This window comes from Manis pentadactyla, chromosome 4 (genome assembly GCF_030020395.1).
Source record: "Manis pentadactyla isolate mManPen7 chromosome 4, mManPen7.hap1, whole genome shotgun sequence".
NCBI classification, from domain to species: Eukaryota; Metazoa; Chordata; class Mammalia; order Pholidota; family Manidae; genus Manis; species Manis pentadactyla.
Genome location: NC_080022.1, coordinates 6,628,578 through 6,698,853, shown reverse-complemented (window position 1 = coordinate 6,698,853; position 70,276 = coordinate 6,628,578). Strand labels below are relative to the sequence as shown.

At 55.9% G+C, this 70,276-nt stretch overlaps 1 protein-coding gene across 3 annotated transcripts; it reads right to left on the bottom strand.

Annotated features, from left to right (window-relative positions):
* Positions 1-9,797: 9,797 nt before the first annotated feature.
* Positions 9,798-69,417, bottom strand: SPSB1 (splA/ryanodine receptor domain and SOCS box containing 1). 3 transcript variants are annotated; one of them, XM_036925273.2, is made up of 4 exons: positions 69,230-69,417; positions 59,595-59,661; positions 18,841-19,682; positions 9,798-11,700 (listed from the first exon to the last, which is right to left on the bottom strand). In XM_036925273.2, the coding sequence occupies exons 3-4, from the start codon at positions 19,532-19,534 to the stop codon at positions 11,573-11,575; spliced, it is 822 nt and encodes a 273-aa protein (XP_036781168.1). In that variant the 5' UTR covers positions 19,535-19,682; positions 59,595-59,661; positions 69,230-69,417; the 3' UTR covers positions 9,798-11,572. The 3 variants fall into 3 exon arrangements, with proteins under 3 accessions (XP_036781168.1, XP_036781167.1, XP_057355673.1); XM_036925272.2 differs by lacking the exon at positions 59,595-59,661; XM_057499690.1 differs by lacking the exons at positions 59,595-59,661; positions 69,230-69,417 and adding an exon at positions 48,339-48,453.
* Between the last annotated feature and the right edge of the window lie 859 nt (positions 69,418-70,276).

Here is a 70,276-nt window from a genome sequence, read left to right as displayed (position 1 = left end):
TCCTTCCCCAGCCTGGGACCCCCTGTTTGCTCTGCCTGCTCTGTCCTGGATGGTGTTTTTCTCCGTCCCACCTGGGGCATCCATCTCAGACATCCCCACCCCAGAGAGGCCTTGGAAAGCCACCAGGGGGTCCTTGTAGTCACCTCATAGGAAACTCAATGTCTCCCTTAGCCCCTGGAAGTCTTGGGAGGCCCGGGAGGCAGGGGCCAGCTGCTGGGTGCAGGATGCCTGTGGGCCTGGCCGACATGGGCCTGAACCAGCCAGTCCCGCCTGGACACACCTAGCTGCCTGCGCCTCAGTGTCCTCATCTGTAAAATGGGGATAAGCACAGAACCTCCATCTCAGGAGAACTACATGGCTGAGGGGCAGAAAGAATTCAGGAAGGTGCTGGTGCAGTGAGGGCCCCCTGAGTGTCTTATTAGCCCAGTTGTTATCATTTTTCTGTTTGGCCTTCGGAGCCTGGCACAGAACCTGACTCCAGGTGCATGTGTTTGCTGATGGTCTGAACCCAGTCTGAGAATCCCTTCCCTGTTACCATCTCCCGAGCGAGTTTCTCAGCTCCAAACAGAAATCACTTCCTGGCAAAGGGAAGAGAGCGAAGGCAGCAGGGTGGCCTTGACCCTGCCCGTCTGAAGGGGTGAGGCGACCGCTGCTGAGGCTTCTGTGTGGACACAGCAGGGCAGGCCTGGAGGGCTCAGACCTGGGCAGGGGAGGGTTCCCACAGTCTTACAGCGTGGCAGGCTGGAAAGGGTGGGGACCTAACTGTGCCTCGGCTCCCCTCTGAGCCTTGCTTTCTCCTCCTGAGAAGTGGGGATGCCCGTGGCTCCTCTGCAGGCTTGCCCAGGGCAGACTGTGCCCGGTGCCCTGAGAGTGTTGGGAGCTGTGTGGATGGATGCCCAGGTCCCAGCTTCTTCTGTGAACAGTGAGGCCAGGGCACCGACAGAGCCCACGGGTAAACCCTGCAGGCGCGCCTGTCCCGGTACCTGGGGCCCTCCTACCCAGACCCTGCCGCTGGCTGAAGGCATAGGCTCAGTCTTTTGCGCTGCACCAAAGGCTGCCCTGGTCTTTCAAATTCTCCATCGGACCATGGCCCCCTGTCCCTCCCTGTGCCTGGGCCTCTGTGGTCAGAGAAGACTTGGCCCCCTCCTCCTTCAGCTTCAGAAAGCCTGACCGTTTCTCCTGCTGGCTCTCTGGACCTAGTGTGCAGCCCACCTTCAAGAGCAGAGCCTCCATCCCAGACTCCTCTCTTGTTCAGCCAACATGTATTCACTGGGCATCTACTGTTTGCCAGGATCAAGTAGGAAACCAGACACAAGCCCACCTCCGCAAGCATGAGAGGCCTGTGCAGAAAGCCCAGGACCTCGCGGAGGTCACACAACCTGGGGTCAAGAGCCCAGGCTGTGGTGCCAATGAGGCCTGGTTTTGATGAGGCCCACTCACCACTTTAGCTGTGTGACCTTGGGCAAATGAATGAGCCCCTCTGAGCATCTGAGGTCACGATGGCACCTGCTATAGAGAGCTGTCAAGGGGATAGCACGCGTCAATGCACGTTACTACGTCAGTGTGCTTCGGTGGGCACACAGCAAGTTCTCAGGATTGCTACCTGTTAGAGGTAATATGGTCACGCCCAGTTTGCCAGGCAGCTATGGAGGCTCAGAGAAGTGAGGTCATTTTCCTAAGACCACCAGCAAGAAGCAGAGCTGGAGGAGGGGCCCAGGCCTTCCGTCTCTCAGGAGGAGCAGACCCCAGCTCCTGCTGGACTCCTGCCCAGGAGGGACCTAGGAGGAAGGCAGCCTCGGGTACTGGGGCTCTGTCCCCCCACAATGCCCCTGGCTGCTCCCAGAAAAGCAAGACAGCAGAGGGCAGGGCTCACAGAACTACACAGATAGGCCCAAGATCTTCTTGGGAGCAAAGATTGTTGGGAGGTTTCACAACTGGAGCAGTCCAGGGAATTCAGAGCCAGAGCTTGGATCAGGAGTTTCCCAGAGACGGACGAACTTCTGTACATAAACAGAATAATGACCCTGAGTACCTGAAGTTCTGGGTTTATGGCTCCTTCAAGGGACTGCCTGTGAGAAGCGGGGAGGCTATGAGCCCAGACTGTTATTGTTACTATTATTGGATCCACCCAGCCCTTAAACAGCACTCACTATGTGCCAAATGCTGTTCCTAGTACCTTACAAAGAGCCACCAATGAGGCTGGTCCTATCACCGTACCCATTTTACAGAGGAACCTGCACAGATGTGCTTACTTCCCTCCCCTGAGATACTCTTATGTATCCTCCAAAACCCCGGTAGGGCATCCCTGCCCTAATCTCCTACTGGGATCCATCCCTTGGAATCCCATCACTTGGAGCCGCACCTCCCACAGCTGCTGGTCTATGCCCATCCACTGAGCTCTTTGTTCAAAAGCCTGGTTTTCTGAATCTGAGCCCCTGGTGTCCCCATGTGTCTGACACAGACAGAGTCAAGATGTATTTGCCGAATGGGACAGCAGAGGCTGTGGCCCATCTTCTCCTCACTCCCATGACATCTCCTGAAGGACAAGATTGCTCATCTGCCTCATAGGTGGCCAGGATGCCCCGAAGGCCTGTCTTCCAAAGGTGACTCTGGGCCGGACTGCTGCCTCAGCAAATCATCCCAGGAAGTCGGGGGTGGAGGCCACAGACTTGCAGGAATGGCTGCAGGATGCATCAGGAGAAGCCATCAGACCAGAGGGAGGGGCCACTACTGGGAGGGGCAGGCATGTCCAAGATGCTTATCTTCCTACTTTCCCATAAATAGATATTATAATAATAAGACCCTGGGCATGTGCGGGCTTTGCAACTTTTCAAGGCATTGCCCTTACCCAGCCTTCATTTAATCTTTGTAACACCAGAAGCCTGCATTATTGCCACTTTACAGAAGAGGAAATTGAGGCTCTCAAGGGTGGTGTGCAGCGTCATGGGCTTGGCGGCCAATGTTCTGAAGTCCAAACCGCAGTCCTCCTGCCCTCCTGCCCTCCTGCCTGGGTCTCTGTACTCCGGCAGACCACTGCGGGCCCCATCCAGCAGGGGGGAGGCCTGGGAGCTTCCTAAATTCTGCCACCACTTTTGGGCTGGTAACTCAGGCTTTTGGGAGAGGGCACCCTGCTTGCAATCTTTTCTCTTTCGGATTCCCTGGAGGATTCAGAAGCAAAGAGGGGAGCAGGGCTGGGAGTAGGTGGCAGAGAGAAGTCGGGGTCCTTAGGGCTGCCAGAAGCAGGCTGGGGGTCTCCCCTTGCACCCCAGGAGGCGGAGCCCCCAGGGCCCGGCATGCTGCTTCCCCCCTAGGCCCTGCTCCCCCCAGCACCCTCTGAGGCGTCTCCTAAGAAGGAGAGCCAGGCTCTAGTGTGCTAACAAAGGATGTTTTCCTGCCCGGTGGACAAAACATTTCTGGCGCTTTCAGGAGGAGACTGAACACTCTGTCCACTTTGGCGGCGTTCGGGATTCCTGGATGGACATAAGCGAGCTTTCACACGCAACAAGATTAATCACCCGAACTCCCGCTGCCGCTCCTCACCTGCCCCACCCCGCACCCCCACCCCTTCCCTTGTGGCCCATGTGCTCCAGAGCAAACTTCGGAGAAGCCATTCCCAGCGGCCTCAGGAAGTGAGCCCTCGAGTCATGCGCCTGTCCCACCGGCCTCCTTGGTGGGGGAGGGGCCGAGAAACACCCCCGAACCCGCATCCTGTGAAGGCCCTCTGACCCCCCTGGGGGCATCCCGGCCTGCCCGATGGGGTCGGCCTCTGTCCTGAGACAGTGGCCTGGATCCGAAGGTGGGTCCCTCTGGGGCCTCCCTGGAACTCCCCAGGTTCACTAGGATTTCCAGAGGTTTGGGAACCTTCCAGAACTCCCTGGGTGAACTGGAGGCCCAGCCCTGGTCCCTTGTAGCCTTCCATGCTCCACTTAAAGAGGCTGGCATCAGGTGGCCAGTGTGAAATGAGTGGGTGGGACCAGGATGGAAAATCAGGAAAGAAAGGCAGAGGTCTGTGTCCACACCTCCCAGGACATGCCCAGGGCTCAGGGGACAGCGCTGGTCCACCAGGCCTACTCCAAGAGATGCCGCATTGCAAAGCTGTTTGCGAGGTCTCAAGGCTTGTTTTAGACCCTGACTACTCAAGAGGGCCCAGCAGTAAATGTCAGACAGAACATTCCACAAGCTTAGGGTGCTGGCAAGACGCCCTGAAGTCAGGGCCATACTGCCACCCTAGGAAGGCTTGGTGTTTGGAAATCGGGCTCCCACCCCAGCTCCACCCAAGGCAGAACAGGCTTGGGCTGCATGGGAGGGAGCAGCAAGGAGGCTGAGCAAGGGCCCATGGGCCAGTGCCAGGGCCCTGAACCCACTGGGGCAAGCTGAACTCTGGCGGGAGGCAGGCTGCTAACCAGTAAGCAAGTTGTAAAAAACCAACTCAGACACAACATCTGGCAGCTGCTTCAAATAGTTCTCTGTCTGAAGTTGGAGTTGCTTGCAGCCCTCCAGTAAATCAAACCATGTGCACTGAGGAGCCCTGTGCCGACCTGAGGCACCCTGCCTGGCTGGGTGCCAGCCGTGCCTCCATTCTCTCTTGCTCTTTAAATAGCCCGGGGTTCACATTCCATGTCCTTGTGCAATCGGTCCAGAGCAGGCCTGGCAGGAGAAGCTGCAGGGGTGGGAGCTATCTCCCTCTGTCCCAAAGAAAGACAAAGGGAGAGGCGCACGGGGACTCCGTGGGGAGCTTGGCACTAGGGCCATCACGCCCCTGGCCCAGCCTCTGCTTCTGGTGATCCCTGAGCAATGCCCCTACCTTCCCAGCCCCTGGGACTCCCCCACTGTAGCTGGCTAGAGGGACACCCAGAGAGAGAGACCAAGCCCTCTGCCCCTGAGGAGTCTCAGGTGCCCTCCACATCCTGGCCTGATCCTGGCCCTGTGGCTTCCACACACAGCCTGGATGCCCACTGGGCAGAACGTCCCTCAATTCCACAGCAGATCTGCTCTCCTGGGTGGGCCATGAAGGGCCGGGGCAGAAGGGAGGGGACACAGTGGCTGATAACTCAGGGACTCCTTGTCTTTTTGTCAGCCCTTCCCACCCCCAGGCCTGGTACTGGGCTGTTGTCCCCACTTATCATTTCATAAATCCTCATGATCATCCTGCAAGTGGTATTATCACAGACTCTGCTCTAAAGATGTATAGAGAGGGTAGAGCAGTGGCCTTCAGAAAGATGTGTCTGTGTCCTGGTCCCAGAACCTGTGAATGTGACCTTATTTGGAAAAAGGGTCTTAGCAGATGCCATTGAGTTAAGGATCTCAAGGCGATTGCATCCCTCATTTTCCAGGTGGGCCCTAAATCCAATGACAAGTGTCCTTATAAGACAAACACAAGACACAGAGGGGAGAGGGCTGTGTGATGCCTGACGGAATTTGGAGTGATGGTCTGGGAACCACAGAACGCCTGGGGCCACCAGCAGCCAGAAGAGGCCAGGGGGGACTCTCCCTCCGCCTGAGCCTGCAGAGGGAGTGCACTCTGCCCACACCTTGATTTTGGGCTTCTGGCTTCCAGAACCATAAGAAAATGAATGTGTGTTGTTTTAAGCCACTCAGTGTGCAGTAATTTATTATGGCAGCCACAGGAAACTAATACAATGAGGAAATTGGGGGTCAGGGAGGATGAGTGAGGCCCCATGGTTCTTCACTGCTGTCCTCTGCCTCCCTGATTATGAAGCTGAGTTTTAGACAACTACCTCATTTCCATGAAGAGGGACAGAGGCACCAGGGCCCAGCAATTTCCCTGCAAGACGCCTTCTGGCTCATTCATTGACTAGGTGGCTTCGGTGGACTGTGAGCATTGATGTGGTCTCTGGGTGCCCCAGGCGGGTTGTGTACAGTCACATTAGCTGCCTCTGCTGACCACTTCCAACACTCCAGGCAGCACTCTAAGTTCTTCACAGACACTAGCTCACAGAATCCTCCCAAAGAGCCTAATAAGAGATTTTTCTCCCCGTTTTACAAATGAGGAAACTAAGATGGAGGGAGGCAGTGGGGGGATGGAAAATGTTCAGATTAGCCAAATCCAGAGTCAAAATGCAGATGAGTGGCTACCAGGCGATGGAAGAGGGGAGTGGGGAGTGACTGCTCATGGGGACTGGGCCTCCTTGGGGTGATAAGAATGTTCTGGAACTAGATAGAGGTGGTGGTTGTATAACATTGGGGACAGAAAAAATGCCACTGAGGTATATACACTTTAAAACTGTGAATTTGATGTTATGTGAATTTCACTACTATTTCTAAAAAACCCACTGGAAGAGAGTGAGGTTCGAATTCCTGGTGCCGGGACCTCACCGTATGCCTGGCCCTGAGGATGTGGTGTGTCCGTGGGCAGGGGAGGAAAGCATCGCTCCCATTTCACAACAAGGGTAGCAGCAGGCTCCTGCGGCGCTCGCTGAAGTTGCCATCCTGCTCAGTGAGGAGAGCTGGGCATGTACCCCACGCTGTCCTGGCCCCAGAGCCCCAGCCCTCTCCCCAGACACCCAGACCCGACACACTACTAGCTCCAAGGTAGAGTTCTTTGCTTTTTGGCAGAAGTTCTACCTGTGGTCATCACAACCCCAGTCGCAGCTCTGTTTAACCGAAATCAACAGCCAGCAACTTCACAAATGTACTTTGGTTGAAAATTCAAAAGGTGGGGTCCAGGGGTGCAAGTAGGGGGCAATGGAACATCCGCTCCTCATGCTAGAGAGAGGGAAACACGATCAGCAGACATGGTCCTGGGAGGGTGTTAAGGGCAGGGGAAGCCCTGGAGCAGCTCCGAGTGGACAGCCGTGCTAGGCCTGGGCCCGGGGCTCCAAGACTCGCGAGGTGTCTCCGAGCTCCTGGCTCAGCTTTCCAGGACTAATTTCTTTGGGGAAACTGAGGCTCAGGGGAAGAGCTCAAGGCTGACATTTCCCTGCTTCCATGCCACTATTTCCCCTTGGACTCACCTCGCTCTTTCCTCTAAGACCAGCCTGCTGGGAAGATGCTGGTGCTGCAGCCCTGTGCTCTGGGGCTTTAGCACCTGCTCTGAAACACCGAGTGGTGGAGATGATTTTCAGGGAATCACTCACACCGGTGGTCTCCAAGCTTCTCTGGGTCACAGCTCCTTGCCAGGCCTCTGAAGGAAAATGGGGAACAGCAGGGGTTGCTGTGTGGAACAACTCTGCACATGCCCCCTGGGCCCCAGGAACCCCCAGGGTAAAGAATCAGAATCAGCTCTGGGTGTTTCAAGGTGCCAATTCCTGGGCCCCACCTACTGCATCAAAGTTCTTGGGGTTTTGCTTTTCCCAAGGTCCCCTGGTGGTTCAGATGCAGGGGATACAGGTGGGCTTCACGTTAAGGCCCCCAAACTGGGTCCTGTTACTCATGCTTAGGACAGCTGTAAGGTCTGCCCTCAGGAGAGCCAGAGGGGGATCAGTGAGGCCTTTGCCTTTTCTGCCTACAAAGTAGGCACAGAAGGGGCTGCAGCCGGGCTGGGTGGGCAGCCAGGCCCAGGGTCGGTGCCGCCTTCCGTCTAGCCAGCTGCCCTCAGCCTGAGCTTTTCCACCGGGAACATTTCCTCTGCCCACGGGAATCATTATGGGACCAGCAACCCGAGCAGCAACAGCTGTTCTCCAGCCCAGAAAATAAGGATCTAGAAAAGTGTTAGCCTTTTCTTTTCTTAAAAAAAAAAAAGTCCGAGCCCCCTGGAGGACACAGAGGTCCAAAGCCGGGCCGGGATTTTGCCAAGTCCACCAGGAGGGCTGTCAGGCCAGGCCCGCCCGTCCGCCCGCCCGCCCCGGAGCCCCGAGAAGCCCTCGGAGAGCCGCGCGCGGCTTCCTGCTCGGCCGGGACATCATTTGTTGACTCTAGAGCCCAGTTCCTAGCTCATGGTTTCCTCGCTGGTTGCCATGGCCCCGCACAGAAAACACAGCAAACGCCTGGCCCCGGGCAGCTCATTTATTTCAAATATTCCTTGCAGCTGGACTCCAACCATGTTTGGGTGTCTGGACTGGAGCATGAACTAATTGCTCTGTCTTCGGCCCCTCCCCAGCTCCCCCGGCATACTTTATGGTTCAGTAAAGTCCACATTCCTCCTCTCGCCGAGGAGCTGCGGGAGGAAGGCGGCCCTGGGCAGGAGCTGGCCCGGGAGGGAGGGGAGGCTCTGCTCCGCTAGGCCAGGCCCAGAGCCTGCTACCTGCTCGAAGGCAGGGTATTAATTACAACCACATGGGCCAGGCTGCAGGATGGTTTTATGAAGACCCCTCCTTTCCCCACGGAACCCTGCTCCCCCAGCAGTCTCCCAGCCGCACAAAGACGCTTATTTTCCCTCTGCTTCCAACCCCCGCCCCCCCCACTCCCGACCCGACTCCTCCGGCCACCCCCACCCGCCCCCGCCACTGCCTTCAAAGCAAGCCGGAGCTCCAACTGCAGCCGCAACCCAGACACGAACTCCAACCTAAAAATAATTCCAGACCACCCCTTTCTTCCCATCGCATCCGGGGGGGCGGCATTTAGGGGACCCTTCACCCAGGACCCACCTTGATCTTTGAAGACTTTACCCAGGAAGAAACATTTATCGGGAAGTCGGCTGAGGACTGTTTGGTTCACTTTGAAGACCAATTCCAGTCCAGGAACTGCCATTTTTCAGAACAGAAGTGCACGTGATTTTAAAGCATTTTCTTGCACACTCACTAATACCCGGGGCCCTGTTCTAAAGCCTCATTTCATTCTTGCTACTCTGCTACGAGATGGGCACCCTGAAGACCGCCATCTTACTTACCAAGCTCACACGGCGAGCAGGGGGCAGAGCCAGTATCTGGGCCCAGGCCTGACTCGGGAGCCCCTGTGCTCGTCTCTGGGCCAGCCCACCACCGGAATGAAAGAATTTCCCCTTACCCAGCAAATGTTTGAGAGGAAGTGCTGACAGCTGCAAACAGTGGTCTCCAAACTTTCTTAGGCAGGGTCACCTGGCAAGTTCGAGAAAACTAGATTCCTGGGTCTAGCCCCAGAAATGTTGGTTTCAGTCCATCTCAGGCAGGGCCCCGAAATGAGCATTTTAACCAGTGCCTCCCAGGTTTCCTACCGATGCAGGAAAGCTGGCAGGGGGAGCTGAGAAAGGGATGTAGAACTTTGGTCCCAGGGGCCTTGGGTCGTCGGACCAGGGCATTTTTCACAGCACCACCAGATGCTTCTTCCGATTCTTTGGAAACTAGTTTTGACATGTGAGCCTATTTGTTAAATTTCTTGACTATTCACGTTATCACTCATCAATCCTCTAAATAAGCCTGAATTTCCTGTCTTTTCAGCTGAGGGGTGGAGTGGGGGGTCCCCGCCCACAATGGCTGGCAGGACACGTCCACTTGTCAAAGGCCTCTGGCATCCCTGCGCACCGGGCACTGGGGACACAAAGATGAAGGACCAGGTCCTTCCGCCAAGCACCCAGAGCTGGACTTGGGATACCCGCCTGGGCCCCTTCCCTGCTGCTGAAGAGCCCACGGTCGGCAAGCCAGAGGCTCCCACAATGGGTAGAGGCCTTCCTACTGGGCTCAGCAGGTCTGGGCTCCAGGCTCACCAACTTCCGGAAAACGACGGGATGTTCTAGGATCACCTCTCCTGGATTCCCCTCCTTACCTAGGGCTCTAGCTGGCACCCCACTCTCTACCAGGGGGTCCTGGGGGATCACCACATTATCTGTTGAGCACCATGGGTAGTGAAACCGGCTAGACACTGGAGGGGTTGGCCACACCTCTTTCCCTTCCCCCAAGGCACAGAGAGGGACTCAAAACTGGTTTTGTGTTTTAATATATTTTCTTTATTAGGTTACTATTATCAACTATCATAAAATAGAACTGGAGTTTCAAAACTGTACAGGCCACAAGGTTCTGGGCAGAGAGGAAAGCAGGGCGGGTTTGAGGTTTGGGTAGCTGGGGGAGGGAGGTGCAGAGACGACAGCCTGGCAATTCATCCAGCGTCCGGGGCGAAGACGGCTGGGTCAAAGCGACACGGTGGGACCTGGGTGAGACTCACTCATGTGCAACATTCATCAGAACATGACCCACCCCGAATCCGGAGTGAGGCATGTCTCTAAAAGTCTTACAGGTAAGGTTTCCTCCCCTCTGGAAAAAAAGATTCAATCTAATAAGAGGGTAATTTACATTCCTCACCCAGACTTGGCACCAATTTTGTGCTTTAAAAATATATTCCACTGAAAAGACGTATTTTTTTTTAATAAAAAGGTACCCTACAGCAGCTGTTTAAAACATAATTCTTACAAATATATATGTATATATATTAAACATTTTAAACAAATAAAGTCATCTATTGTACCTGTACAGAAATGAAGAGAAGTCAGAGTCTGAGAGTGCTGACTTCAAGATAAAATACACGGTGAATGTGGTGGTAGGTCTGCTACATGGGAGGCTGTGGCAGGGAAGGGGTGGTCCCCTTCCGCGGGCTGCCCCAGCTCGCCCTGCCCCGTGCATGGCTCTGGGGCTGTGACGTACTGGGGCTGCTCCATGCGGGTCCAGGGCCCAGACAGGGGCGCTCAGCAGAGACCTGAGCTGGCTTCCATGGGGCGTGACTCTACTCTGGCGGCCCCAACCGGCCCTGCCCTGGCTTCTCATCCTCGTTTCTTGGTTCAGGTGGTCCTCTGGGAAGCTAGGGTTTCTGAGGAAGAAATAAAACCACTGCAAAGAAGGGTGAGCCCAAGTGGTAAGTGGCTATTTGAAGACACGGGGAGCAGCTGCAGCCTGTGCAGATGGGTGCCCCAAGACTCTCCTATTGCACGTGAGGCTAATGCTCCCTGATGGGCCCGCTAGGACCCTGGAGAAAACCCCCCTGGAAACAGTAGGTTAAGGAACTCAAACAAAGACACCCTTGTGCCCATGTGGGGACACACCACAGACATGGCCCAGCGAGACGGACAGGGGAGGCACACACATCCCAGGGAGGGGCAGGTGGAAGCAAAGCGACAGGACACTCCAGAGAGGGGTGCCCCAAACAAGGTTTCCTTTCTAAATGGAATAAATAAATGGCTTTTGTTATTGTAAAAGAATAAATACAGGGTATGGGGGCACTGACAGCCAGGACTGAAGCTGGGAGCTCATGTGCCTGTGAAAGTCCAGTCTGGGTTTCTGCCTCGGGGTCCATGGTAAGTTTCTGATGTCCTGAGCTTCGGTCCCCATTGCCTGGCCCCGCCGGTCTTGGCACAAGCCCTCACTGGAAGCACCTCTTAAAACCCCTGGGATCACACCTCCTGCTGGCCACCCTACCCTGGGACCTGGCAGGTGGGGGCGCACCCCGTGCCGCCCCAAGGGCAGATCAGAGCTCAGGGCACGGCCTCCTCAGAGTTTATCCTATGTGTCTTTTTCCAAGAAGGGGCCGTGATCCGACACGCAGGGGGGGCCTGTGCCGAGCGCTGTCTGCGTCCGGCAGAGGCAGCGGGGGAGGAGGGAGGAGCGGGGGCTTCCTCCCACGGCCCAGATGCCGGTCCAAGGCGCACATGCGGCAGCAGTTCGGCCGCGTGGCGTCAGGCAGCAGTCACGCTGGCGATCTGGGTGGAGTGTCACTGGTAGAGGAGGTAGGCCTTGAGGGAGGCGGGCAGCGGCAGAGCTGGGATCTCACCCAGGCGCTCCTTCCCCAGGGCCAGGCGCACGGAGCGGCGGCAGAGATCCATGAGGGGCAGGGGTTCGGCTGGGGAAATGAGGAGAGGACAGCGGGTTAGCACAGCGCTGGATGGTTCTAGAACGACCGATACTAACAAGAGCAAGAGTATCATTAATATTTGTGTTCATACACAGATAATAATTAATAATCTTCCATTTTATATTAACTATTAATAGCAAACACAGAGAACCCAGTCTGGGCCAAGCCTCCTGGAAGCCGTCTATAAACACTAACTCATTTAATCCCAGTGGTTTATTATGAATGATTTACAATCCCCTTATTATCACCTGCATTTTACAGAGGATAGAGTCCAAACAACTTGCCCAGGGTCACACTGCTGGCAGGAGTCCCTGCTCTTACCCACCGACAGGCAGCAGCCGTCACTGTGTGTCCATTCAGGGCACACGGAAGCCAGCCCCCCACCAGCACCAGTCCCCTCCCCACACAGGCTTTTAGGAAGGGAATCATTTTTTGCTGACCCAAATGCCGGTGGGTACGCGTCATCTCCACCCCACAGCTGAGGGCGCTGAGGCACAGGGCCTTCTAGTGTGCTGGGGTCACCGGCGGGGTCCGCACCCCGGCAGTCTGGGACGAGCGCGCACATTCTCAGCCGACAAACCATGCAGCCAAAGATGTAGGAGACGCTGGCCCAGAAACACTTGTTTGAGGAGACAGAGCGGAAGCAACCCCACGGCCTGAAGGTGTAGCATCTATAGAAACCCCCATTTCTTTCTACCTGACAGTGGGACGCCGAGAGCCAGGCAGAGGGAAACTGGAAGTGTCAGCCGAGCCACAGCAGCCCCAGTCCCCATCAGGGCATCTCGCCACCAGGAAACCCGGCGGGCTCCCAGCAGAGCTGCCTCGGGCACCTGCACTCGAGAGAGACTTTAGCTACAGCCTGCAGTGCCACCCTGGTCCTTGTGTCCCCGGAGGGCCTGGGCCCTGCCTTCCTGCAGGGGAGGCTCAGCCCTAGGAGGAGTCTGGCAGTCATTCCCTCTAAGGCCCCGGAGGCTGCCAGGACTCGGTGGGCCCCGCTCACCCCATCTCCCTGGAGTTGGTTCCTTGCTCTCTCCCCTGAAAGCAGGCACAGGTGGGCACGCTGGACCTGCACAGGGCCACCCCACAGTATTTTGGATGTGGCAAGAGCTGAAATGAGCAGACTGTGGCTTCACCCATGGTCTCCCCTGGACATCGAGACTCCTTAGTTTGCAAAATAATGATGAGACCAAGAAACTGAGAAAATCCAGTGTTTTCCTTGCCACCCAATTCTAGCAATAAGAAGTGGTGAAAGTTCTTTACTATTCACCAACATGTCTCAGAATATTAAGAATAACATTAAAACACTCACTGAAGACCAAATCCCATGGCTGGGGGCTCAGGAGCAAATGGGAGCGGCTGCTAACGAGCTGGGGTTTTCCTGGGCACTGAGTGTTCTAGAACTGACCGTGGTGATGGCTGCCCAACCGTGACTAAACCAGAGGCCAGGGAATTGCATGGCATGTAAATTATATCTCAACAAAGCTGTTATTTTTTAAAAAGAATAAATCTTAGGCTTGATAATGCATTTCCTAAATTCCAGGCTTTAAAAGCCCAACTGCTCTGGATCCCTGACGGGCACCCACCACCACAGCTAGACAGCAGAAGGCCTTGAAATGGTCAATGTTTCTTCATGGAAAGCTTTGAAATGGGGCCTTTCCTGGACAGCGCTGCATGAAGAAAGGGAGCCCTGCCTGGAGGCAGGAGGATGAACTAAATGACCTCTGCCCTGTAAGGTCAAGGATTCCACAGACTCCTGGTGAGGCCACCTGCCTGCTCCCGGGCAGCCCTGCCTGGCTGGCTCCTCACTTCTACCATGAACAGCAGCCTGACCTTGAGCAGGTCACTTCGGGCGCCTGGGCCTCGGTTTCCCCATCTGTAAGATGAGGAATCTGGACCAGATGCTCCCCAAGTCCCATCCAGCTAGATGCTGAAGGCCAGACTGCCTCATAGCACCTCTCAGCCTGCACATGCTACCGAGGAGTGGCCCTTCTGCCCGGGTGTGTTCCACTCCTGCGCTAAGGAGATCTCTTCATGTGCCCCGTGTGGGGCTGGCGCGTTCTCCCTCCAGGACGGGGCCCAGCCCCACTGGGAGGTGCGGGCTTCCCCTGGTGGCTGAAAGCACTTGAGTTAAGTACTGAGGGCCATCGAATGTGGCCTAAGAGGCCTGCTGGGCTGTGGAGGGAGGGCTGAGGGGGTTCCCATCACACCCTCTTGGCTTAATGGGTTTCAGGCCAACTCATGAATATTCTTATGAAGAAACAGTTCTGCACACGCCCCCTTACTTCAGGGGACAGCATACTTGAAATTAACATCGTAGCCCCCATCAAGGCTATGGCTGTGGAGCACCTACCGTGTGCCTGGCGCGGACTGTGTTCCCTACCTACAGATGGGAAAACGGGCTTGAGGAGGTGAGAGTTGGGGTCCAAGGTCCGAGAGCCACAGGCTAGAGAGTGGGTATATACCCAAATTCTGGCTCTCGTGCCAATGTGCAGAGGAAGCTCCCAGCTCCCTTTGTCCTTTACCCAAAGGGGTGAGGACCTCCTTCCACCCCCACTGAAAGCAGCCGTGTGCTATGGGGGGCTTCCTCTGCCTGACCATCGTTGGGCCACACTGAATAATCCAGTTAGGGAGGGGTCATGAAGCCAGAAGGGTTTTGTCCTTTAGACCTGTCAGCTCTTCCAAGACAGGCTGTAGAAGTGGCAGCTAACAGCTGCAGTGACACATCGTGAGCCAGTCACCCAGGCATCCCATGGACGGGTCCACTTTTGGGGGCCTCATACAGGACTCCTCCCACCCCCTTGATCTTGGAGGGGCAAAATGATGGGGCCCTGGTCTGACTGCTTTGCAAAGCCTGGGCGGACTTCAGGTGCACTGCCACAGAACCGGATGTGGGCACTGTGCCATGGAAAACGTCTGTCCTACAGATTTTGGTTGGTCATTAACAGGACCCAAGAAGGTCTCCCCCGACCTCAATCCTTCCGCTGGGGGCTGCAGGCTCAGTATCCAGCTCCGTCCACAAAGCCAGTGCCCACCGAAATCCCCCAAGGAAGTTCCCCAACAAAAAAGGCAGAGTTTATTCTATGCCCACCTCCAGGAAGCCGAGGCGCTCGGCATTGACACAGCTTGTATGAATGAGCGAGGGGGCGGCTGAGTGCAGACAAGAAATCGAAAAGTGAATCAGGTGCTATTTACGTGAGCAGAAGGTGGAGGGGCTGGATGAGGCCATGCACCCGCTTCCACATTTCTAGAAGCGGTTACCTGGTGCCCCATCTGAGCGTGTGCAGCCCGGACCCCCACCTGCGGCTGAGAGACTACACCCCAACTCAAACTCCAGAGGCCAGTGCTGTGTCTAGTTCATGAGCTAAATCAGTGACCTCTGGGTTTGGGAGGTCAAGGATAAATGTCTCGGGTCAGGAAGTGCCCCCCGATTCAGCAATGTTCCCACCGGTCGCCTTCACTGCTCTCCTAAGCAGCTGGCGGTGCAAATGCTCCGTGAAATGGATTCTAGAAAGTCACAGTGGAGGACAGCCTTCCCACGATATGTGTGCATTTCCCCTTTACATTAAGCAATTCTTATAGAAAAGTAGCAAAACACAGCTCTGACCCCTTCCTTGTTCTTGCCAGCGGGGGAAGGATGCCTGACCCCGGCCAGGTAGCGTGGGCACCTTCGTTCCCTGCTGCCCTCCTAGGAGCAGCCTTTCGGGGGGCAGGGCCTAGAACAGCCCCGTCCACCGACATGGCTCTCTCCTTCGGAAGGAAGCCCCTGCAGGGTCGGGTGACCAGTGTCCCCGTGAGGAGCATCTCCGGAGCTCTGCACCCTGGAATGGAGGTGCAGGAAGGAGCCACACTGGGTGAGGTGCCCCAGGAGGACACCGGGAGGAGCTCCCTGGGTTGAAAGGCTCCTGAGGAATCGCTGAGCCTACCTAAAACTGCCATCATGACAAACCACACGGAACTTACCTGGGAGCCATAAAAGGAGAATTTGAAAATGCTGAACCGCAGGGAGGACGCTTTCTTAGTGGGAGACACCATTAAAAGCAGTGGGGGCAGGGGACCCACGAGTCGAGGACTCTTCCCTGGGTGATGGCCAGTCTGCTGCCTGCAAATAGGCCTTTTCCTTCTGCACCTTTAGGGAAGGGGATGGGCAGGCCTAGGGCCAAGCTGGGCCTGGTGTCCCCACCACAGTTGCCCACCCCAGGAAAGAGCAAGGGGACAAGAAGCCCTTCTGGCTGTAGCTTCTGCACCAGAGGTCTTGAGACCTGAGGAGGAGTCAGAACAAGTGGCCTCTGGTCAGAGCTGGCTGACGGTGGGAGGTCACACGGGGACACACTGGGAGCTCACCACCTTGCTGTAGCCAGCATCGGGGCAGGGCCACAGCTGCGGAGGGTCTGCCTGGAGTGCCGCGGACGGTGGCCTGGGAGACCAAACCTGCTCAGTGCCCAGGCAGGGCACACACGTGGCGGCCCTGCTGAGGCCAGGACCTGGTGGCTGGGTATGAGGAGGGGGGCATAGGTGACTTCACTTCCCGAATGTCCCACAGAGCAGTAATGGGTCAGAACCGTCTCTAAGACTGAGGGCAAAACCCAGTCTGGGCTCACCACCAAGAAGACGGGTCTAGTCAGACCTGCCAGCGTGTCTTGGCCTGCTTCCCGGGGGACCACAGACCCTGCTCACTGTGCCACTCCCCTGTCCTTAGCAGCCTTGGAAGGTAAATCAAACCCTCCTGGGCAGGAGTAAGGCACCCTTTGACCTCACCTGACAGGCACCCCACATCTGAGCTCTGGGCTCTGCTGTCATTATCCTGTCCTTCCCCAGGCAGCAGGGGGCAAGATCTCATGGAAATGGTCTATACTCGCTGGCTCCCGTAATGGGGAGAATAGTGTCCCCAATACAGGACCACCTGGAACCTCAGAATGTGACCTTTTTTGGAAGTAGGGTCTTTACAGATGTACTTAATAAAGCTGAGGTTGCACTGGAGGAGCGAGGGCCCAGATGAGAAGAGGAAGAGGCCCAGGAGACGCCACGGGAGACGGAGCAGAGGCTGAGGGACGCGTCTACAGGGAGGGCCGGCCGCAGCAGAAGCCACGAGGGAGGCCAGGACTCTCCTGGGAGGTCAAGGACAAATGTCTCGGGTCAGGGCTCTGACCTCTTCTCAGAGCTCTCCGAATGAAGCAACCCTGCCAACACCCCGATTCTGGACACCCGGCCTCCTGAGACGAGGAGACACATTTCTGTTGCTTCCAGCTGCCCAATGGGTGGCTGTGTTCCAGCAGCCCTGGGACTCGAGGACGCCAGCTGCCCCTCCTCTCTAAACAAGCCCCGTCTGCTTTTGACCCCACCCCACACAGACTCTCTCTCACCAAAGTCACCAGAGGTCACCTGCTTGCCGAAGCTGATGGAAAATTCCCAGTCGCCAGCATCAAAGGACAAGCTGGCATCACTTCGTGCTTCCGGAAGCCCTCCCTTTGCTTGGCATCCAGGGCACCAGCAACCCCTGCAGCCCGTGGTGCCTCCCCACCACCTCGTCCACCGACAGCCTCTCCCCTCACTCCCCGGGTGTCTATTCCAGTGGTCGAAGCCTCCAACTCTGCCCAGCCAAGGGTGACTCCCGCACTGCCCACTGCCCTGGACCCTGTCTCCAGACTGGCAGAGCCCCCTGGGGGTGTGCAGTGAGCATCTCAATTTTAACTCTCCCACCCTGGCCCGAGCCCCTGCCCCCTGCCCCCTGGACAACCGTCATGGCTCCTCTCCGGCCTCCCAGCGGCTGCTCCTGCCCTTACTGCCCATCCTTACCCAGTCATCTTCTCGGGCACGGGGTGCTCTCTGTTAGGATTGAGCTACACAAGCAGGTCAAGGCTGTCAGTTCTCACGTGTGGCACCTTATCCTTCCCCCACACATGCAGCGGGCCAGGCACACTGCCCCAGCCTCACAGATGACCCTCCGGAGCCTCCAAAGTCAACAGGCAGAGCAGAGCGCGGGCCCACTTGTGTCTGGCTGGGCCTGGGGAAGTCGGGAAGCCATGGGGGCCCTGGCATTGCCCGGCATTTTGGTTGGGTGGGAAGGGAGGGAAGTCCTCATCATTAAACAAGAGTACCCAAGGCGGACTCAAGCCCCTGGGCACTGTGAGTCCCCACCCAGGTCTGCACAGGTGAGGCAGGCACCCTCCTGCCTGATGGCTTGTTGTCACCACCCAGCCAAAGCCAGAGGCGGGAGCAAGGCGGATGCTTCCAAGGGAAACGTTCAGCAGTCTGCTCTGCCTGGTGGCCCTGGTGGCTTCCGGGGCTGAAGCAGGGAACAGGCAGAATGAACCGAGGGTCTGGCAACTGCAAGACCAGAGCACCTGTGCTCCTGACCCCAGCAGGGGCCTCACCCACCACTTACCTGGCCTGCAGGGTGGGGTTAGATCACTGGGTGCCGGGCCAAACCTGCCACCATGGGTTCTCAGCCATAAAGCCACAGGGCCCTCCCTCTCCCAAAGCAGGACGGTGTCACCACCTGTGGGCTGTTTTCACACAAGGTCTAAGAAAGGCCACTCCTTTTTCCAAAGGGACAGGTGGAAACCGCAGCTGACTCAGCTTGTTTCCAGTCTACATGCTCCTTTCCAAAGGCCCCCTGACATCATGATCGAACAAGCCCTCTCAGGGGACCGTGTCACTCAGAAGTTTCTAGCACCAGGACAGAAAGACCGTAAACCTGCCTAACAGACAAGAGAGGCCATTGGCTTTCATTTACATTAGAGGCCCTAGTACCCCCAAGGCCACAAACCCCAGCTCAGTAATATACTAACTATTGTGCTAGAATTTGGTCAACTATAAATCAACTCTGGAGGCAGGTCAACCAGAAATAAACCCCATCTAACAAAGACCACCCATCCATCCACCCACCCACCCACCCATCTAGCCATCCATTCATGAGGTGCTGCCAGGTAACCTGGCACACTCCAGCTAGAATTCTTCATTTAACCAGAGGCAGGCAAGAGTCACCCCTGAGAATCCGAATACCCTGGGATGTCTTCTTAAAGACATTTTAATTCCAATGACTGTGTAAACTTTTGGCCCAGCTAAGCCAGGATCCTCGGGATATAAGGAGTCTGGGGACACTGCCTCCTCAGCGCAGAGGACACTTACGGTCAAGTCCATTCAAGTAGCGCATGCGGATCTCACAGTGGCCCCAGACGGCACTCACTACAGGATACAGTTTTTTGCCCTTGAGTCCCCGAAAAGCCACTCCCATGTACTGTCCATCCACAATGAAGCTCAGAGTCCCGTCATCCATGTCCAGGGCCACCAGGAAGGAATCGGGCACAATGAACGTCTCATCCGGCTCCAGAAAGGCCGGGTACGATTTGCTCGGCTGGTTTTTGCCATCGTGGTAAAGCCGGTTGCGCCCCAAGTCCCAGCCCCAGGATTCATGGTTGTTCCCCACGAGGGTCGTGTACCCGACGGAGTGCAGGGGGGCATCTGCCGTCGCCACCCCCACGACTGCGTGCGTGCCCCGCTGCCTCATGGCCCACGTGATCTGCCACACGTGCAGCCCACGTGTGTACCCCACTTTCCCTCTGATGGCGTCTGTGCTCTGGGCCACCGGATGCCGGTGAAAGATCAGCTTGTCATCCTCTTTCACAAAGACGTTGAGTGAGCGGTCATTGTTGTTCCAGGAGTGGCGCAGCTGGACGTCGTAGGCCACGGGGGGCATGTCCAGCAGCAGGTCCAGGCGGGTGGGCTTGCAGTAATCCAGGCTCTGCAGCTCCTGCTTCAAGGGCCGGTATGTGGGGTCCCTCATGTCCACGGTCTTGATCCCTCCGGTGACCTTCTGACCCATGTTGGTCTGGGGCTTCACCTTGGCACCGACTCCCGAGTCTGACTCATCAATCGCGGGGCCTCTTCTCCGGCTGTCCGATCAGGCCCAGGCAGGATTCCTGAAGAAGGTTGCCAGGTGGCCTCTGCAAGCTGTGCGGCTTCCGCGTTACCTGACGGATGGAAGGAAGAACAGGAGGCAAGGTGAGCGGCGGTGCGGGGAGCAGGGGAAGCGTGAGCTGGGAGCGCGTGGCCGACCATGTGAGCGCGGCCCAGCAGCCGGCTCTGGGCCTCCACCGCACCCGATACGGGGCGGGCTGGAGCCTCGGCACCGAGGGAAACCCCGCACTGTCCGTGTGCCTACGTCGTCATAAAGGAGAGGGGCCATCCACCTGGCAGTCTGCGCAGAGAAGGGGGCTCGGGGGCGGGGCACGATGCTTCACTCAGCCGCCACCGAACACCGCGTCACGTTCCCCAGGGCAAGGGCCGAGTCGGCACGGCCCCGATGCAGTGGGCATCTTCCCTGGTCGAGGCAAAGGGAAGCTTATTTCCTGCCCCTGCTGTTGGGAAGGAAGGTGAAGCCCCACGAGGCAGAAGCTGCGGGGGCTGTCCTCCCGGCACAGCTGCCTCTGACACGCACCACCGGTTCACGCCAAGGAGGGGAACCCAGGTAGGCAGAAAGCTCAGGGAGGGTCTGGGCGCGCCTGACTGGAAGGCCCCAGGGACCTCTGGCTCAGTGCTCCCCGAGGCTGCGGCAAACTCCCCAGCAGGTCCCACGCCCCCCTGGACTGGGCCCTCCAGAAACACCCTTCCCAATGCCCCTGGGCCAGGTGGGCGCCGAGGCATTCACCCCTCAGCCCCCAGGCGGTTCAGGACCAATGCTCAGACAATAAGCACCCTTTCCCACCTACGCCCTCCAGCCGGCAGCCAATGCTTGGCTCCCCAGGCCCCAGGAGCCACGCCGCACTTCAGCTTCACCGTCTCTCTGCTCCCTTGAGGGAGATCCGGGCAACAGGGCTGGAGGAGAGAAGGCGCTGCGGCCGTCCACCCTCTCCATCCGCAGCGCCAGGAGGGCTACAGCTGAGGGCGGGGGGCTCAGATGTGGGGCGAGCAGGACTGAGCACACCTGCCGTTCCTGGCCTCGGTGTCCAGTCTTGGATAGCGGAAGATAACACGCCATTTGGTTCCCTGAGCCTCACTCAAGAGAAAAGGTTCTTTCTGCCATCATGAACCTCCTCAACCTATGGAAGGTGGACAACAGGCTCCTGGGACCGACCAGAAGAGGGAGAAGGTGGGCTCCTGGCTAAATAAAGGCAACCCAGTGAGCATGCAGAGGAGGCGCTGGGGGGAGAGGCCATCAGCGCCCGGCTGCTGGGAAGAGTCAGGTGGGGCACTCGTGCCAAGGTGCACTAAGGTGCCCGAGGGAGGCCACAGGCCTCCCTGCAGCTGGCGTATTGCTTTTCCACCCGGGATACAGCACCCACCGAGAAATGAGGGTGGGACCCTGGAACCACTGGCCTCTCTGTTGGCCACCTGGGGCCAGCAGGGCCAGGAGGAGGGAATAGACCCGAGTGGGGCTGGGGTCTCTCTCTCGGGGCTTCCAGCTGACCAGGGACTGCGGCCCTCCCAAGTAAGACACCCCCTGAGATGAAGTCTTCAGGGCAGCCAGGCCCCCTGGAGGCTGGCTCTCAGCAGAACAGACATTCCCGGGTGGGGACACTGGACCTGAACCCCTATCTCAGCAGGCAGGCCGTGCTCCTCGCCTTTCCTTTCTGGTGCAGAACGGAGGGCTCCCTCACTCGCCAAGGCCACATTTGTTCACAGACAGGCAGAACCCCTTGTGTCCTGTGCACAGCCAGGACAGAGCCGGGGTGTCCCTCTGCAGCCTGGGAACAACCCCGGTTCTGGGAAGTTCTGAACCTCATGGCCTGGACCTCCCAGGACAATCCCTATTTCCAGCCTCCAGTCCTATAGACTCTTGAGAGCCACAGAAACCTCCAGGACTGGCCCTGTGGCCCTGCTGAAGGGGCACCCCTGGCTCGGGGCCTGCTCACCAGGCCATGGGGGTGGGGGCGGGCAGGGAGAGCCTGTTCAGGTGGAGGCTCAGTCCTGGGACAGCGGAGGCTGGCCCACCTGGCTGCGGCCTCCCCTGGCCGTCTGCCACACCACCCAGCCTCCACCTGAGCATCTGCTGGGCCTCGGGAAGACGGGTCTGAGGTGCATCCAGAGTCAGAAGCACCCATCACTGCCTGTCACCCCGCCACTGGGTGATGCCCAGGGCCCTCTCTGGGCAGGGCCCTGTGGGGACACAGGTCAGCCCTTTGGGGGGATGGGGAGGGACTGAGCGGAGTTTTACTGCTTCCAGAAGCAGAAAGCCACTGCCCTGCTGCCTGTTCTACTGTCACACAGGAGGGGCTCTCCCAGAAGCCCACAGCAAGGAAGCCCCGCCCCCACCACAGGAACAGGTAGCAGGATCTGGAGGGGAGAGGAGACGCTGCGCAGGTGGGTCTTTGGGAGATGAAGGTGGGGGGGAAGCCCTTCCAGCACATCCATTTAAAGTACTTGAGAAACGGGTTGGGGTGGAGAGGATCATAACAGGAGCTGGAGGGGGAAAATCGGGGGAGGAGTGGCCGGGCCAGATATGGAGAAGGGGGACAGGCTGCACGGTGGGGGCGAGAAAGGGGGATAGGGAGAGGGAGAGCAGAGGGGGGTTCAGAACTTTCCAGAACCAGGATTGTTCCCAGCAGGGAAAGAGCAGGGGGCTCTCAGGCCAGGAAACCCGGGCCTGGGCTCACAGAAGGCCCTCTTCACCTATACCTGGGATCAGCAAAGGGCTAGATAATCAGTATTTCGGGTTTTGTGGGCCAGTCTGTGCAGCTACTCAATTCTGCCTTGTAGCATGAGAGCAGCCTCAGACAGGGCATAAATAAATAAGCATGGCTGAGTTCCAACAAAACTTTATTTACAAAACAGGCTGGGCTGTAGTTGGCCAACCCCTGAGCTAGACTCGGGGCCCTGCACACCATCTCCCCTGAAGGCAGAGTGCGCCACGGCTGCAGCAGGAAAGCGTGACGTGGACGTGGGAAGGAATCATCTCAAGTCGAGGCAGTTGCTGCAGGAGGGAAGGATTAGCCAGATTCGGGAAGAGGTCGAGGCAGCGGGTCAGTGTGCCCCAGAAAGAGCGATCAGGAAAGCCAGCATGACCTCTCAGTGGCCCGTCGGCTGCTTGCCCAGGTCAGGTCCACAAGCTTTCTTCGTTCTGAGACTCCATGACCTACGAATCCAGTGGCCAAGCAAGTCCACTCACATGCCCTTACGCTAAACTCCTACTTTCCTGGGCCCCCGTGTTAGAGACCATCCAAGAGGGAGGACCTCTTCCGGCCCCTGGACCAGGCGACCTTAAAGGGACCATGTGACCATGTGTCCCTGAGAGGAAGAGGCTGAGGAGGCCAGGAGGGCAGGTAAGGGTGCCTACAGCATCGTCAGGTGAGTGTACACAAGGGCACCCCAGGGCCTGGCTGAGGCCATCTGCTCTGCTGCTTCTGGGCCATCCTGCCATCTGAGTCACCTTCTAGGTGGTCAATTGCCATGGTAACCCTAGGACAACTCTTGACTCACCTGGTGCCTGTCTGTGGCTACCCCGTGTCCAGGCCATGGTTAAGGCTGACACATCCTTCTCGTTGGCTTCCTGCTCTCCACACCTGGCCACCTCCTTACTGTTGAAGGCCACTGAAGCCCTCCAGCCACCCTCCTCCTTCTGTTTGCCTCACGGACAGGTGCTGAGTGACAAGAGATGCCGGTTTGAACTCTGCAGTTCCTGTTAATACTGGGTCAAGAGGGAGTTCCCAGTAGGCACCAAACTTCAGGTAGGGGGTAGAAGGACGGGTCCCAGGTCTGGGACCCATTGCTGCCTTCTGAGAAGCAAAGGCAGACACCAGGCCTTGTAGGACCTAGAGTTGCCACAGACTGTCAGGCCCTGGGATGGCACAGTGGGTCCTTGGTGAGTCTCCACAAGGTGGGAAGCCCCAGCCTTTGTCCCCATTCAGAGAAGCAAAGCCACAGAAGGTGCAGAGAGTGTGGTTGTGAATAGCCCTGCAGGGCTGGAACAGAGACACAGAGGTCAGCGATGGCCCTGTCGCTGTCACCACTACCCACCCGTCACATGCAGCCATGCACACATACACACGTGCACAGACACTCAGCACCCCTGCCCACAGCTCCCACTTTTCTTTAGTTCTCTCCTAGGGAGTTGTTCTCAGGGAGCACGTTTGCATATTAGCCACGATGTGCCCCAAACCACATCTGCCCGCTCCTCGGCATGCCTGTTTCAAGTCCACCCTCCAAATTCCTGGCTTCGCCCCTCCTCTGGCCTCAGTCCCTGGGGCTGCACGGGCAGGTCACACACAGGTTCCAGAGTCCAGTGCATCCCAAAGACACACCTGGAGAAGGGGGAGAAGAACATGAGCGTGCCCCGGGGCTCCGGCGGGGACAGGGGACTCGTGTGCTTACTGGGTGGGTCGTTACCCTTGTCAACAGGTTCAAATGCAGCAGGATGAGTACTTCAACCAGGAGTAAGAATACACATGTACACAGGCACACACACACCCATGTGTCTGCGCACTTAGCGAAAGCAAAGTAAAATATGTTCAAAGGCCCTCTAACTGCAGGTGATGCAGAGACAGCCAGTCATTCTGGGTTGGGAGCTCCCAGCAATATTTTTCTTTGGTGAAATCAGATTGAAGACCAAAGGGGGTCAAAGGAGAAAAGCAGCCGTGAAAGGGTGGGTTGGGGAGCACAGAAGAGAGAGGACAATCTTTGCACAACCACTGGAGAGAATGTGAGTCATAAAGTCGAATGGCATCTGATTTGGGGTCTAGGTTCCAGAGACCATGCCAGGGCCGGTCGTGTGTGGTAAGTCACCAACATGGCTCAGGAAATGCCATGTGAACAGCTTCCCCACCTGGAGTGGCAGGCAGGCCGCCCTCCGCCACATGTCTGCCGCTTGTCCGGTGCGTGTGGTCACATCTGCCTGCGTGAGGAGCGGCTGTGGTGGGGACACTGAGAGCGTGTGCCCCTGAGGCCTCACCTCACGCTCCACTGGCCACAGGTCAGCAGGTCCCTCCTCCCACTCACCCACCCCCTGGCCCAGCCTGGCCTGCACTGGTCCCAGCGTGCCATGGGACAGAGAGAGGAGGTCCCGTCCTGGTCTCAAGGTCAGGCGCGTGCTGTAGCAGCTGTCCAGCGCAGGAGGGCTGGGTGGGGGGCGCACAACGGAAGTGAGGCAGGATCGCACACACGATGGTCACAGCCACAGGGCAGGGACACCTGCACTTCTCACACTGGCCCTACGAAAGGACTCGTCTTCCCCTAAAGAAGGACAGGAGCGTGCACACACACACCCTGGAAGCTTGGCACGCCTTCAAGATTTTGCATTTACTTACACTAGTGTCAATGGAAAGGCAAGCTCTGGGACAGAGGGGGAGGGACAGATACCACTAAGCCCTGAGGTTTGACTGGCTGGCCCTCTCGCCCCTGCAGAGAACCCCACCCTCACCCCCACCCCGCCACGGAGGCTGCACACACATCATCCCTGCTGAGTCAAAATGAGTTTGTGGTTCATTGCATAAGGGGATGCCTCTGAGTCCCTCTAATGGGCAAAAGCCTCCCACCCAGTGACCCTGGCAGTGCCACGGGACGGGGCTCCACGAACCACTAGAGCCACCTCTCCACGATGGAATTCCAGGGGGCCCTCAGGCTCTAAGTAGATGAGCTTCCCGAAGCTTCTTCCTCCAGGGAGAGCCAATTAAGGTGGTCTCAGTCCAAGGCCCAGGGCTCCTATCAAGAGGCTACTCCAGGCGGATTTACTGGCACAAGGGAAAAACAGAGCTTGCAGACCATCTCCCCTCTCGTCTCTCCTCCAAGGGGCTCTGCCATGCCCTTGGTGGAGAGGCAGCCCGGCCAGAATTGGTAGATGGGTAGGGAAGGAAGCCCAGAACTGGCTGCTGATCTCTGGAGGGTGGGAGGAGCCAAGGGCATCCCTGAAGCCTGTCTGGGGGTCTGAGGCCTGGGCCAGGAGGGCAGTCCTGTGATAATCCAAGCCTTTAAAGATCTAGAGCAGCAGTTCTCTCTGAATAGGGAGGGAGTGGGCACAGCCATATCCATGCCTCCAGGGGACAAGGGGGTGCAGGACACTTGTGGGATACATGTACTGTTTTCACTCTCCAAGTCCCAGAGAAAAGGGATGCTGGCAGGACCAGCAGTGAGGGGGCAGCGAGCCCTGAGAGATGCACAGGGTTAAAGAAGGTTGAGAGGGACTGGAGAGGATGTGGAGAGGGAAGGCCACTGATGTGCAGGTGTGGGTGTGTGTCCAAGACAGACAGACCCCAAACTGGGACACACTTCTTGGCATGCGGGTGCCATGTGGCAGTCCCCACCCAGGTGTAAAACACCCACCAACCGCTCTTCCAGGGGTCTTATCTACAAAACCTGATAGCCCTTCCCACAGACACTTGAACAAAGACATTCGAGGCACCGTGAACTCCAGCAGCCTTGGAGAGAAGAAGGCAGCCCCTTGGATGTGCTGACTTAACATAAAATGTAACATGATGCTGTTACATTCTAAAAAGCAAATGGGAGAACAATATGCAGAGCATGATCCCATTTCTGTAAGAACAGAATTTAAAAAGATTCTATCAGTGCACATGTATTTGTTTGTAGGCACAGAGAAAGGTCTAGAAGAATAAATATACCAAAACCTTTCACAATGGCTAATCCTGGAGGGTGGGGGTGGGTTGGGAGGAAAGACATGTTCACTTTAAACACTTTTGGAATTGTATTTTTTTTAAATGCATGTACTGTATTACCTTCATAATGAAAATGATTTTTAAGCACACAGACAAAAGAACAAAAAGCTGAAAAATATTGATTTAACACATTACACTCACGAGAACAAGGGGTCCCCAAAGCAGTTCCTAAAGGCTCTCCGCATGTGTCCCTTCTAATAAAGCAAGCACAGGATAAATGTTTAATTTACCCATAAAGATACACACAGTCAACAGAAGGGCATTTAAAATAAAGGACAAGAATTCCCAGGTATAGCTCTGAGGCCATCCCTAAGAGGGATATTATTTCTACAGTGATTTCTCCTAAGACTTCCAGTGACAATGTTTCTAAATCACAAACGTTAATTGCCCAGTAAAAATGGGATAGCCACTGTCTCCACTGGCGCCCAGGGAGACCAGACCAACTTCCCTGACCTGAAACCCGAAATCCGAAACCCTGGCAGAGGCTGCAGAGACTCTGCGAAAGGCCAGGCGAGGAGGCCAGGAGGGAGGCTCAGCACAGAGACTGCAGAGGGCCAAGGATTTCAACCCTCGGCTCAAACAGGACAGCACGCTCAGCACCTGCCTGGAACTCCACACCCTCCCTTCAATTAACGCCACAGCATTGCATTTCTGCCTCCCAAAAAAGCTCTTTCGATCCATTGGCTGGAGTCCCACCTCTACCAAAAAGTATCTTTTTGTTTTGTTGTTTAAGAAAAAGTTTGTTGAACAAGCAGTACTCTGTTGCAGGCACATCCATGGTGACTGGTGACAAATGGGTGGGGAGGGTGGGGTGGTAGGGGACACACAGAGGGGGGCCACCGGACAGTGGCAGACACACACTCACCTCCTTTTAGTGAAGTTTCCCCTCAGTGTGTCCGACTGACCCCAGAACAGTAAAATCATTGTTTTGACCCAAGACGGGGAAAGAATGAAATTCAGGATGTGGAACAAGGTGACCTATTTATAAAGCCTCCTTTCACCTGAAGATCAAATAAGCACCCTTCCTCCGCCTCCCCACCTCACGCATGGGTGGCTGCAGCCCAGGGTTTTGCAAGATAAGCATGCCCCGAGCGAGCGATCTGTTATTATATCAGAATGCAACCTCCGCAGCTTGGTGGCACGGCTGCCTGGCTCGCCTATTAATGAGGATTTTGCACCCCTGTGAGCCAGGGCTTGGGAACACACTCAGGGCATGCGCTGTGCAAGCCTGGCTATGAAGCCCCCCCCCACCCCTCGTAAAGGGGCCACAGATGGCAGGACACGTGACATGTGGTTGCGATCAACCCATCCTGCCTGCCCACTTGAACAGAGACACCCGGGAAAACTCAGGAGAGCTGTGCCTTGTTCAAGCAGGACATAAAAGTAAGGCTCTGTCCCTAGAACCGGTGAAAACTATTGGACCCTTCTGGAAAGTTCTGACAAGTGCTTTTGGAGAGAAAATCCCACACGGTCCAGAGCTCTAGCCTCTGACCTCAAAAGACCAAAAATGCACCTGCTGTAAACACCTACGGAAGGACCCAGATTACTCATGGCACTTTCAGAAAAGGCTCAAATCAGTTGAGCCTCACCCCTGGGAAATCAGCATTACATTCATACAGAGACTGAAAATTAAAATAAAGAGGGCTGCAGGCAGTCATGTTGTGATGGCAACAGCCTTGCTTCATGCCGACGAGAAGCCCTATTCAGGACCTCAGTGACACACAGTGACCCTCCGAAAAGCTTCACCAGGAAAGCAGATGAGGGTCCAGGGGCCGTGAGGATCAAGTCTAGACTGCAGGACCCTGACATCGCTGGCCAGGGGCATGGCTGATCCACGTGGGAGCTGGGTGCCTCAGAAAGGGATCAGGGAGGTGGGGCGGGGTGACGCATGGCCACTGCTTGGGGGTGAGCCCGAGGACTGGCCCACCCTCGGCCCAACGTGGCCGGGGGCAGAACTTGCCAGCCCTCTCCACCTCTCCAGCCCCCGGTGGACTGGGTGGCCTCAGTGAGCCCCCTTGGCCCTGAGAAAAGCGAGGCTCAGCTTCCCTGACGAGGGTCCCTGGGCTCACCCAGAGGCCTGCCTAGGAGCGGGTGACACTCTGGCCTCTTCCAGTGAATGTGCCAATTGGGAAAGGTCACCTTTGACAGTGGGCCCCTGGGCAACCCATGTCCCTCACGGAAAAGAGCAGGGGCAGACCAGGAGGAGACCTAAGGCCTCAGGAGGACGCGCCTCATGGAAAGACATGAGGGGCTGGCTGCCTGGAGAGTTAGAGGGGCCTGGGTCTGCCCTATGCCCCCCAGCAGCTCCAGGTGATGCTTTCAAACCGCTGCGGGGGTGTCCAGGGAGGGGAAGGGGCAGCACTCATGATTTCAATGTGGAATCATGCAGCTAAAGCCCTGGACACAGCAAGGGGCGACAGACAGGTCTTAATCCGTGCTGCTCCCTGCCCCATGTCCCCCCTTTGACACAGGGGACACTTAAAAGGGTGCAGGAACACACTTAGCCAGCGCAGGTTAGGGCCTCACAGGGCGGCCCAAGGAACCCAACAAGAGGGTGTCTTAGCAGCGGCAAGACCTGCAGCTGCCTGTGGATGGATGTGAGACCTCAAACACCACAAGTTGAACAATGCAAACTCCTTGGGTCAAGAGCAAGGGCAAAAGTCCCGTAACATTTCTACAGGAGTTAGAGGCTATAGGGATGTTCTCCAGTAATTAGGCTCCCAGGGGTGGTTCTCAGAGTGGGGTCCCCAGACCAGCAGGTCAGCAGCACCTGTTAAGAGATGCAAATGCCGGCGCCCTGCCTCTGACCTACTGAATCAGAAACTCCGGAGCCGGGACCCAGCGGCACATGTGCACGTGTGCCCTGGGGGATGAGGACCCACTGGCTTAAAGGAATCAGAGCTCCACGTTTTAGAATTGCAAACCTGTATTAAATGAGAACTGCCAGGCTTGGATTTATAACCACAAATTTTGAAGACTTCTCATTGTATCTATGGCTTGAAATATTTCAAATGTTATACCTGCTAAGAAATCTCAATGCAGAAATGTATAAAGTAGAAATTAAAGCGCCCCCACCCCCCCGCTGGTGCACACACACGGGGACAGTCCAGTTAGAGAAAAGGGTCACACCACTTACTCCTCCCTGGACTGCTTTTTCCAAGTCAAAATCTATTAGTGCCTAGCTCAATTTTATGTGTTAGTAGCTGCAAAATAGTCCATTATCATAATTTTTGTCACTTTCTCTTATAGATGAACATCTAAGCCGTTGACTGTAGTGACTGATGGTCATGTGCAGGGAGTTAAGGATTGCTCCATAACAGGAAGGCCTTAGAGAAGTTCCTTTCAGTTAGTTCATGGCCACCTCTTGGATGTCAGGACCCCCCAACCAATTGTCCATTTTTAGTCAAAGAAAATCCAATGTCAAGTACCCTGATCTTTGAGCCAGCCATGTGGGGCTGAAGGCACTCAGGAGTCTCTGCACAACTAGTTGAACAGAAGGTTTGCCAACTGGACCCCAATGGCCCTCAGCCAATAACTTGGAAAGAACCCTAAAAGGAATTGGGCCCTGCCCCTCCCAAGGCAACCTAATCACCCTTCCCTGTGTGGGATTTCACAGAACTCAACAGGAAGCCCAGGGAAAGGTAAATCCCCAGGCCTCACAGGCCAGTGTGAAAAAAGGATTTAAGTCTATTTTGAAAGCCACATCAGCCTGCAGGAACTTCCTCTTCCATGTTGCTGGCCTTTCTCCTCCAACCCCGTCAACCTAGAAAGTCCTGAACACCTGGCCCAACAAAGGAGGGACTCAGCACGTCTAAAGGCGGCAAGGGACTTAAGCTTGGACTTGAGGCGAGCAGGGGCTGGTCCAGGTGCCAGATTCCCACAGCACCAGCCGGTCCTGGGGAGGATAGGCAAGGAGGCAGGAAGTGTTCTCCCCAGCCAGCTCCCCTGTGGAGCGTGACACAGTTACACAGCCACCAAAGACGCTGGCTGTCCAAGGCGCAAGGACAAAGGTTTACTGTCAAGTGAAATGAAGAACACAACTGCATCTGCCCTAAGAGTAAAATCTAGAAAAAATGACACAGGCACATGTGGGAAGGGAGGTGAAAAGGAATCCAGGAAAATGAAAATGCCTCTGTGTTTAGAGTGAGGGGCTGATCAATTTCTCTTCCTAATCTTACTGCTGTTTTATTATTGTTGCAAAACATATATGGATGAACCCAAATGTCCGTCAGTGGATGAATGGATAGACAAATTGTGGAATACATATATGATGGAATATTATTCAGCCACAAAAAGGAATAAAGAACTGGCACATGCTACAATGCGGATGAACCTCAAATACTTTATGCTGAGGAAAAGGAGACAGACAGCAAAGGTCATGTATTGTCTGATCCCATTTATAGGAAATAGCCAGAATAGGGAAACCCACACAGACAGAAAGCAGATGGGTGGTGGCCAGGGGCGGGGAGTGGAAAGTGACTGCAAAGGTGTCGGGGACTTTGTAGGGGATGAAAATGTTTTAGAACTAGACAGAAGTGTTGCACAAGATCATGAATGTACTGAACACCACTGAATTGTACTCTTTAAAAAAGGTTTATGTTATGTATTATGTGAATTTCACCTCAACAAAAAAAACATAAATGGATGAAAAATGTCCACCTCTCCAATATCTACAAGGCAGGAGGTGAGTGCGGAGAGGCTCTGCAGAGCCGAGAGCAGAGTTTGCAGAGACCTGGCAGGTGGAGCCGGGCCTGTTAGCCAGCCTTACACACAGGGCTGTGGCTAATGACCTTCGTATGTGGGGAGAAGGAGCCTTCTAGAGCTGAGTTGCTGCAGTCCAGTTCTCCACTCCCCACCCCACCCCAGCCCCCTTTCCTGTCCTCCAAAGAAAACAGGCAGAGCTGTGGTTTGGCAGCCCTGCTGCTTTGAGACGGCACCTGTAGATCGAGTTTCTCGGGAGGAATCTGGAATGCGTGCCTGCAACCCACAACGTGTGGGGAGGGGATGGCCAACGCACATGAGCGCCGCTGCTCTGAGGACGAGGACCTGGAAGAATCACCACCACGCGGATCACTCAGCCGCACACTCCCCACTCTGCGCACGTGGCGGGATGAGCAGACAGACATGCTAGAATTTCCAGGTCCTTGCTTTTTCACAGAGCAGGTCAACCCCAAGGCCACTCCGTATTGACAGAAGCCCAGCTTATGATATCAGGAAACCATCCCAGCCACTCAGATCCTTCTCAGTGACGTTGGTGCCTGCTTGCCATCGCTGATGCACAGCATGGGGCTATGGCCCAGGCCAGGAGGGCCCCAGGAGACCGTACAGTTTGGCTGGACCTGTTGCCACATGAAAACCTGTTCTGATGGGTTGAGTTTCTGTGTTCTCAAAGAGGATTGTCTCTCACAGACCTGGAGAGGCCCAAGCTTCTTGTGTCAGGTCACACCATACCCCCTTTCTGGCCAGACTCACTCACATGAAAGCTGGCCAAAAAGAACAATGCTCAAGGTCAGTAGGTGCCTAACAAGTATCTGAGTTTCTTACCCATCTCACATATACCTGCTAAGCCCCAGTGGGGTAGTGTGGGCTTCCCTGGCTCCTTTCTTTGTTCCTGAGTCCCTGAGAACCTCAATAAAGTGGATGATTCAAAACAGAGAGTGACATGTGGTGAGAGTTTAGGAATGTGGGCTAGTGTTCTGTCTACACTGCCGGAAAGCATCCACCCCACGTGGAAACTGGCAAGACCTGACCAAATGGATAAGAAAGCCATGGGCAGGGCTGATTTGATCTGAGAGACAGTCTGTAAAGGTGCAGCTGAACATCTGGAAAACATCCAACTCCAAATAAGGTGCCTTAGGGTTGCAAGTCATTCCAGAAATATTAGGCACCTGCTATATACATACAGGTGGAAAACGCTGCCCTCACGGAGCTCACAGTCTAGTGGGGGGAGACAGGTAACAATCATTTGAACAGTTAATCCATGATTAATTTTGATCTGTTGGGTTCACTGTGGTGGCCCCAATGCCCAGTAGAGTGCCTGGAACACAGGGGGTGCTCAGTTGACAATTGCTGAATGAATGAATATCCAACATGGGTCAGGTAGTAAGTGTGAACAAAAAAATGAAGCAGAATTGTGAGGACAAAGCAAGTGATGGGAAGAGGTGGTAAGGGAAGGCCTCTCTGATCTAGTGGTGTATGGATGGAGACCTGGCTGAAGGGAGGGAGAAAAGTACGTGACCATTCAAGGGGAAGAGCTTTCTGGGCAGAGGGAATAGAGTGTGCAAAGGCCCTGCGGTGGGCATATGCCTGGAATTCTGGGAGAACAACAGAGAGGCCTTGACTAGAGCAGAGGAAGGGGGAGGCTGTGGAGGGAGGCAGGGTGAGAGCTATGCAGAGGGCGGGCACAGCAGGCCTGTGGGCCGCAGTCAGGACACCGGGTTTGTGTTCAGTGTGACGAGAAACCAGCAGAGGGCTTTGAGCAGGCAGAGGACGCAGTCTGAACTGCGTTCTAACAGAATCCCTCCGGGCTGCCGTGTTAAGAAAGGGCTGCTGGCAGCCAGAGTGGAAGCAGGGAGACCAGCCAGGAAGCCAATGCAAGGAGGCGGCTTGGACTAGGGGCTGGAGGAAGGGATAGGATGCAGAGCGTAATTCAAACTGGCTATACCCCAATAGGTGATATCGTACCTTGTCTAAGCAAAAGGCTGCTTAAGAAAGGTGGTGGTGACAAGGACACAGAACCAGGGCCCAGGAAAGTGGCAACCTAATGCACGGGCCCAAGGACTCCAGCTCTTGTTAGGGCTACCCTATGGTGACAGGAGGATATTGGGCTACAAAACTCAAGATGCAAGTCGTGAGAGCCACTCCCCAGTTTCCCTGAGCTCTGGTTCTGCAACTCCCGTCTACTGCTTTCAGAGGCAAACCCAAATCTTTAGCACACCTGACTGTCCTACACCTACTGTGTGTGAACAAATTACCTCAGGTTTATACATCAGTGAGTTTGGTAGGAATGTCTAAACTGTATCAACATTGGATACACTGGGTGACAAAATCCAGTTCCTGAACCTGCAAAACGTGGGTGGATCATCATGACCCCAAGTGTCCAGCCTGCCCTTGGGATTCTCATCTGAGTGGCCTTACTGCCTCTGTTCAAGAATTCTTGGAACATTTAATAGGGTCAATCAAGGACGGCCCATTTACCAAGTGCCTACAAAGATGGAGAAGACACACGCAGTCTGGAGCTGGGCTGCCTGGGCTTCAACTCTGGCTCCGCATGCTGGGTGACCTTGGACAACTCCCTAACCCCTCTGAGCCCCAGGTTCCTCATCTGTGGAAAAGGGGTGATGACTGTTTGACCTACTTTAAGGATTAAATGAGGAGCCCGTGGAAAGCTCAGCACTGCATAAAGAGCCAGCGGTGGTGGGGGATGTATAATTTAGTGGTCTGAGGAGGAGAGAGGGAGGGTTTCTTGGGGGAAAGAGTGGGAAGGGGGCCCCTGGGAGATCCCCAGTGGAGGAACGCAGCCATACAAGTTCTGAAACCCATTCCTCACCCCAGATTCAGCAGTCTCTGCCAAGAAGAGTGGCCGCTGGGTGCCCTAACTCCGCGCGGCGGCCACCTCTCACCGTCGCCAGCTCTTATGACAACAGAGGCCTGCCCTGTACCAGAAGCCACGGGGCTTCGCCCGCCTCTGCCCGGCTCTCCTTGGTGCCTGCCTGACATTCCCCATAGTGCCTTTTCCGGGAAGCGGGTGGAGGCCGGGGAGGTGGGTCTGCAGCATCCCTCGTGTGCAGGGGTGGGTCTGCCAAGTCTCTGGGCCCGCCAAGCCCAGGTGGCCAGGACACACACATCCAGAGAAGTTTCTCAGGGAAGCACTTTGGATAACGGGGTGAGTCTGCTCCACTTATCCCATCTGAGAACACAAAGGGAAGAAAGAGGAAGTGGAAAAAAGGGAAACAGGCCCAATATCCACTTGGCGGGCTAGTCCAGGATGGCAATCAGGGCAGAGGGAGGAAGAAGCAAGAATGAGGCTCCTGCTCACAGAGCAAACCTGTCAGCCCAAATGTGAGCAGGCCCGGGATCAGCCATTCAAGACCAGGTGCCCGCTCGTACGTACACGTGAGGGCTACAAATGCACGTTTCATGTGCTCACCTGCTCTGGGCATCAGACAGACGGTGCTCAGAAAGGTATTTCCTTTGCAAGCTGGACTTTACATAAAATACAAACAGCAGCATGTCACCTTCACAGGCCAAATGGGGAGCAGAGGACATATCCCATACTCGACATTGCGGAAGGTCCACCTCATCACAGCCACGGACAGCTCAGGCCATGGACCCAGGTGTGCGGCCCCCTGCCCAGCCCTGCGTACCGCAGCCAGCGCGGGGGCTGCCTTCCTGGCCAGGTGGCATGTTTCCAGAGCTGCAGGGAGACCAGATCCTTGCCCGCCAGACACTCCGAGTATTTCTAACACTGTCCCAAGTTTCCGTTCCCATATCAAAAGCGCCTCTTTCCTGCTGAGGGGGCAGGACCTGCCAACAGAACAAGCTGCTGGGACCCATGTTTTTGTAACACAATGCCTCCCCTTGAAACGCACTACACTGAATCACTGAAGTTTCATAGTGTTGGCAGCTGGGCCGGTGGGAGGAAGCCGTGTGGAAGTCGGGCCACGGAGCTCACGCTCGACTCTACACGCTGTGCCCTGGCCCCCGACTCCCCGCATAGCCCACCTCTCTTGATAGAACCCCCTCTTCAGGCGCCCAAACAGAAAACTGGACACAACTGACATCCTGCACACAGAGCAGGCCAACTCCCTCCGAGAAACAGTCCCTTTAGGGGTGAAGGAGTCCAGTCACCCTGCATCAGTTACACCCAGGGTGACCCACGGACCTGGATCTGTAACACAGGTGCTTCTTGGAAATGCAGAGTCTCAGGCCCTCCCCAGCTGATGCTCCTGAATGGAAGTAAAACCAGATCCCCAGGTGATCTGTGTCCAGGCTGGTGGGGGCTGTGATGCGGTCAGCCCCAAGGTAGGGCCTGGGGGAAACTCTCAGAAAGAAGACAGAGAGACATTCAACCTTCTCCAGGAAGCCAGTTCTGAAACACAGCTGACCCCAACAAACCAAATCTAGAAGCCGACAGGTTTAACAGAAATAATGGGTAGAGCCTGCCAGGGCCCCGTCCTTCCGCCAGACCCACAGGCGTAGGGGCACACAGAACAGGCAGCAGCTTCCCTGGCCCAGACCTTCTAGAAGCCTCACCATGGGTGTCTGGGAAGACCAAGGTTCCACCGTCACCTGCAGGCCCCTCCTCTGCTCACAGTAGGGTGGGGGCTCCCCTGTCCCCTCAAAGCCCCCACAAGCTCTCCGCAGCTCTCTCTACTCCCCGACTTGCCAGCTGGCCAAGCCAGCCTTGCCATCTCCAGGAGCCTTGCGGTCACACTGTCATAAGCTGTCCTACACACCAACCTGACCAGAACCTGACCAGAGCCCAATGCATTCATCTGTCTGGCCCTCTCGGCCGTAAAGCTGCCCCGGCCGGCCTCCCCGACCCAGGCGGTCTCCTCATGTCTCTCCTCCTCCTGAAAAATCTCCCCCAGAACAACCTCAGGCCAGCGGGTCCTGCCAGAACCCAGAGTGAGGGTCCCCCATGGCCCCAGGCAGCATCCTGGCTGAGGCCCATGATCCCGCCTGAGACCCACCCCCCAGGGCCCGCCAGCGAGGGGCCTCCGGACTCCCAGACGCCTACGGAGGATCCGGGGTTCTGGAATGTTTCGGGCCAGTGCCTGGGGAAAGTGCCAGGAGACAAGCCCACAGGTCCCCAGACAGGGCAGAGGCAGCAGCCTGGCACCCTGGGGGCAGGGCCCCCTCCCAGTGGCCGGGCCCTGCAGGGTGCCCCAGGCCTCCCTCACCGGAGCAAGATGCACCCTGGCCTGGGAGAGCTCTGCCGTCACCGAGGGGAAGCGGCCCTTGGTTACCACTGGCCCAGGGAACACAGAAGGCAAAACAAACACTGGAGCTGCTCCTCGGCCTCGCTCCTCAAGGCTGGGAACAATTACAAGGTAATCGGCCAGTTCATAAAAGCCCTCAAGCCCTCCAGCAGGCAGGCTGCGGCCCGCGGAGGCCAGCTTGTAACCCCTTCCCTCCCGCCTGCAGCTGCACCGTCCCGGACCAGGGGCCGTGCCTCCACCGCATCAGAGGAGCCCCGAACAGCAACGCTGGACGTCACAGAGGAAGTCGAGTCACAAGCAGGCTCACTGGCAGACTCCACGTGTCCGGCTCCGCAGCCAGCAGTCAAGTTTTCTAAATGACAGGGGAGCCCGGCCTGGCCGGTGTGGAGGTGGCGGCTCCGCAGACCCCAGCCTGGCGTGCGGGGCAGACTCACAGGAGCGCTGTTCCCTCAGCCCCACTCCCAGCTCTTCGGTCCCCAAGCAACTCGTCATGAAAAGAACAGAACCTCACCAGCTAATGATAAAATGCCCTGCTTACCAGGCTCTACGAGGGCTGGTGGGCCACAGCCACCCACCCCCCAGGGACTGTCCTCAGGGGGGCAGCCCGGGCGCTAATCCCCGATCCCCTCCTGTCAGAGCAAACCTGGAACCCCCTGGCAGCCATGCACCTCCCCCCAGATCAGGGTCTCCCCCACACAGAAGCAGCCCTTGGCCAGGTAGTGGGAGCGCTGACACCCCACCCCCACCTCCAGGTCCTCCTCAGGTGGGAGGCGGGCACACGGCAAGGAGAGGCTTTCTGCCCCTCCCCCACTATGGAGTCACACCTGACCCAGGCCCCCATCCAAGCTGTGCTCTCTTCCTACTCCCTCACTGGAAAGGTGGGCACATCCCCCACCTGTTGACCTTGGGTTGGGGAGGTGACAGCATATCCAAACTCCCGACAAAAGGCAGGGCCACCAGAAACCTGTCCCACCCTCTTGAATTACTACCCCCAACTCAGCAGGGCCGAGGGGTCAGTTTTCGCCAGTCTTAGTGGAGTCATGCCAGTCTCAGGCTAGAAGAGCCCGCTTCCTAGGGCGCAGAGAGACAGAGACAGACACATACACACAAGGAGAGACACAGAATGAGACCAGAAAGGAAGCACAAAGAACTGGAGACCCAGCAGCCCCAACAAATGTCAGCTGGGGTCTTGGGGGAATGTTCCCCCTAGGACGGTGGGGCTGAGGCTCCGGGTGGGAGCTGCTCAGAGTGGCTGCCAAGCAGGGACCCCTCCCCGAGCAAGGCATGAGGGGCAATGCTGCAACTGGAGGGGAGAAAGGGGGGCGGGCGCTGGGGTGCAGAGCAGCAGGGTGGAGCACACCTGGGTCCAAACCAGGGGGTCTGCAGTTAAAACACATCAACAGCCTCACCGACCACCCAGGCCAGGGCAGCGGCTCAAGGGCCAGAGTGGTCACCTGGTGGGATGTGAGGTACCCATGTGATGGGGAGGGGGCACTGTGGCAAACACAGCAGCAGTGGCAGCTCCTTGGGGGTGCCGAGTGCCTTGATGGGTTCCCCCTTAAAAAAAAAAAAAGCAGTACCTTTGGAAGCAAAGACCTGGCTCACCTGAGTATAAGGAGAACCTCCTGGTCCCACTCCCCTGCTCCCCTGCCTGGCTGAATCCCTGCTTTTCTCTGAGGGATTCCTGCCCCCACCCTGCCCCCTCCCAGAGCTGTTCTGTAGGGGGTCTGAGCACCGGGGGGTAATACAGGGGGTTACAATCTCAGCTTCTGGCTCTGACATGCTGGGAATTGAGGAGTGTTTCTTGGACAACCAGATATTCACCCCAGGAAGCCCTCTCCCCTCTCCCTTGAGTCAAAACTTTCTTCTAGACTTTCAGGTATGGACTTTATCTCGGAGAGGAAAGTGAAACGGGCCAGGAATCCCTGGACTAAGATGCCTGACCCCTGCCCTACCCTTCCTCCCTGTGAGGACCCCACCCAGGTGAGGCCTCCTCTGCTGCCTTTACCAACAGGGACCCAGCCAGGGGGATCACGAGCGATGCTTTCTGCTTAAAAATCCATAAACTGGGTTTCTCCCCACATGGTAAGCAAAGACGCAAAGCACTGGGAAGAAGTCAAAAGCTTCTCCATACAGCCTTGCTCTTTTCTAACCACTAATGATCATTCAGCAAATACACAGCCTGGGGTGGGGGAGCTGAGGCCAACAAGTCACCTGGTGTCCACAGCCTCACAGGAGAGATGACATCTTCAAGGAGCCAGAGCAGAAGCACATGACCTGGAGGGGCTGCTGAGACGGGAGGGTTGGGGGTGGGCCGGGTGTGGATGGCCTTCACAGGGCTGTGCCATTTGAGGGGTTCTGAGATTTCAAGAACGGAGGAGGCGGAGGGGAGAGACACTCCTGGTGAGAAGACCCTGCCACCAGAGCTAGGGTGGCATATCTGGGAACCAGAGAGTGCTTAAGCAGTTAAAACACCAGGAGCATTTAGAGCAATAATTAGAGAGAGAGATACGAGGCATACGAGAGAGACAGTCTGCAGCCAAATGGCAAGGGCCTTGAATGCCAGGACAGGCCCAGCTGGGGAGGTGGCAGATCCTAAAGCCTCCTCTGCAAGTTCATCCATCCCTGCGATTCTGGATGGAACCAGAAGGCACTATAAATGGACAGATAATGTCCCCTGTGTCCATGGAACAGTTCCAGTTGCTCTGCTTAATGACAAGCATGGTGAGGTTCTGGAAACACAGCAACTGAGGCCTTTTATTGTTTCAGGGCCAGGGGACCATGACCAGGAGGTGGCCTCCTGCTTGCCACTCCCCCAAACGCTTCCTTGAATGGCTGAGAAAATCCTTCCTTACTCCCTTCCTTTGGTGGAGGTAGATTAAAAACCAGGAAGAATTAGAAAATCTATTCTCGGTGAACAAAATTTGAAGAGTGTTAACGACCCAAGAAATACCTCTTCCAACCAATTCAGCATGAGAAAGCATCTCTAACTTCACCCTCGAGAAAGAGAATAATATCGAGTCCGCCAGACTGCTGAGGGATTCGAAGATGATCACGAAAATCCGTGATGAGGCTGACAGTTCCAGCACACAGCAGGTCTTCAAACATACTTCAGACACTGCCTACACGCCCCTCCCTACCACATGTGGGCATTTTGGGGAACCCTACACGTTACGCATATTAGTGGATTAGGTGGTGGCTGTAATTATTCACAAGATTGATCAAATCTTAACTCCAAAGATCATCTTCCAGCCACTGACAACAGAACCAGACAACCACTACCTCCTTCGAAGGCTCAAAGATGCCGTATAGATCAGTGAATCAAAATGCTGTGTTTTTTTAAATGGAGCAGCCACTGTGGTCAACAGTATGGCGAACCCTCAAAAAATGAAATACAGAATTACCATTACCCTGGGATTCAGCAATCCTGCTGCTGCGTATATGCCGAAAGAATTGAACGCAGGGTTTTGAAAAGGTATTTCTACACCCACGTTTACAACAGCCCAAAGGTGGAAGGAACCCACAAAAGTGTGCGTGGACAGATAAGCAAAATGTAGCACCTCTAGCCGATGGGATATTATTCAGCTTTAAACAGGAAGGGCATTCTGACATGTGCTACAACATGTATGAACCTTGAGGACATAATGCTAAGTGATATAAGCCATAAAAAAAGACAAATACTAATGTTTCACTTTTATGAGGTCCCGGGAGTAATGAAATTCACAGACAGAAAATGGAACGGTGGTGTCAGAGAAAGAGAGAGGGGAGTTAGTGTTCAACAGGGACAGTGTCGGTTTGGGAAAATGACGCTCAGGAGGTGGATGGTGGTGGTGGTTGCACGGCAACGCAAATGTACCTAATGCCACTGAACTGCACACATCAACTTGGTTAAAATGGTAGATTTTATGCTATGCATATTTACCAGAATTAAAAAATGCTTTGTTTTCTATGAAAATAAAAAAGACCTGAGACACAGACAAATTAAGTGACGGAGGAGTCCCCCTAGCCTCATCCTACTAGAGCAAATGGGGAACAGTGCTCCGATATCTGGCCAGTCATCCCTGGCCATGCATGTCCCATGGCCTCTTTAAGACAACCCATGGCCAAGGTTGTCCCCGCTCAGAGCTGTTTTCCCAGGGGCCATGCTGGAGGGCAAGATCCGCCCAGGCTGAGACAGCATGTCACCGCTTATTTGGCTAAGGGCACCTTTTTGCCAACCTCCCTCCTTTCAACTAGAATAAGAAAGATACGTGAATACTCGCAGGCTGCTCCTGGGCCAAGTCCATGGCTGCTCACATGCTATTTCGTACTGCAAGTGCTGCACAGACCTGACAAGGAGACAGAACTGGCAGGAAATAGAAGTGGACTTGAAAAAGAAGATGCATTTGTGAGAGGCTGAGCCCAAAATGGCTAAGAAGCTGGTACAGGTTACTGTCCAGGAAATGACTCATGTCTCCCCTGGTCCCCTGGGGCTGCTCTGGGAACAGACACTGAACAGTGCAGACCAAGTTTCTTGAGGTTCTCACGGGGAAGGCAGCTCTGGTGGACCGCCCCCCTATACTGTGAACCTGTGAGCCCCGTCCTGGACACCTGGGGGGGCTGGTGCCTAGCTCGACCTGCATGGGCGGCTCAATCCATGCTCCCTGGTGAAGGGCACTGAAACCAAGCCAGAGTGCCACAGAGCCTGGGTGTCAAGACCGCCCGTGGACCCACTGCCACCTACACTTCCTGTGGCGTCCCTCACCCTCCTTGCACTCCGGCTGCAGAACCCAGCGAGGAGAATCAGGCCCCAGCACTTTAGGGAAAGTGCTCTTTCAAGGTCACAATCTCCCCATCAATAAATGGAGCAGCCTGAAAAAGCACCTTCTCTACCTCTGAATCACATTCTAAAATAGTGACCACAACCTCAACCTTAGGACCCACATTTCCGTGAGGGCATCCACCCACTCAGGAAGCCTCCCGCACCGGCTCCCTCCTCTGCCAGTTCTTCCTCCTGCCCATTAAACGTGTTCTTGAGGGTCCCTCCATCCACCGGTTCCTCTGCTCCTGGGGCTCCAGGAAGCATCTCCCCTTGACTTTGACCCGCCCACCAAACAGCATCCTCCAAGGCAACCCTGCCCCCCACTCACACACAGACCCCCACGGACTCAAACACAGCCCTCCCAGCCTCTGGGTCTCTGCCAATTTCTGGGTTCATCCAGACTCAAGCCCCTCATCTCCCTGGCTTCCTCCTCTCCTTGGCTTCCCACATTATTACCAAACAGTACAAAATCCACCCACAATTGCCCAAATCTGTCCCCACTCTCACTGTTCTAGTCCCTGTCACCCGTAAGGCTACCACAAGAGTCTCCAAACTGGTCTCCCTGTCCGCCCACAGCCTCCACAACCAGTGTTCCTAAAACACTCAGTGAGATGGCTTTTTTCATTTTGAAAATGTGTAATTCAAAAATATACAAAAGGAAACACACCTAAAACAAACAGCAGTCAACAGCTTGTCACAGGTTACACCACAGTCGAATGGCCAGAGGACCTGAACAGGCAATTCAGAAAAAAAGCAAATGCAAATAGCAAATAAACTTGTACACATACTTCTACACAGTCAATACAGAGACAGCGCCTGCTACTGGCAAAGAGCAGAGGTGCAGGCGCCCCTGTGGCTGGTGGGATCTGAGTGGGTGCAGCTTTGGGTGGGGGTGGGGAGGTGATGTGGGGGGACGACTGGCAGTCCACCCAGCAATTTGCCCACAAGAATAAAGGCACTCATACTAGGGTGCTTATTACAGAGCCACTGCTAATTTCTGCCGCTCCAGTTAAGTGTCTTGCTTGGATGGAAGACTGACCAAGGGGACAACCCCGGTACATCTGCACCATGCACATTACACAGCAATCAGAAAACAAGGTACAACCGCATTTGTGAATTTGGAGTCATTTCCACAGCCTTCAGTGAGACAAGCAGGTAGAATATGAAATGTGTGTCCGCTTTAATAAAATAATAGGGTGACCCAAAATACATGCATGTATATCACTGGGCAGGCAGGAAGGTGTGGAACTAACTGGGGTGTATTAATCTTCAATAAAAGGTGTATGTTAAAAAAAAACAACTAGAATATAACAGATGACAACAAGGATGTGGAGAAATTGGAACCCTTGTGCACTTCTGGTGGGCATGTAAAATGGTGCAGCTGCTGTGGAAAACAGTATGGAGGTTCCTCAAAAAACAAAAACAAAAACAGAATTCCCATAGGATCCAGCATTTCTACTTCTGGGTATATACCCTAAAGAATTAGAAGCTGTATCTGAAGCAGGTATTTGTACACCTTTGCTCACAATGGCATTGTTCACCATAGCCAAATGGTAGACACAAACCAGGTGCCTGCCAACAGATGAACAGGTCTGCAAAATGTGGTCTGTCCATACAATGGAATATTACTCAGCCTTAAAAAGGAAGGAAGGTCTAGCATGATACAACATGGATGAAACTTGAGGACATGATGCTAAGTGAAAAAGCCGGTCACAGAAAGACGAATACCATAGAATTTCACTGCAATGAGGCAGCGAGTCAGACTCAGAGAGACAGAACGTTAAGGTGGCAGAAGGGGAGATGGGGAGTTGTTGTTTAGTGGGGACCGAATTTCAGTTTTGCAAGATGAAAAGAGGGATTTGGATGGTGGTGGGTGGCTGTGAATATACCTGAGGCCACTGAACTGCACGCTTAAACATGGTGTTATGGACAGAATGATTGTGTCCCCCCAAAACCCCTATGTTGAAATTCTAACCCCCAGTGTGATGGTGTTAGGAGGCGGGGCCTTTGAGAGGTGAGGAGGTCATGTGGGTGGATCTCCCGTGAATGCTCTCAGCCTTTATTAGAAGACACACCAGAGAGATGCCGTCTCCCTCCATTATGGGAGGACACAAGACAGCCGTCTCTGCAAACCACAGAGCGCGCTCTCACCAGACACCAGATCTGCAGGCACCTTGAACTTGGCCTTCCCAGCCCCAGAACTGTGAGAAGCGACTGTTTGTTGTTTAAGCCACCCAGACTATGGCATTCTGTTTATAGCAGCCCAAGATGACTAAGACAGATGGAAAAGTTTGTTATATGTATTTTACTACAGTTTCAAAAAAAGAACAGAAAGACATGCTCCAGGTTAACATCAGTTTGGCATAGGAGGGAAGAGGTGGTAGGCAAGCCTGGAGGACTCCCACCGGTGTGTCCAGGTGACATCACGAATGTGCGCGTCTCATCAGCATGATGTGGTGGGGTGTCGCAGTGTTAATGCGGGTGCTTTCGGAGTCCAGGCGACCTGTACTTCTTTGTGTTTGTATACCATGCATGATTCACAGTCCTCACAATGAGCGCGCATTATAATCAGGAACAATAAAGCTACTTTCACTGTGGAAACAATTACATAGAGAAAAAAAAAAACAGAGACTGAAAGCACCAAACCCCATTTTTTTCCATGCAGAACTGACAACTATTAGATGCTGATTTAGATGGAGTCATGCCTCCTGGGAGCATCCTGTGAAAAAAGCCTCCATAACACATGCATGCAATCCCCCTGCATGTGCCCGATTTTCCCCATGGCGCCCTCACGCTGAGACCTTCACTGGCTTCCTCCTGCCCATAGGATTGAGTCCACACTTCCGAGATGGGCACCCAAGGCTGGTCCCACACAACCACAGCCCACTCTGCCATGAAGGTTTTCTCCAACCCTTTGCTCGCTCTAACCAGCTACTCCTGGGTCCCGATTCACTCTACATGTGCCTGTACAAGTCCAGCCCGTTCACTGGCCTGCAGGGCAGTCACTGTGGAAGCATGCCTGGCCCTCCAGAACCTCCTGCACATTCCTCATCACCTTCAACAACTAACTAACCAGCCAACCACAGGGGTGCAGCCCCTTTCCTTGCCAGGACACCTCATACTAGATAATGACTTTGAAACCAAACCTCGGTGTGTGTCCCCTGCCCTAACTTAGACCCTAGTAACTGCTTAACAAGTAAGCCTGGAAGGGAAAGGATGTTGAACCCAGGAGAGTGGTGGGAGGTCCATGAGGCCCGCCAGGCTCTCTTTTTTGTGCACAAAGGGGTGACCACCCGCCCAAGGGCCATTCTGAACCAGCCACCCATCATCCAGGGCTTCAAGTGATGGATGCAGTACATCCTGGGAACAAAACTGTCTTCATGTGGCCAGATGTACAACCCAAGACGCCCATACCTGTGACTTTGCATCAGGACAGGGGTCGGGGGCGGGGTAGGCAGGTCTCAACGCCACGGCTCTCCCAAGCCAGAAGGGAAGTGGCTGAGGAACTCGACGCTCACCCCAACACCACCACCAGCCTTCTGTGTCACCCTGAGCAGGACCTTCAGCCTCTCTAGGTCTTAGGTTTCCTCATCTATCAAATGAAGTGTCAAAAGAGATCAGCTCTTCAAGCAGAGTGAGCTGGACTGATTGTTAGGCACCTGAAAAATTGTTCCGGAGTTCACGGAAATTCTATATGCCCTCTTATAGAGTCACAAGGCCCATCAGCACCTTAAAGGCTCTGAGAAGTCCTGCAGGGCAGAAACTCAGCCAGTTTTGCTTAACTCTAGTGTCTCCACACTTGAGGAGAAGGGGACATTCTTCCTATAGCACATTTTCCCACAACACTGCAAGGGACCCCAGTCTGAAGGGCCTCCAAATCTCCTTTGGTGATGCTGCTTTGTGATTCTATGACAAGCAGGGTCCCTGCCCCCTCCCATAGCCATGATCACCTGGCTCTAAAGGAGGCAGTGAAGGTGTGCTGCAGAGCTGAGAGTGCTACACTGTGGTGTGGATGGCTGCTTATGTGCCTCAGCTGTGCAAACTCTCTTCAGGGTCCACACCATGTCTCCAAATTCCCCAACTGTAAGTCTGACTGGAGCACTCGTTCATGAGTCCAAGGGCAGAGGCTTACGTTTTGGTAGGTAATCGCAGCTGGTTCTGAGCCCCATTGGGCCCAGTCCTCTTAATCTAGACCAGGACTTGGCAAACGATGACCTGTGGGCCAATGTGGCCCACTGCCTGTTTTTGTAAATAAAGTTTTATTAGCACACAGCCATGCCCTTCTTTTTGCATATTACCTCTGGCTGCTTTCTCACTAGTTCTGAGTAGTTGCAACAGAAGTCACATGGTCTCCAAAGCCTAAATATTTACTATATTTTCTGACCCTTGGTCTAGGCCTCAGGAAATGGTGCCTACCACCAAAGAAAAAGGGGCCAGCCTCACCCCAAAGCTCTCCCAAAAGGATCCACACACACCAGGATGACACTCAGTGCCCAAAGCACAGAATGGCGCCAGGATCCGGTCTGCCTGCCCCTCGCCCACCCATGCCCTCCTTCCCCATTAAGTGCTCTACATTCCAAGGTGTGCTATCCCACCACAGCCTTCCCTGGACCCCTGGTGACACCCCCTCCTTCACAAACCAGAGCCTCACTTACTGCAGAGCATACCAGCCTCTTTGCACTTAGCACACTTTGAAGCCTGCATCCCCCAAAAGACATTTATTATGCATACATTTTGCTCACAGGTTTCTTTCTCAATAGATGACATCCATTATGAAACACACCCTCCCCCAAAATAGAAATTAAACAGGAAGAGATACAAATAAAATAGAGCTACACATTTCTTCCCACCCCCTGGTGGACTGTCTCAGGAGCGGCCACCCTTGAGGCTGCTGGTTCACAGCATCGCCCGGCACCCTCCCCGGAGCCAGAGACGCAGGGGCTGCGCGCGACTCTTCCCCAACAAATGGCAGATTTATCAAAGGATGAGGAATCACCCTGACCGCCTGTCCCAGAAGACCCCCAGGGCAGGGGAGGCCCGGGGTCTCCAGGCTGAGGAGCTTTCCCCACCTGGCCGTGGCAGGAAGGAAGGATTAGGGACCCCCCCCCCAGAAGGCGCCAGCTGCTCTCAGCACCAAACACCGAGGCGCATCCAGGGGGATTTTGGTGTTTTGACTCAGAGGCAGTAAGTCTTTCAAATTAAACCAACACAGACTAAACTGCAGTGATGAGGAAAGCCCCTTCCAAACAGCCCCCCGGGGTTACCGCTGCCCCAAGGCCAGGCCGGCTCGAAGGAAGTCGGAAGTCGGCGGGTGTGCGGGGGTGGGAGAGCAGGGCAGCCCTCCCCGCGGCTCCCTTCTGGAGGGTGGGCACAGCAGCATCAGAGGACTTCTCAGACCCCGCTCCCCCAGTTCTGGCACAGGCCCCGCCCACCAGGAAACCACGGGGGCCCAGGCAGCCAGTGACCTGGGGACGCGAGGTCCCATCTCTCACCTTCCCAGCCATTCAAGTTGTGCCTTTAGCCACTCTTCAAGGGGCAGTTTGGGGCGACCACCCCAACAGCAGCCACCGACTTCCTATGGGCACTGCAGCAGCCTCCAAACGCTCCCAAAGGGCTCTCTGGTGGCCCCCAGGCACAGCGCTGGAGGGGGCGCTCAGGAAAGCGACGTGAGCCTCCCTCGGGGTGGTTCTGGGACTAAACCCAGGTCACAGGGGGCTGTGCTCGACTCTTCTGCAGCAGTCCCATGGGGAGACAAAACCCGAGAGATCTCATGGGCGCCAAAGACAGGGAAGAGCAAACTCAACCCCACGGACAACATTCTGCCTGGCCCCTCCCTCAGCGCCAGAGGCCAGCCCAGCCACTCTGGGGACAGACAGAATACAGACAGTGGGCCCCAGGCCCCTGCTAGCATCTTTTCTCTTCCTGGGAGGAGTCAGAGCAGATGAGGGGACCCGGATACATCTTCCCTCGAGGTTTTGGAAAAATATCCAACCACAGGAAGCTTTGTGCCAGCCCTGGAAGCAGGGCCACCCAAGTGCAATGGCGGCTCTCTGGGCAACGGCTGCTTTTAGAAACATACCCTGCTCATCTACCACAATGTTAGCCAGCAGCTAAAAGAGGGAAGAGAACGAAACGGCTCCCCGGTGAGGAGGGCGGCTGAGAGGATGCTGGGGGCAAAGCTAATGACAGGATTCAAGTCCGCAGCCCCAATGTGTCCAGATGATGTCATGTGGAGAGGGGCATGGGGTGGGTAGGAGGGAGCAGGAGTGGGGCTCCCCTGGGCCAGGCTCTCTGCTGAGCCTGCTCCTGTGTCCTCTCCGCTCACGCCCTCCCAGCCCACCTCACCTCCAGGCTGGCCTGGCTCTGCACGGTGGCTGTGCAAACAGTCTTCTCATTGTGCCACCTCCCTGCTTAAAACCACCTGGTGGTCATCCATGAAACACACAGGTCACCTTGGCACGTTTACTGAGTGCCTACTAGACAGCGGGCATGGGGCCACCGCAAGGACAATGGTCCAACTCTCGCATGTAAAGCATTTTGTGACTTGGTTCTGAAAACCTCTGCAGCCTCTTTCCCCACGCATACCCGCACTGGGCACTGCTCGCCCACCAAAACACACAACCATCGATGAAAACGGGCAAAGTGACCCTGACAAGTTGGGGTGGGCATCTGAGCCCTCCACCCAGCACCTCACTTCTCCTGTTCTGGTACGGCACCTCGATTCTGTCTTAGAGGACTCCTCCCCTCTCCTGGGCTCTGGGTAGGTCCCTCTCTACCCTGGGCTCCAGGGGTAGATACAAGGCCTCAGCCTGCTGCAGCAGGGCATCACCCACCCCTCTGCCAGGGAGTAGGCAGGCCAACAGGAGCCATCCCTGGGACCCTTGCTTGAACGACATCTAAGAATGAGGTCTAAATGGCAATTGCTGAGGCCAGGATTTGAGCCTCTGGATCCATCTGTTTCTGAAGCCCCTCGACTTTTTAGCTGCTTACAGTTCAGCAAACCAGTCGCTTTTTGCTTAAAGCCGTTTGCATTGGATTTTCTGTCCCTTGTAACTAGAAAAGTCCTAACTGACTCACGGGCCAAATTTTTAAAGACTCCACTTTTTTGCTCATGCTGTTTCTTCCACCTAGAATGCACTGGCTTTCTTGTCAGGCTTTTTCCACATAGACTTGGACACCAGACTCCGGTTCCCTCTAAAAAGCCTCCCTGAGCTCTCCCCAGTGCTTTTGGAAGCGCCTACTCTGTCCTTCAGTACCTGTGTGCACTTTCCATTCACTGACCTGGTCCTCAAACCAGCGCTGAGCATCCCGTCCCGCTCAGTCTAGGGGGCAGAGACCTGTGACGGCGGCAGACTTCTCATCCATCTCTCCCTCCCAGAAGGCAGGGACTAGGCTGCTCCAGCACCCGGCCCAGAGCCCGGCACACAGCAGGGGCCAGGCAAATGTCTGCTGAGGGAGGGGGCGCACCTTGTCAATGGTCACATCATGTGTGAGTGAAGGGGCAGAAATACAAACCCGACTAGGAGCAGGCCTCCTCAGGTCCACCTTGGGTCTGCCCAAAACCTCGCCACCTCACTGCTCCTTCCTGGGGCCCAGCACCAGCTCCTCTGCACAGACCCCCAGGGGCTCCACTCAGAGAAAAGCAGGGGTCCCCCATGGCGCTGAGAACCTGGCCTCCCGCACCTCCTCTCCCATTCTGTCCTGCCTCAGTGGCCTTCTGGCTATTCCTGGCACACGCCAAGCTCCAACCTCAGGGTCTTTGCACTTCCCAAGCCCCCTACCTGGTACAAAGTACACTGGGCCTGGAAAGCCAAGTGGCTGCTCCCTCACTGCCATTGGGCTTCTGCTCAAAGGCCACTGCATCCCTGCCACCCTCCTGCAAATAGCCGACGCTCTCTGTCCTCGAACCCCACTCAGTTCCTCTCCACAGCACCTTCCTAGTGTGCAGGGTGGGCTGGTACCCAGACATCAGGAGCAGCCTTGGCCCCTTCCCCCTGCCTGCACTGGCCACCCTTCCCTGGAAAGCCCTGGGTCGGCAATGGGGGCAGAAACAGGCTCCGTCAGCAACTGCACACCTGGCCCTCGGGTCCCAGCCTCAAGTGTCCACACAAGCCCTCCACTCAAGGAGCAGCTGCTGGAGGGCAGCTGGGTTTCCTGCAGCCCACCACCGCCTGCCGGGCACAGACCTACTCACGAGGCACCTCCCACCCCGGTCCTGCCCCCGCAGTCCCCACCCCCTCAGTTTTCCAAGGAAGAATGTGTCTAGTCTGGATCAGACAATGCTGGCCCTGCAACACACGGTCTGGCCAGTCGGCTCTGAGGTCAAGGGTCACGGGAGTTATCACTACAGTGAGCTGTGGCTCTCAGGCAGGCACGCCCATTCCCAGGGAGAGTCTGGGAGAAGCTGGCCGCTGGGAACCACACACAAAGTTCCCTTTATGGGAAAAAGGCGGGCCGGGCACTGGCAGTTTCAGCCTCAGGGAAACCCAGGTTGGGGTTGACTCCGAGGGCACAACAGGCCTTTGTCTTGACTTTGGCCCATCCCCACCTGGGCTGGCGCCCTTGCTGGGCACACAGCAGCCAGGACCCCAGCCCTTTTGAGCTGATCCTTCTGAGGTTGGGCACAAAGAGACACCACCAAGGCAGAAGGCCTGGGCACCCAGCAGTGGGCACAACCCACGTTCCCCACCCAGACCTCATCGAGGACCTACTATATGCTGACCGTGGAATCACAGTGGAGCCTGCCCCAGAGGAGGACGACAGGTGTGACGGCAGATAAATAGGACACAATTCAGCAAGGCGAAGAACTGCTGAATCCCACTACGTGCTGGCACTTGCCTGCAGTGGGTCCACGTTGGTGAGAACAAAGCATTGCCTACCCAGAGCCCATTCCAGCTGCAATAGATACGTCAACTAGCTAAGAAAAGCGTGAGTGGTTATCCACCAGGGGATGTGGTCCCTTACTTTGACACACCAAAAAGATACGGCCTAAAGAACCTAGGAGAAAAGAAATGGGAGAAAACCTCAGGGTATAACCGAATGGAGTAACCAGAATGCCCCGAGGGATTCTGGAGCTCGATTCCAGGTGGCCAGAGGGAGCTGGGGCATAGCAAGCCTGCCCGTGACCCTTTGGGGTCTGGATCCTGGTTCTGCCTCTTGCAGGAAAAGCACCCCCAAGTCTTCCAGTGGCCACAGGGATGGATCTGAGAGGAAGGGGAGCAAGAGGCCCTCAGTCCCAAGGTCCCGTGCTGCACGGCCCCTGCTGTCTGTTAAGTGTCACAGTAAAAACTTAGGCCTCATCACCCTGGAAGCCCAGCAGCGGGACACGGATGGAGTAGACATGGGACTGTCTCACTGCGGCCCAGAGCGCCTTTAGGTTCGGCAACGGCTGCTGCCCTAGAACCTGCCTGGCTGGGGCTCTTGGCACCGGAAGACACGGGGGCAGCCAGGTGTGAGAAGGAAACCATTTCCTAGGAGGCAGGTGGGTCTGGTGCTCTCCCTTCCCTGCTTCATGCACATCTGGATGCCATCACGTCTAGAAATTAAGCCCGAACTAAGCCCTCCATTGCAGGCAGGGCTCCAGGCCCAGCACTGACTTCCAAGTACCGGGCAGCAATGCACGTGGACCTTCGGGACCAGCCCTGGGGCCCAGGCCACACGGCAGCATCTTCCGACGTCCACTGTGCTCTCGGTTGATGGGCTCTGAGGGACAGCTCCTCAAGCCAGCTAGGGGGAGGAAAAGAAAAACCCCAGTGATTTCACAGAAGGAGCATCCGTTACTGAGCGCCAGAGGGGCTAGGGGGTCGGAGAGGGGCCAGGTCGAGCCACCAGCACCCCCTGGGCTCCAGCCCAGCAGGAATGAATCTGTTCCATCTAGACAGTCAAAGCCGCCAGCCCAGCCAGGGCACTCGGTGGGGCGGCAAAGGTCGGCTGCTCAGACAGAAGGTCGGCAGTGCGGGTTTCCCCTTTCCACCACGGCAGAGGGGAAGGCGGAGGGGCCGCTGGCAGGGGCATCCGGCAGGGGCCACCCTGGCCCCAGACATTCACTGCCCCTCCACAAACAGCATCAAAGAGTGAAGGCCAGACACTGTCACCACAGGGAAGGTCACATGGGGGTCAGTGCCTGCAGCACGGGAAGGGAGTGACCCAGTTCCAAGGCCCATTCAGGAACCTCCCGGCAAGCCAGACGTCTGATACAGCCAGACAACAAAAGAGAAGGGGCGGGGCGGGGGCTGGAGGTGTCTGATGGTCCACACAGTGGTCCCTCTCTCGTGCCCTCCCCCTCACCCCACCCGGGCCTCCTGCTGACTGGCTGACTGGCTGACTGAGCAGGACCAAACACCCACCACTACCTGCCACCCACACTGGCTCTCCTGACCCTCCAGAATATTCTGCTAATTTTTAGCTTCAGTGAAACCAGAGGTGGTCCTGGCCTTCCCAGAATTCGGCCCAAGACCATGTAAGCACCCTCTCTCCAGCAACTACGCTGTTTCTCAAGAGGTTTTAAGGAATATTCGTCACCCTGGGTCTTATTCATAGACACGGCTACTCAATCAACCCTGAAGTCAGGACTGAACTCCCGCTTGCCAAGGTCAAATCATGATACAAAATGGGGAGGAATAACACAGAAATTGCTGCAAACTTGTGAAAATGACATCCAGGAGTGGGCTTTGGAGCTGACACCCTGGGTTCAAATCCCAGCTCTGATCCTTCCCATGACCTGACATTTTCTGAAGCCTCAGGTTCCCCATCTGCACAACAAGGACAGTGATGCTACCTGTCTCACAGGGATGGTCTGAGGGTCAGACGATGCCAGTGCACACACATCCTGGCACCTACTACATGCAGAGCGCTCCTTCAAGAGCAGCTACAGACAGGCGTCTATGATAAAGAGGAAAGAGCTCAGGCACCAAGGACTATGCCCAGGGATCTGGGATGCTAACCAACAGCGAACAGAGAGCCTTATGGGATGGGAGCTCAGGGAGAGCAGGTGGCGAAACCCCTGCCCAGGGCCACTCCCAGGGGTAAGTTGCCTGGGTCTGCCTTTGCCCATCTGTGAACAGACACTGTGGCAGCTCCCCAAGCAGTTAGTGGTCACAGAGTGAATGAGAGCGAGAGCCCAGAACGGGCCGCACACAGCGAGTGCTGGGCCACGGCACCTGCTGGCACTGATGCATTCCTCCTGCTGTCGCACCCCCCCGCCCACTCTGCCCCAAAACTGCCGCCCAAGGTCCCCCACTGCTGAACAACCCTCCCCGTGAACTCGGCATTGCCCCCCAGCCAGTCCAATGCCCTCATCCTGTCTCCTGTGACTCAGCACCTTTCACATCTTAACATCCCTTAAACCAGGCCCGGCCTGGGGTCAAGGGCATGCATGTCACTGTGACAGACGGCAGCTTATTAAAAAAGTAGTGACTGACCCTTCCTCACAGTGGGTCTAGGGTGTGATGAAGGACAGCATTAATGGGCTGCAGCTGTCTCCCCCCACGGGGTCGTGAGCTTCTTGAAAGCCTCTTTACCCATTTTTGGCAGAATAGTGAGCGTTCGCCAAAGGGCTGAAGAGCCGGACCATGGAAACACCTCCCTAGCGGGAACCAAGGTGATGATCAACAGGTCAGGCCGAGTTTTGATAAAGTCACATGGAGGCTGCTCTCTCCAAGTAGGGCCCTGGTGCTTGGAGGCCACCCGTGCCATCCAGGATATCTGGAATTCCACCACCACACACACACAAACACACACTTTCTTTGTAAAGAGTTCTGGCTTCACCCTCCATAGACCACTAACTCAGAAACTCGACACTCCAAAGAATCGGCTAAGCCCAAGGAATGCAAATGTTTAAGGCCCACTGCTTGCAATGCCTCTTCAGACTAAACGAAGAAGGTTTAAGAGTTTTTTTCAGCTCTGTGTGTGTGCGCGTGAGAGAGACGGGTAGGAAGGGATGGTTCAAAGGGAAACAGGCCTATTTCCAGCACCTGTAATTACACCTGCCTTTTTTGGCCATGGTCAGTCCCATTGCCTCAGCCTGGGGAGGTGTCACAGACCCAGGAATTCAGGGATGGGAACAGAGTGAAGGAGAAGCAAGATGCCTATTTTAAAGAGGAGTCTTCCACCAGAGTCTGGTGGGGTGGGGAGCCCTCCCAGTCCCTCCAGCTGGAAGCAGAGCTTCCTAAAATTCTGTCCCAATAAAACCAGCCACGATGGGAACTGGGGCCCCCAAAGCACCACTGACGTAAGTGAAAATTCTTCAAGAGGAAAGACAACACAGAACCCACTCTCCAAGGCACCTTCAAACGGAAGATCACAATCAGGCAAAGTGGGGCACCCCCCTCCAGGGGAGATGGCCAGACTCTACAGCTGGGATCAAGTGATAGCTGAAAATCAACCAGCCGATTCAGCCCCAGGGTGTGCCAGGCACTGTCCTAGGCACCAGGACTGCCAAACCAGATAGACAGAGCCCCGGCCCTCCTGGAGAAAGACAACCTCGGAACATGAGCTGACTGGATCAGAGATGCCAACTCTTCCACTGCAGGTGAAGAGCTTAGCTAGCTCACACCTTCCTTCCTTCCTTCCCAGTTCCCACTGAGGCCCCACCATGTCCCAGCCACTGTGGTAGGTGGGTACCAGGACCCGATGGTGATAACAAAGTCCCTGCCCTGGGGGATAGTTCAGTGACTCTCCCCACATCCACCGAGACTCCTGCAGCGGCTCCAGGAGTCCTTACAGCCCCCAGCCAGGCACAGAGCACAGAGCGCATCCCCAGCCCCCTCAGTGGTACAGGGTGAATCTGTTTCTCCTGCTTGACTGCCTAAAATGCTTGCCAAACAGAAGGTGTGTGTGCCTCCTCTGCGTACCAAGGAATAAATCAGAAGCAGTGTGTGGGACACACCCCACAACAGTGTGCTTGGAACATGGAGATGCAAGGGGCTCTCCTGGCTCTTGAGGACCTCCCAACCAAATAGGGGCAGCAGGACACCCCACGTCTGTGCATGACCCAGTGGGGCAGGGGGGAGAAGAGGCAAGAGGACATAAAGCCATCGGGCTGGGGTGGGGAGGGAGGAGGTTCTGCAGGTGGACCCAAAAGTTAAGATCTGCACCCAGCACACAGAGGGCGGTCTGACCCGAGATACAAAGATGGTTAATGATCGCCCTCTAGTCTGTCTTATTTCTGCAACTCCCTGCCTAGAACAATGGCTGGCACATCGTGGGTGCCCGGTAAATATTTGTAGAAAGAAGTTTCTGCTATGCAAATTTAAGAGGAAAGCAAAGAGAAAACAGTGTGTGTGTGGGGGGGGGTTGCCCAGAAACAGTGGGAACAGACACCAACCCAGACATCTGGGGTCCCTAGTGGGGGAGTCTGGTCCTGTCCTGAGCAGGTATGTCTGGCTGCCACAGTGGAACTCACTTGACCCAGTGAGCTTGAAAGTACAGATTCTCCTCCACCCTTCGGAGGAGGAGAATGTCCTGCCTCTGACGCAGAGCAGGCAGGCAGGTGCCTGGGCCAGGGCCCTCCCAGGAGGTCTGGGACTGGATGCTGAGGGACCGGAAAAGTGGGGAGGCAGCTTCCCATTTAGGGCCAGCCACTCAGGGGGCCACAGGACCAGCGGGTGTGGACTCAGGAGCTCAAAGTGGCTGTCCTGTCTCCAACCACCAGGCTGGACAGTGCTTGGAAACCCCACCCTTTGAGGGGTGGCTCTACTGGCATCACCCCGAACCCAAACCACGCCAGACACACCTGGGCCTGGGAGGACCCTGTATATACTTCAAAGCTACATAAAATCCATCACGGCCTGCAACTCCAATCCAATACCCCCGCTGCCCCGTCCCAGCCTCTGCGGCCCCCTCTCCCTGCTCTAGGTGGCCTTCTCCCCACTCACCAACATCAGCCACTCGGCCGGGTGACTTCACCAGGCCCCCAACCCAAGACGGTCCCCATCTCGTCCTTGACTTCCAAGGGTGCCAGCAGCAGCTCGCCCCAGGACCGCCCTTGCCTTTCCTCCTGCCCCTGCATTTCAAGGCCCCAGGTGAGGAGTGATGGGGTGGGGTGGGGCGGGGCAGGGCAAGGCAGACGGCATACTGTGGCCGTGGTGGCCACAAGACCCGGCCTCCGGTCTCCTCTCTCGCCAGCCCGCTGCATCCACATGCTGACCTGCAGATCACATGACACTGCCCGTCGGGGCCCTGCACCGCCCCTTGGTTCACACCTCTCCAGTCCCTAACCTCTCTTCAGGCTGGGTTCCTGGGCTCGGGGTCCCCTGCGCCAGTCTCACTGTGTTCTGATCACAGCTCCTGTGACTACCCCCACCACTGACGGGGACCCTCGGGGCAGGCAGCCTGCCTCATCTGGCTGTGACCAGAGCCCGACAAAGGCCTGGCGATTCTCTGAATACAGGAAACAACTGCCTAGAGGCACCAGCTGTCTTGCTCAGTTCTTCCTGATTCCACAAGGCGAGTCTCATGACTATTCTTACAGAAATGGATGGATATTGAGGCTCAAAGAGGCTAATTTGCCTAGGATCCAGGTCAGAAGCCAGAATCAAACTCATGAGCTTCCCAGGGTGCTGGCAGCCTGAGTGGAGCCAGGAGATGCTGCCCGTCAGGCAGGCCGTACGCTGCCAGGGACAAGGCGCAAAGGCAGGGGCCAGAGAGAACAGACGGCAGGGCCAGCACAGACAGGCGGGGGGACCGAAGAGTGGCAAACAACCTACTGCTCTGCAGGGGCAGCCGAGGTGTGAGCAGCCCCCGCCCCAGGGAGGACTGGGGAGTCAGGGACTTCTGGGTGCCCATACTCACCTTCACTCCTCACCCACTGTCCGCCCAGAACCCCACAATCCCCCTCCCAGGCCACAGCAAGTGCCATCCCTCCCCATCCCGAACCTTCCCATGACCAGTGCCTTGTCTCCCCAAGCTGCCTGGAAGGGGAGAGCACGCGGCTGCTTCCTGCGAGCCCCAGGGCAGAGCCACCCTGTCCACCTGCCTCCCCTGGCGATGGACCCGCACACCCAACCCGGGGGGCTCCAGGGCAGGAAATTCCACAAGAGTTCAGGCCTAAAAACCCAACAAGGGCAATTATGTGGGGTTGGGATCCCCTTCGACCTTTGTCTGCGTCCTTGCTTCCCATCCGCGCACCCACCAGGCAACCAGAGGGAGGTCATCTTCAAAGTCAGTATGACTGGGATTTTTAGTTGAGATATCTGGGCATCTATTTTTAGAGGTCTTTTCTCCCCGTTTTTGTGGAACAATAAAAAGACCAATTCAAGGAGCGCTCGGAAGTGCAGGGGCTCCAAGAAACTGGTACCTTTGCCACAGGAAATCAGTTGCATATGGCTTTGAACAGTCTTTTCCCCACCTGGTGGCAGGAAAATCTCTATCACTCACTCACTCACTCACACACACACACACACACTCACACTTCACCCCTTGCCCTGGGAAGGCAATGAGTTTTGATTCTGGTTTCTGACTTGGATTCCAGACAAATTACTTGGCCTCTTTTAGTCTCAGTTTCCACATCTACAAAAACAGGGAGAAAAGACCTCTAAAAATAGGTACCCAGATATCTAAACTAAAAATCCCACACTCATATTGACTTTGAAGATGATATTCATTAAGTGCCTATTACATACTGGACACCACCATCTCAGCAACTGGCACCTGGCATATGTGCATCCCCTCGTCTGTTCCTCCTCTCCCCAGTTCTTACACACCCTAAGGCCCAGCTTCAACATCACCCCTTCTAGGAAGCCTTCCTGGATTTACCTGCTGAGAGCAAACCTGAAATCCCATCAAAATCCTCCACAACTCTGCTCACCTCTCATTGCCTTTACTACCCTCTGCCTACTGTGACATTGTTTGCGAGGTACCTGTGTATCAGTCCCTTCCCTTCCAGAAAGCACATGAACCAAGTTCTCAAAGGCCAGGATTCAGGATGATAAATTCCAAGGGCAGCAAGACACATGGGAGGTAAGTCCTCAGCCCACTCCCAGGATCCCAGTGATGGGAAGGCCAGCAACTGGCAGGTCACCGACATCAACCCATTTCACCCATGGGGTATTTACACCCCCATTTCATGGATGGGAAACTGTGAGGCTCAGGTCACAGAGGCAGGAAGCAGCAGAGCAGCACTCCAGCCACCCTTTGACTCCTAAGCAGGCTCGTATCTGCCCTAGCGCCCAGTTCCAGAGGACGCACAGCCTCCCAGGCAACCTCCTCCCGAGAAGACACCCGTGACCAGAGATGTTGCACAGCAGACCACCGGCACTTGCTTTCAAGGCAGTGGGACGCACTTGGGCTCTACCATACCCCGCTCCTCCCAGCCCTGCTCAGCGAACAGCCACTGCCTGAGCCCCGACCTGCCCGCCTCCATCGATCAGCCCCTTTGCCACGACCTTACCATCTGGAGACTACAGGGGTCACGTCTGGCACAGCAGAGGCCCCAGGACCTGCTGTGCTTGGCCAGTGCCCACACCAAACCAGCATGCTAATATTTTCTAGCTGAGCCTCTGTGGTAAGACACACACACCTGTCCTTCATGCCCTGGGGGCTGCCTCTCACCCCTTGCCCTGCAGGGTCCACGGTGCCTGGGCACACAGCCATCTCCAACTCACCTGAAACAGGCAGCCTGGCCAGCCAGGAAGTCTCCTTCCCAGGCCAGCTGCAGCCAAGCCGTCTGTCTTACCTGGCACCTTCCTCTTCTCCCATCTCCCCTTCCCCTGCCCTGTAGAGCAGGGGAGAGCAGGGGGGAGCACAGGCGGTTGTTCCTTCTGCAGGAGCCGGGGCCACTGCACCTCCCTGACCTCCTGCACCTGGTCCCTGCTAGTAAATGACTAAGCGGTTTCTACCTCGGAGCCCGCCTGCCAAGAAGCCCCGCTGGCTGCGCAATCGTACCAAGATGCCCGGAGCCGCACGCACTGAACCCATAATTAGCAAGCCCTCTTCTTGGGAAAGCAAACCCCCTCCACGCTTTGTTTTGTTTTGTTTTCCCCTTAAATGAAACAAATCCACCCACATAGTTACTGGAAACTCAAGCCTGTGAAACTGAACCGTTTGCAAAGAGAATTAGTCAGCAACCTTGTGAGCCGAGGAGCGGTCTCCGTAGGTGGGGCCGCCTGTGCTCTGGAGGTTCCCGTCCAGGAGGGGAGCGGGGTGGCCCCAACTCCCATGCCACATTCCCCAAACTGCAAGTGACACCCGTGACAGGGTCAAAACGAGCAGGCATTGCCCGATCCGAGGTGAGTCCATTCCCACCAGTCAAGGATGAAATGCACTTCTTACCACACGACAGTCACAGCTCTGTACACCATGCGATGGCTATAAGCCTGGCTCAGGAATTAGACTCACATTCATATCCCACCCCCAACCCCATACAGTGAATTGAACCTCTCTGGGTCTCAGTTTATGCATCTGTAAAATGGGGATGAGAAAACCCACCAGGTGTGTTGTCTGGATCACTGAGACCATCTATGTGAAGGGCTTTGTGCCTGGCACCCAACAGGCAGCCAAAAATACTGACTCTTGAGCAAATGTGGGTGGATGTGACTGTCTCAGGGCTCTGTCCATCAGAGCTCTGCGCCTCTGGGTGCAGTTGAATTTGCTGAGCTGGTTCCCAGACCTGGGGCTTTACCCAGGACGCGGCAAGGGGAGGTGGGAAGTGGGCCCGGCCAGGCGCCAGTAGATAGAGGTCTAGTCCCAGTGCCCTGAGTGCCAGGCTATGTGACCCACTGGGCTCCCTGGCCTTGCCCTCCTCCTCTGTACAGCAAGGACACAGACATTTTACTGTGTTGTGTGTTTCTTTAGAAACAAACAGAAAACCACTAAAGTATTTGCCTGCATTAAAAAAAAAATCTAGATTCCTGGCTTCTCCTAGAAGGGAAAATGGATATTACAGCACACCGGCCCCCACTCCTCTGGGTCAGAGAGGCCGCCCCTCCCACCGAGCACATGCATTCCCCTTTGCCACAGACCTCTCCCCACCCTACAGCCTTTCACTACTGCTTCATTTGCATCTCCTTCCCAGCCCCTGGGGGCATCTGAGTTTGCAACCCAATTTAAAACTCCGGTTTTATTTAGGAGCTCAACCTCAGCCACTTGTCAGTCAAAATATCCACAGGAAGTGTCCCCAGGGAGGTACTTAAAGTCTGAGGCTTAAGACTGATTTTTCTGAGAAAAACAAGGTGATCTAAGCTCTACGCCTGGTCTGGCCGAGGGAAACCCTGGGCCGGTCAGTCCTTTTCTGAAATTCTTTATGTGGTTCACTAGACAGAGAGCAGAAGCAAGTGGCCAGGGTCCTGTCCCCCATCTCCCCGAATTCACACCCTCTCCTGCTGCTGCTGAACCGAGAGGGCCTCACTCTTTGGATCTCCCCCCCACCCCACCCCGGGGATGCAATAGGTGGGCTGTGGGAGACACGCAGGCCCTTCAGGAGGGTTCCGGGGCGACCGCTCACAGAACGGGGAGCCCCCCAGCTTTCTGAGCTGGCGGCTGTTTTGTTTATTTGATGGGGCAGGGGAAGTAGGATTCAGGGACACAGCTGGGGCTACTCACACCCAGCAGAGATGTTGAAAATGTCAAGTGGGCATTTGAGGACATTTTCAAGTCGTCTTGGTCACTCCTGAAAGGAAAAACAGCAGGTTCAGGATCTCGAATTTTCCTGCGTCTCCAATGTTGTTTAGCCTCCACTGAGCGCCTGCTAAGGGCCGGAAACCAGATGCACCTGGGCACAGGCTGGACCTGGCCGCCCCGGGCTGCAGCCTCACGAACCGGCTCTCACCAACCAGTCTGTGCTCTTAGGCCTCCTCCAGCCGGGCCCCCTTCCTGTACCCTCTCCTTTGCCCAGCGAAGGCTACTCTCCTCCAGAAAGTTCTTTCCCCACCTGCCCCCACAGCACCCCAGGCACACCCACATCACAGAACTTGCCTGTGCAGCATCTCAAAAACTACTGCTTTCTGGCCCACTCTCCATCCCCACCAGACTATGAGCCTCTTCACGCTCAGAGACCACATGCAGCAGCGACTCCGAGCAAAGACTGGGTCTGCATCTGGTGTGACTTCTTGGCTGTGTGATCCCTGACAGACAGGTTATTAGACTTTTTTGTTTCAGTTTTCCATCTGTAAAATGGGCACAGTCACTCTGCTCCAGAGGGCTTTTGGGAGCCAGGAATAAGTTGATTCACAGGAAGTGCTGAGAATGGTGCCTGGCACACAGCAAGTGGTCAGTAAACAGTAAGCAAACTGGTCTGACTAAACCCAGGAGGAGAAGGTGGTGTGTGTGCACACGTGCATCCGGGACACATAAAGCCCTGGGCTTGGCTGTGGACAGTCGGCACAAGCTGTTGCTAGGCCCCTCACCTTTATACCCTCCACGCAGCCCCAGCTGCACCGGGGCAGCCTTCAAGAGGTGCTGTCCAAAACTGCGCCACTTCAATGTGATGACAAGGCCTGGCGCCCTTCAATCCTCACAAAATTTAGCTCATGAACTGCTCACCCAAGAAACCTCCACGATCATGACCTGCCAGCCCTTACGGAACTCAGGAAAAATTCTAGCAATCTTATTGAGGTAATTTACATGCTGTGTGGTTCACGTTGTTAATGTCCACTTTGATGATTTCTAGTAACTGTGTATAGCTGGGCAGCATCAACACCATCCTAGAATTTGTCTTCTTGTTATTTGAGCATGTTCTGCAGGTGGGAACCAGGGTGGGGGATTGCTATTTTCCTGAGTTCCGTAAGGGCTGGCAGGTCATCCCCCACCCTGGTTCCCACCTGCAGAACATGCTCAAATAACAAGAAGACAAATTCTAGGATGGTGTTGATGCTGCCCAGCTATACACAGTTACTAGAAATCATCAAAGTGGACATTAACAACGTGAACCACACAGCATGTAAATTACCTCAATAAGATTGCTAGAATGAGTCCTGCGCCAGCTCCTGCTGTGTACACCCTGAGCCTTGAAGAGATAGCACCCCACTGCTACAATATCCAGACAGATGGGTTCTACCTGCTTTGTCTTATAAAAGATTTAAGGGAACTGGTCATCACCAGGTCCCCTGTGTGTCAGAACTTAGTTACTCTCTGGCTCAGGGACAGAAAGCAAGCCCCATTTTTCTACTTTGCCTAAACACAGCTATTTTACCTGTCTTGGGCTGAGGCATGGTTTAGGACCACTGAGAAAAATCCCCCCAGATGCTTCAGACCCACCCTCCCAGGAAGAAAACAGAGGTCACAACCCAACTAATCAAAACATGGTGGATAAACCCACTTCTGGCGCCTACACCCAGACACTCGGGCAAAACCATCCTGAGAGCTGCCTGCCTGGCCCCCGGTGCTGACATTTACCTGCTCCTGACAGTTTACAGGAGTGTGCTGGGGAAGGGGCGGAGGCAGGAGGGGCTGGAAAGACCACCCCCAGGCTGCCTCTAAGACTCTGGCCCCCAAACTCTTATTTTCAGTTCAGATGATTTTCCACCAAAGCCAGGCCTTGCACAGAACCTTACCCCTCAAAAAAAAAAGAACATTTAAAAGTGACTGATTTAGTCCAAATGGCCTGTATTCCTGCTCAGGCACGGCAGCCATGGGGCTCTGCAGGAAACCAGGGGACAGGGGACAGAGTCCCAGCATGACTTCCTGAGCCGGCATTCCCAGGAAGCTCAGGGCCCCCATTGTCAGCACTGCCTGGGAAAACAAGGACATAGTTTCAAACCCCCAAAGCACTAGAGCCCCATCTGACCTGTTCTTCAGTGTTATCCCTAAGCTAGATCACAGAGCATGTGAGCATATCTGCTGGGTGCACTGTCATTTCCCTGCAAACACGGGTCCACTTCTGCCTCTGATGGGTCCCCCACACCCAGTCTATCCAGCCACAGGTGACATGTGACCATCTGGCCTCTCAGGCACTCATTTCTGCTGCTTTCCTTCCTTGTGGCAGTGCTTGATGGTTAAGGTGTAGAGCCAGAAGCCAGGCTGCAGGGTTCGCCTCTCAGCTCCTCCCCTTACAAGCTGGGCCCCTGGTCTCAGTTTTCTCATCTGTGAAATGGGGGCACTTCTCTGCAGGCTCACTAACATTATAAAGACTGACTGACTTGCACGTGTAGTGCCTGGAAGCCTACCTGGACCTGCCAGCCTCCGTGGCTGTTGCCACTGTGCTCTGAGCCCAGCACTGTGCCTGATTTTTGTGACCAGCTCGATGCTGCCTCTTGGGCACTTGATCCCATGTGTGTAGCTCTTCTGCCTGTGATGGTGCCTCTCTCACATCCAAACTGTCTGGCTTGGCTTTCAAGCACTCTAAACCCGGCCTTCTCCTATCTATAGGCCTCCACTCTATCCCAACTCCATATCTCCCCAAGCTGGGCCAAGGGAAGGAGGCATCCTACAGGGCAGTGGGCTCTCCCTCCCCACCCCACACCCACAGCACTGCACCCAGAATGCTCTCCATGATCTAAACCTGGCTATTTATAGTGACAATATGCTAAGCAAACCGCTGCAGGAAGCAGCCTCCAATATGAGGGAGGCCTGGGGACTCAGCCTTCCCGCTGCAGGGGCCCATGGCTGAGAAGGTGAAGCCCTTCGGCAGGAGTGAGTAATCACCCCGAGGCCCTAAGCCATGGCCTAGAGCATCCCATGCTCCGCCCCCTCCCAGGGGAGCAGCCCCCCGAGTTCCAGCCCCTCTCCCCGCAGGCTCACCCCCTGGTGTCCTCCTGCCTCTCGGCCCTCTAGGCCCACTTTAGCCACACACTAGCCCATGCTCACCTTCCACACCTGCCACTGCCCCCAGAATGCCCATCTGCTTCCCCACCCCCTTCTCCCTGTCAGTGTCACAGTGCCCTGGGTAAGGTAAGCTCGGGACGGGCCTGCCTCTCCCACTGGACAGAGGGGCCTCCGAGAGCAAGATCCCCTTTCTTTGCATCCTCAGCCCCAGCACGCTGGCTGCATACTGTAAGGGCCCAATAGATGTCTGAGTGGAAGAGTGAATGATAAGCTGTCCAAAAATAGCTCATGAGAGAAGGCTTGCTTTGGAGTTCCTGACCTTCCACAGGGTAATAGGGGAAACTGGTCTGTGAACTGAGAATTCAGCAGTAGGTTCTCTGGAGGGCTGAAAGGGGGCGATGCCGCCACCCTCAGGGCAATGCCCCATGGCCAGTGCTGACTCCCATCACCTCCCTGAGACCTCACTGTGGCCCCGAGGTGGCAGCCACACCACAGGGTCAGGGATGCCGAGGCTCTGGGGGGAATCCTGTGAGCAGGTCACCAGGCCTGGAAGGGCTGGTGCTGCCTCAGCCCAGGCCGGGGTCTCTGCAAGTGCTGCTCAGAACCACTCGGCCACCAGCCTTGCCCGCGCAGGAGCCTATTGTGTGTGCTCAGCACCGGGTCCAGCGAGGAACAAGAGCCATGTGTCCTGGTCCTGCACTCCTGGGGCGCTCCAGGATGACGGCCAGCTGCCCACGGCGCTGGAGGGCATAAGCGTGTGTCTGGCTCGGGTCAATGGGGGTAGGTGGAGGCAGGCCACCTGCTGACAGGGACGCCACAGGAGCAGGTGGATCAGGCAAGTGCGGTGACGGGAGGAGCTTGGTTCTTAACGATTAAGTGAGAAGAGCTTGCAGGACCATCCAGGTAAAACACGCTGGCCTGGTCGGCAGGAAACACGCCAGGCTGGGGGCCAGACAAGGTCCAGGGTCAGCCGGGTATACATGCTGGTGACGGAAGCCACGGAGGGTGGGGGACCCACTCCAGGAAGGAGGAGGTGGGTGTGCTGAGAGAGCCATAGGGAGAGCAGCAGGCATGGGGGCCGGGGCGGGGAGGGTGAGGAGCAGGCAGCAGGAACAGCAGTGAGGAGGGGTCTCCAAGCAGGAAGGGGCAACTATACCAACGCAGCAGAGCCAGTGGGCAGATGTAAACTAAAAGGGGCCCCTGAGTGCTGGCAGGCCGGGGGTTGCTGGGGAGCCCTAGAAGCACCAGGGAAGGGAGGAAGTGGATTCAGGTGCGCTGACCTGGGAACGAGGCTGGATGGCAGCTGGAGGCGCCACCTCTCTCACCCTGACAGCAGCTCTGGGGGCTCAGCAGCCACATGGAGCCGGACCCTGGGCTCCTCCAAGACCCTGGCTCCCAGCCCTGTGCGCCCCCAAAAGCGGTCTCACCTCAGCTCTGACCAGCTGCAGGGGCAGCAGGCTGTGAGGCTGCGCAGGAACCCAAGCTGTCCAGCATCAGAACCCCCTTCTCTACACTCCCACCAGCACCCCAAAGGCCCATGAGGAGGCCCCTCCCCAGAGCCCATAACTCTCAGGGAGAGCAACCAGAAACCAGAGACCGGTCCCATCCACGGATGAATAGGTAAGCCAAACGTGGTTGATCCATGCACCCGAGTATCATTCAGCCGTAAAGAGGAAGGGCATTCTGAAACCCACTACCGCACGGCTGAACACTGAGGACAGCGTGCCAAGGAAATGTGCCAGTCACAGGACCACAATCCTGTACGGTTCCGTTTACCCGAGGGACCTAGAATCAGAGTCACAGAGACAGAAAGTAGAAGGTGGGGGCCAGGGGCTGGGGAGGCGGGGTGGGGAGTCAGTGTTATGGGGACAGAGTTTCGATTTTGCAAGATGGACAGAGTCCTGAGACGGTGACGGCAGTGGTAGTACGACAGTGTGGATGTACTAAAGGCCACTGAGTGTGTGCTTAAAAACGATCAAGATGGTAAATGCGATGTTATGTGCATTTTCCCCCGATTAAACAGAGAAGCATAAAAGCCCTAGACCAAGAGAGGTCTCCTCAGACGGTGCCACAGTGGAGACCCCAGCACACACCCCTTGTTGCCAGAGGTGGGCTCTCCCCGAACACACAGGCCGGGTCAGGAACACTGGGCCTCAGAACACTGGAGCAAGGGCCTCTTCCTGGTTCTACATGAAAACACCAGGAATGAGGGTTCCATCCCCTGGGTGTGCTCCATTCAGCGAAATGCTCCCCTGCTGATGGCACCAACCCCCTCTGAAAGAAGGCTCCAAAGTCTCTGTCTCTAGCCCAGGCCTCTCTCTCTCACCCCAGGCCTAGCTGCCAACAGGACACATCTGCAGCTCAATTCCACCTGGGACAGGCTCAAGGCTGTCCCCAGCCCCCAGGCCTTTCGGTAGGGTCACCGTCCACTATGCCCCCACCCCGAATTAGTGGGGAGCCTCACCGACCTCTGCAATTTTCCCCCTTTTGCACCTTATGTTCAACTAGTAACCACACCTGCCGATTCCACCTTCAAAATGCCATAATCTCTGTCCTGACCAGCAGGAAACAGATGCAATGTGACACAAGGAAACTTGTTACCAATCAGGGGCCCAGAAGAGCGGCCAGAAGCCATGTGTGACCACAGGCAGCCCTGGCTGTAAGGTCTGTGCACAACCGGGGCAGATGTCAAGAGCCTTGTCATAGGGTATACCCCAGATTCCTACTCAGTGTGGCATTTACATCCCACATGCCCTTAGTCTTGGGCCGTATCACCACCACCTCCCTCATTTTCCCTGAGGCACCGCGACGGTGGCAGACTCTTCCATCATGGCCCGCACGCGGCGAGCCAAGGCGAGCCAAGATGGTTAAGCTTGTGTTTAGGTCAGAGGCAGTGTTTGTTGACAAACCATTTCCACATTCCTGCTGCCCGGCCCTGGCTGAAATCCCCAAGCCTGCATTGCACGAGGCCCGGCCTTGATAGGGGGCAAAGCCGCGTGATGCCTCAGACTCTCCTCCCATCCCAAAGGAGGCCCCGAGAGCCCAGGCCTGTTGTTGATGTGGGCTGTCTCATAACGAGCACACACATTCATTTGAATGTTGGGCAATGAACAGAACTTTTAAAACACAAACAAGCAGGAAGCTTCCCAAAGGCTCCTGGTTGGGGGCTGGTCACAAAACAGATCCCCCATAAGCTGTCCTCTTGTTGTCACAGCCAACCAGGGCCCTCGACAGACGTACCCCACTTGCCCTCTGGTGCAGCCCCAGTCCACCTCTTTAAGACTTGATGCTTCCCTTTGATGGTTCTTGAGATGCCCTGACATCACATCTGAGATCTACTTCATAAATAATAACCCAGCATGAATGTGTGCACGTGTGTGTATGTGGGCATGGCTGTGCATGCATAAACGTCCATGGGCAGGTGTGTTGATGCTTGAAGCTGATAAGGGAACTTCATACTCTTCTCCCAACTTTGGTATATGTTTGAAATTTTCCATAGGGTAAAAATTTTTCATTAAAAAAATGAATACATGCATCTCGAAGAAAAGACTCAGGTAATGGAGGTGGCATACTCCACCAGTTAAGGGCGTAGGTGCCAAACTGGGGTAAGAGTTCTGTCCCAGCGGTCAGTAGCAGTAGACATCAGCCATCACGCGGTTGGGCCAGCCTCACTAGGAGGTGGATGGCAGGAGAACCTACCCACAGGCCAGGGTACTAAGGAAGAGTACAGGGCTGATGGGTCAAGCACTCAGATCAGAGCCTGGTATTAGCACACGCTATAACACTGTTTCCCCCTATTATTAGTAGTATCAAACAAGGTCATGTCTGCAAGCACCTAGCAGCACAGTTCCTGCACCCGGCCACAAGCAGGACTTTACTCTTAGACTGGAGTCATGCTATCAGATAGCCGGGAAGAGGGACAGCACTAGGTTGGAAGCCCAAAACAAAAGCCACTTCAAGTCTGGATTTCATTGGCCAGGCTTATGGGGTAAGGACTAGATTATGCAGCTCTAGGTGGACATGGGCATACTTATGCCTGCCCTGTGCATCTGCTGGATCAAGATGCTCATTCTCAAACCTCTCAAGAACAAAAAGACAAATCACACACACTGGCCATGAGAACAACTGCTGAGAAGCACTGCTGCAAAATTCCTGGACTAAACTCATGAACACCAGAAGAATCATAAGTTTTGCTAAATGTGCAAATGCATCAGCAGGCCAGTCTCCGCTCACCTGAGGCAGGCAGCAATACGGGAGACCACAATATCCAGCGCTGTCACAGAGCAGGGGGCAGCGCTGGCCTTCATCAGCTGGCCCGTTCTCCGTAGGAGAACTTGAAGAACTGTGCTGATTCCCAGGGAGCGTTAGTTCGATGAGGCGGCCCTGGGGAGCCCCCTGAAGGGTGGTTTCAGCCTTGCTGGAACGGCCCAAGGAATGCAGCCTCACCCAGCTCCTAAGTGACATCATCCAAGGGCCCCTGGCAGGACCACTCCTTCCTAAAAGTCTTGAACCCCTGGAACCCACCGATTATCCCCAGAGCCCCAGTGTCCCTGAAGCCAGGTCTGCCCCTGCTTGTGGCTGTCAGAGCCACTGCAGTCAAGGTGCCACTGCTTTCATTCTCTCTGCTTCCCTGGTGGCAGCCAGACTGGGAAAGAAAACGAAGACTCATAAAGTTATTGAATTAGGCTACTAGTGCACACTTCCCCATCTGCGCGCGCGCACGCACTCTCTCTCTCTCTCTCTCTCTCTCTCTCTCTCTCTCTCTCTCTCTCCATCTACTGCGTAAAGCACTCCCCACAGAATCCCCACAGAAGAAAATGCAGTAAGAGAACAGAGAAGTGCTTGAAGTGACCTAATCCAGCCCACCACTTTACAGCTGGGGAGACTTGAAGACCTGGCCCATGACCTCAACACTGGCAACAGTAACCAAGGGCAACAGCTAGGGCTCTGCAGGCTTGGCCCACAGCCCTGGCTGTGCAATTCAGGTAAGTGAGCCACCCTCTCTGTGGCCTCTGCTGGGGAAGGAGAGCTTGACTGGATAGATGCCCTGTAAGTAAGACAGGGCTTCGCTAGCTCTGTGACTCCTCAGGGGGTAGAAGCCTGCTGTGCCCCTAAAGTTTAACCTAAAGCTTTTGACCACCAGTTAGGGGCATGTGACCAAGGGATCCAGGAGAGAAGGGAGGGGCTGCCCCATCCCCTCCCTGCCTGGTGTCCTCACACCCAACCATCAGGGATGACGTCAGGGGGTCCCTTCTCCAGCTGTCCTACCCCAGGAAAAGAATTCCTCCAAGGTCACCAAACTTTAGTCACCAAGGATAGCATTTTTACCATGAACACCTGTTAAAACTCAACTCATGACCAGTTCCTGATGCTACTGGCTGGAGTGTTTAATTAAATATTACTCACTCAGGAAGCAGCCCCTGCCAACTCACCGCCAAACTGTACAGCTCGTTTTCAGAGAAAAAAAAAAATGAGGGAGAAGGAGCCTGCGCCCTCCTCAGCGGGCACCAGCAGGCCGCCCTAGCCCAGCCCGCCCACTCCTGGGACCCAGGCAAGGAAGGCGGGTTAAGCAGCAATCCCCCACCAGCGGCCCCGCACACACCCACGCAACCCACAGCTGCACTCGGAGACACACAAGCACACATGCAGGGACGCAGATACAGAGTCATACGCGGACACCCGCTCACACACACACACACCCCACACACCGTGCAGTCTCTCGCCACAGGCCAAGCCACCGCGCCGGGCGTCAGCATTCAGGGAGCCTTTGCCATGAACGTGAACAGGACAATTACCATGTCCGCTCACACCCTCGGCGCGGGGGGACCCATCCCGCGGCTCCACCGAAAGACCCAGGCTGCTCTGGTTTTTCTGCTTGACTCAGTTCCCTGACCCATGTCTCAGCTCTCCCTCGGTTGCCGGGAGAGGCCACGGCGGCTCCGGGACGGCCGAGAGGGCGGCGCCGCCCGGGGTGGTGCCCGGCGGGCTCCCCGAGGGAGGCGCGGCGCACCCGGCAGGGTCGCCGGGAGGGGCCGGGTCGGGCCGAGCAGCGCAGCAAGTCCGAGTCCCGACTGGCGGGAAAAGCGAAACTAACTTCGCCGAGCGGGGTCGCTTTGCGCCCCCGCGAAAGGAGCAAATCGGTGCCCCCGCCTCGGCAGCCGGGCGGGTCGCGGAACACAGGCCGGGGCGCCCGGGCACCTAGAAGCCGGGCCTGCAGCCGCGAGACTCGATGCCGAGCGGGATGGTCACCACGGTCGCCGCGACCCCCGCCCCCGCAGGTGGGACCCGGGGCCGCCGCCCCCCGCTGCTCCTACAGCGGCAGCAGCGAGGGCGGCGCCCCGACCCTTCCCAGGGGAAATCCCCCCCGGTCCCCAGTGCCCGGCCGCACGACACCCACTCGGCTCCCAGGGCCGCGATCCCCGCGCCCACCGCTCCCAGACCCCCACCGCCCGGCCGGCGCGCCCGGCCCTGCCTACCTCGCCGGGAGGCCGCCGCCGCCGCCCGCTCTCAGGGCCGAGGAGGCTGGGGCGCCCGGGCCGCGACCGCCGCAGGGAGCGAAGGCGCCTCCTCCCCGCAGCCCCGGCGCCAGCGCCTGGAGCCTGGTCCTGCTGCGAGCGCGCGGGCTGCCCGAGCGCGACTTCTGTGCAAAGGGGAGAACGCAGCCGAGGCTTTAAAGTGAAAAAGAGAAAAGCGCCGGGGGCGGGGCTGGGCCGGCCCGCCCCGCCCCGCCCCCGGGCTCCGGCGCACGCCAGGGGCGCGGGGCGCAAGGCGCGGGGCCGCGGGCCGCGGGCCGGGCGTGGCTTCACGTGTCGGGTCCTCGGGTGCGGCCGCCCCCTCCTCCGCCCGAGCCGCCACGGGTCGGGAGGCAGCCGCGCCGGCGAGGCCGCGAATGAGCGGGCGCGTGGGGCGGCCCCGAGGCTTTGGTCCCCCCGGAGGCCTCTTTGGGAAACGCCAGGCAGCCTCCGCAGGGCTACAGGCCGGGGTTGCAACACCGGGAGGGCTGCTGCAGTGCGGGGCCCGGGCGAGGGGGGTGGGGGGTGTTTACTAATAATAATTTTGTAAAATCTCTTGGGAGGGTGGGGGTTGTTTCAGTAACCTCGGGAGCAAGGGCTGGCTTGCCTCATCCGAAATTCCCAGCAGTTTAAAGTTCCGTAATTCTAGGGCACAGAGTCCTTGGGCCCGCAGATAACCCAGCGACTCTCTACCCTGCTGGAGTCCCCCAGTGGGTTTCCTTTTCGGACCCACAGGGACTGGGGTCTCAGGATTCCCAGACGCGGGGGCTGAGCACGTTGGGCATCCAGTACCTGGCTGGCTCGGGACATACAGTAGGCAGCCCTCCTTAAATGTTTGTTGAATGAATGAGAGATTGCCTGGTAGGTTCCCACTGCTGAAGGACTTCTTTATCTAGAGTACCCTACGGCTGTAGCTCATCAAAGAAAATTTCCTCTACTTGTGCCCAACAGAGTGGTCACGTGCACCCTAGAACAGAGATTGTAGAGAAATTACCGCTTTAAGAACAAAAT

Bases quoted from the DNA above. Each gene is read 5' to 3' on its own strand.
- SPSB1 (XM_036925273.2), bottom strand. From the start codon at position 19,534: ATGGGTCAGAAGGTCACCGGAGGGATCAAGACCGTGGACATGAGGGAC. The intron at 11,701-18,840 runs GTAAGTGTCCTC...TCATTTCCCCAG, and splicing joins CTACTTGAATGGACTTGACC to CCGAACCCCTGCCCCTCATG.